Source organism: Mirounga angustirostris, unplaced genomic scaffold (genome assembly GCF_029215605.1).
Source record: "Mirounga angustirostris isolate CCGP_5_RB_7025 unplaced genomic scaffold, mMirAng1.0.hap1 SCAF_16, whole genome shotgun sequence".
Taxonomy (NCBI): domain Eukaryota; kingdom Metazoa; phylum Chordata; class Mammalia; order Carnivora; family Phocidae; genus Mirounga; species Mirounga angustirostris.
The window spans coordinates 49,458,670-49,521,043 of NW_026991724.1; the positions used below are offsets into that span (position 1 = coordinate 49,458,670).

General features: G+C 38.7%; 1 protein-coding gene and 1 pseudogene across 6 annotated transcripts; both read right to left on the minus strand.

Moving 5' to 3' along the window:
• Positions 1–13,943: 13,943 nt before the first annotated feature.
• On the minus strand, positions 13,944–56,461 carry ZNF112 (zinc finger protein 112). Of its 6 annotated transcripts, XM_064580424.1 has the most exons (6): positions 56,388–56,427; positions 35,383–35,530; positions 35,114–35,161; positions 33,198–33,324; positions 29,433–29,528; positions 13,944–17,359 (listed from the first exon to the last, which is right to left on the minus strand). In XM_064580424.1, the coding sequence occupies exons 3-6, from the start codon at positions 35,126–35,128 to the stop codon at positions 14,859–14,861; spliced, it is 2,739 nt and encodes a 912-aa protein (XP_064436494.1). In that variant the 5' UTR covers positions 35,129–35,161; positions 35,383–35,530; positions 56,388–56,427; the 3' UTR covers positions 13,944–14,858. The 6 variants fall into 6 exon arrangements, with proteins under 6 accessions (XP_064436494.1, XP_045747636.2, XP_045747638.2 ...); XM_045891680.3 differs by lacking the exon at positions 35,383–35,530 and having other exon boundaries at positions 56,388–56,461; XM_045891682.3 differs by lacking the exons at positions 35,114–35,161; positions 35,383–35,530; positions 56,388–56,427 and having other exon boundaries at positions 33,202–33,324.
• LOC129046309 (large ribosomal subunit protein uL1-like) lies at positions 35,538–56,469 on the minus strand (annotated as a pseudogene).
• Positions 56,470–62,374: the final 5,905 nt, after the last annotated feature.

Here is a 62,374-nt window from a genome sequence, read left to right on the forward strand (position 1 = left end):
GTTTCATAAATAATTAATTTTCTGGGGGAAGGTGGGAAAAGCAGATCACCTTTATTTGATGGGAAATGGATATCCATTGTTCATGAGGACGTGGGGAATGTGGATGCTCTTATGCACTTTTTGGAAAGAAGGTGTTCAGGAAACATCAAATTTAAAATATATATCTTTGGGCCCAATAATCTTTTTTTTTAAAATTTCTCCCACAAAAATGGAAAGAAAATAATTAATATTGGCCTAGTAACTCACCACGTCTCCCTGAACTATCTTAGGAATGGTGACATCAATCAGACCACCATGTAAAAATGCTAATAGTATTTACTAGCATGAAGATAATCAATAAATTTAAATTCTAATTTAAAAGTAACATTTTAACTGGGTATACCCGGTCTATCCAAATTGCCAATTGCAAATAAACTCAGAATTTATGTATATATGGAATATGGTTTGTTGAAGAAATAAAGTGCATAATGGAATCTCTTTATCCTTACATGAATGGTCAGATATAAAAATCTAAGAGTTCCCAAACCAGCTTCCTATGAACTGACATGCATCACACACATTGTTGATGTTCAGCTGTTACTATGAAGCCAAATGCTACCTAGTGCCTAATTACAAGCTGTGCTTCATCATTTCAGGCTGCTCAAAAAAGGAATGCTACATCTGGACCTGATTTGGGCAAATATTGACACACATTTTTAGTGTTCATCTGTTATTCCCCAAAATGCTTTCCAGTGCAAGAACCAGGACTTGTGAGGAAAGTGTGTGTTTAATGGTTTTGAGGCCCTCCTAAAGGAAAGCTGCATTTGGATGTGATATTTGTGAATATGCTTTGATTCATTAATAATATCATTGTGTAAGAATTATGATTCATGTGAGTCTGCTATGACACTTGATTACTTTGTGTGACTGCAGGAGTTAACAGGAGAATTTAAAGAATATAAATTTTGTGCTTCTCAATTTTCCATTGACTTTTTGGAAGAGTGAAAAACATTCATCAGTAAGAAATAAGTAAGAATTGATACATAAGCATAGTAGAATACAGTGTAGCTAATAAAAGGATGTAGTGGATTAATTTGTTGATAGGGTAAATGCTTGTAACATATTGATGAATTTTTTATAAGTTAGAAAGTAGTATGCATGCTATAATTGTAGTTTTGAAAAATATACAGAAGCATTTGCCTATGTAACATGAGGCATAGATCAAAGTATTCACAATATGTATCTGAGTGGTGAGTTCGTGAGTTTGAATTTTCAAATATTTTCACTTACACGTTGAGTTTTTCTATACAATTTTATTTGCAATGTCCAGGCATTCATTTCAAGGCAGTTTATTGAGGTGTGATTTACATATGATATTTATTCTTTTAGTATACAGTTCTATGAGTTTTGACTAACATGTGTCACTGAAATCAAGACATGAGACGCTTCCATCAGTCCCAAAAGTTCCCTCATGCCCTTATACTCACCCCCTTCCCCATCCCCAGACAAGCCATGATGTGTTACTAGTTTCTGCTATTTTGCCTTTTCCAGAATGTCATATAAATGGAATCACACAATATGTAGCCTTTGAGTCTGGCTTCTTTCCCTTAACATAATCTGAGATTCACTCATGCTGTTGTACCAACAGTTTGTTCTTTTAACTGCCCAGTAGTATTGCATTGTATGTATATAACAGTTTGCTTTTCCACTCTCCAGTTAAGGGATATTTGAGTTGTTTTGAGGTTTTGCAGCTATAATAATGTTGCCATACACTTTTGCCCATTTGCTTGAACCTGTTTTCATGGTATTGCTGTATTGTATGCAATGTATATGTTCTTTATAAGAAACTGCCCCACTGCATTTCAAAGTGGCTGTAGTATTTTGCATTTCTACAGCTATGTCTGAGAGCTCCACTTGCTCTGTATCCTTTTCTGCACCTGATATTGTCCAGTTTTCTCATTTGGGTCATTCTAATAGGTGTGTAGTTCTATCTCATTATGGTTTTAACTTGAATTTCCCTAATGACTAGTGATGTTGATCATAGTAGAATATGTTTATTTGACATCCATATATGTTCTTTGGTGAAGTGCTTGTTCAAAACTTTTGCCCCCTTTTAAAAAATGAGCTGTTTGCTTTCTTAGTATTGAATTTTGGGAATTCTTTATATATTCTGAATACAAGTCCATTTTATCATGTTTTGAAAATATTTTTTCCCAATCTGTAGATTCTCTATTTTCAAAACAGTGTCTTTTGAAAAGCAGAGGTTTTAAATTTTGACGAAGTACAGCTTACCAATTTTCTTCTATGGATCATACCAGCAACTCCTTGACTAACTCAATGTGGTAAAGAAAACTACCCTACATTTTCTAGACTTTTTATTGTTTAGGATTTACATTTAAGTCTAAGACCCATTTTGAGTTAATTTTTCATATGTTATGATGTATAGGTTGAGATTCATTCTTTTGCACATGGATGTTTAATTATTCCTGCATACTTTGTTGAAAGACTATTTCTCCCATTGAATTGCTTTGGCACATTTGCCAAAAATCAATTGACCACATATATGTGGGTCTATTTCTGGACTCTATTATGTTCTACTTTTTTTTTTTTTTAATTATTTTTTTTTTTTAGATTTTATTTATTTGCGAGAGAGAGAATGAGAGACAGAGAGCATGAGAGGGAGGAGGGTCAGAGGGAGAAGCAGACTCCCTGCTGAGCAGGGAGCCTGATGTGGGACTCGATCCCGGGACTCCAGGATCATGACCTGAGCCGAAGGCAGTCGCTTAACCAACTGAGCCACCCAGGTGCCCTATGTTCTACTGTTTTATGTGTCTATCCTTTCCCCAATACCACACTGTCTTGATTATAGAGCATTATAGTAAGTCTTGAGATCAGATAGTGTGAGTCTTCCAATAGTGTTTTATTTTTTATTTTTTATCCCATTCTTTTTTCTTTGCTTCTTGCAGATTTTAGAAATAGCTTGTCAATTTCTGCAAAAATTCCCGTGGGGATATTGAGTGGGACTGTGTTGCATTTATAGATCAATTTAGGATAAATGGCTTAACAAAATTGAGTCTTCCATTCCATGAGAAGCTCTTATCTATTTGTTTGAGTGGTCTTTTAAATTTTTCATCAGTATTTTGTAATATGCAGCATAGCGATCACACACACTCATGTCCCCCACCGCCCCACACATATACTATATTTGGTGCTATTGTCAATGGTACTGCTTTTTTCTTTCTTGATTTCAATTTCCAATTGTTCAGAACAAGTAGTGATTTTTGTATATTAGTCTTGTATCCAGTGACTTTGCTAAACCAGTTTATAAGTTCTACTAGCTTTTTTGTTAATTCCTTGAACTTTTCTGCATAATCTTGGCATCTGCAATTAGAGTTTTGTTTCTTCCTTTCCTTATCTTTTTTTTTCTCATCTTAGTGTGCTGGCTACTACCTCCCATTATGATGTTGACATGGAGTGGTGAGAGTAGAAATCCTTGCCTTGCTTCCAAACTTCAGGTGAAAGTATCCAATCTTTTTTTCCTTCTAGCAGTTTGTATTTTATTTATTTTTTACATTAACTAACTGGAATTAAAATAAAAACTTTAAAAAAGCATTCAATCTTTCACCATTAAAAATGATGTTATCAATATTTTTGCCAATGTTCTTTATCAGCTTGAGGAAGTTTCCCTTTAATTCCTAGGTTTGGGTTTTTTTTTTTAAAAGTCATGAATTGATGTTCAATTTTGTCGAATTCTTCTCCTTCTAACTGAATTAGACAGTTTGACTTCTGTATATTGAAACAATGCATTTTCAGAATCTATACCACTTGTGATGAATTATCCTTTTTAGAAATTGCTAAAGATGATATTTTGTTGGGAATTTCCATGTCTATGTTCATGAAGGATATTAGTCAATAGTTTCTGTTCTTATAATGTTACTGTTGGATTTTGTTATCAGGGTAATGCTAGCTTCATAAAATGACTTAGGTTTCATGTCTAATTTTTTTGAAGATTTTGGTTAGAATGAAAATCATTTTTTCCTGAAATATTTGGCTAGAATTTGCCAATGAAGCCATTTGCCACTAGGTTTTCTTTGCTGGATTTTTTTTAAAATTTAAATTCAATTTAATTAACGTATACCGTATTATTAGTTTCAGAGGTAGAATTTAGTGATTCATCAGTTGCATACAACACCCAATGCTAGATGGTTTTATTCTATACATTCAATTTGTTTAGCAGATATAGGACTATCCAGGCTGTCCACTTCTTGTGTATGCTTTGGTAATTGTGTCTTTCAAGGAATTCACACATTTTGTTGAAATTGTTAATTTTATAGGCATAAACGTGTTCCTAATGTTCTCATGAAGTTGTTCCTAGTATTTACAGGGACCTGGACACCTGTAAGCCATGTAATGGGTTAACATTCTGGAACTGCTGCTCCTGGTGGTTGGCAACAGGTATCACTTGCTTGATACAGTTTAATTCCATTTGAACTAGAGAACATACTTTGCATGGTTTTACTTTTAAATTTGGTAATGGTTTGCTTTATGGCCCAGAATATGATTTATCTTGGCAAACGTTCCAAATGCCCTTGAAAGTAATGTATATTCAACCACTGTTGGACGAAGTGTTCTCTAAATGGCAAATAAGTCAAGCTGGGTGGTAATGTTGTTCCTCTCCTATATCCTTACTGATTTTCTGTCATCTTGTTTTGTCGATTACTAAGGGAACTATTTAGTTTTCCAAATATACTTAAGGTTTTCTCAGTTTTTGCTTCATGAATCTTGAAACTCTGTTGTTAGGTGCATACACATTTAGAATTGTATGTTACCGAGGAGAGGAAAGATGGTGGAGGAGTAGGGGACCCTATTTCAACTGGTCCCCGGAATTGAGCTGGATATCTATCAGACCACTCTGAGCACCCACGAAATCAGCCTGAAATGTAAGAAGATTTGGATCTCTTAAAACAGAATATCGCACGTGGTTGGTTTCGAGGTATGAATTGGGGAGCCGTGATTCCGCGGCCAGATACTGGAGGATAAACAGCAGCGGGAGGGAGCCTGTCCGTGGGGATCCTACACTGCCAGTGAGCGACAGCCTCACGCACTGGGGGCGGGGCACAGACTCGCAGACCAGTAGCTGCGGGAAAAGGACTTTAGGGCAGCCCCCGGGGCGGAAACCCAGAGCAGTGGGGTCGTGCGCGGGCACGCTAACTGGGAGCAGCTGGCGGTTTTAGAAGCACAAAGGGCAGAGACGTGCCCCGACCTGGAGGCAGGACTGGGAGCGCTGCGGAGGGGCACACAACACAGGCCGCTGCAGTTTATAGCAGCACGGACAGAAACGGAGACAGTGTGGCCTGGAGAGCTCACCATGGAACAGACTGTGATCTCTCTGCTCTGAGGCAGAGGGTTAGAAACGGTCTCTTCTGCTCTGATTCGTGGAAGAGACGCAGAAAGCTGCCAGGGAAAGCCGCCAGAGGACAAAAGCCCCCAAAACTGATTCCCACTGAGCCCATCCCCCACCACAGGGGGGCAGGGCAACTCTGCCCAAACAGGGTTGCCTGAGTAACAGTGCGGCAGGCCCCTCCCCCAGAAGACAGGTTGGGAAAACAAGAGGCCAGAAACCCTAAGGTCCCTAGAAAACAGGTGCATCTTGCTTGGGTTCTGGTCAATAATTTGGACTCTATACATTCCCTCAACCACCCATCAACAGAATGACTAGGAGGAGGAACCCCCAAAATAGAAAAGACTTAGAGATTATGACTTATGCCACAGATTTACAAATGGATGCAGATATAACCAAGATGTCGGAGATGGAATTCAGGCTAGCAATTGTGAAGACAATGGCTAGAATGGAGAAATCAATTAATGGCAACATAGAGTCTCTAAGGGCACAAATGAAAGCTGAATTGGCAGAACTTAAAAATGCTATCAATGAAATCCAATCCAATCTAGATAATCTAACAACTAGGGTAAGTGAGGCAGAAGAACAAATAAGTGACCTGGAAGACAATATAAGAGATAAAAAGGGAAAAGAGGAGGCCAGGGAAAAACAACTCAGAATCCATGAAAACAGAATCAGAGAAATAAGTGACACCATGAAGCAGTCCAATGTCAGAATAATTGGAATCCTGGAGGGAGTGGAGAGAGAGAGAGGACTAGAAGATGTATTTGAGCAAATCGTAGCTGAGAACTTCCCTAATCTGGGGAATGAAACAAACATCTGCGTCCTAGAGGCAGAGAGGACCCCTCCCAAGATCAAGGAAAACAGGCCAACACCCCTGCATGTAATAGTAAAACTTGAAAAACTTAGAACCAAGGAAACCATCTTAAGGGCAGTTAGGGGGAAGAGATCCTTACATACAGAGGGAGGAACATCAGAATAACGTCAGACCTATCCACAGAGACCTGGCAAGCCAGAAAGGCCTGGCAAGACATATTCAGGGTACTAAATGAGAAGAACATGCAGCCAAGAATACTTTATCCGGCAAGGCTGTCATTTAGAAGGGATGGAGAGGTGCAGCGCTTCCAAGACTGGCAGAAACTGAAAGAATATGTGACCACTAAGCCGGCCCTGCAAGAAATACTAAGGGGGGGTTCTATAAAAGGAGAAAGACCCCAAGAGTGATATACAACAGAAATTTACAGGGACAATCTATAAAAACAACATCTTCACAGGCAACATGATGACAATTAATTCATAGCTTTCAATAATCACTCTCAATGTGAATGGCCTAAATGCTCCCATAAAACGGCACAGGGTTGCAGATTGGATAAAAAGACAGGACCCATCCATATGCTGTCTACAAGAGACTCATTTTGAACCTAAAGATACATCCAGACTGAAAGTGAAGGGATGGAGATCCATCTTCCATGCCAGCGGACCTCAAAAGAAAGCTGGGGTAGCAATTCTTATATCAGACAAATTAGATTTTAAACTAAAGTCTGTAATAAGAGACACAGAAGGACACTATATCATTCTTAAAGGGTCTATCCAACAAGAAGATCTAAAAATTGTAAATATCTATGCCCCCAACATGGGAGCAGCCATCTACATAAGCCAACTGTTAACCAAAATAAAGAGTCATATTGATAACAATACGTTAATTGTAGGAGACCTCAATACTCCACTCTCAGCAATGGACAGATCATCTAAGCAGAAAATCAACAAGGAAACAAGAGCTTTGAATGATATTCCGGACCAGATGGACCTCATAGATATATACAGAACATTCCACCCTAAAACAACAGAATATTCATTCTTCTCGAGTGCACATGGAATTTTCTCCAGAATAGACCACCTACTGGGTCACAAATCAGGTCTCAACAGATACCAAAAGACTGAGATTATTCCCTGCATATTCTCAGACCACAATGCTTTAAAAGTGGAACTCAATCACAAGAAAAAATTTGGCAGAAATTAAAACACTTGGAAGCTAAAGACCACTCTGCTCAAGAATGTTTGGGTCAACCAGGAAATCAAAGAAGAACTTAAACAATTCATGGAAATCAATGAGAACGAAAACACATCGGTCCAAAACCTATAGGATACTGCAAAGGCGGTCCTAAGGGGGAAATACATAGCCATCCAAGCCTCACTCAAAAAAATAGAAAAATCCCGAATTCACCAACTAACTCTACACCTTAAAGAACTAGAGAAAAAGCAACAAACGATGCCTAAGCCACGCATTAGAAGAGAAATAATTAAAATTACAGCAGAAATCAATGAATTAGAAACCAGAAACACAGTAGATCAGATCAACAAAACTAGAAGTTGGTTCTTTGAAAGAATTAATAAGATCGATAAACGACTGGCCAGACTTATCCAAAGGAAAAGAGAAAGGACCCAAATTAATAAAATTATGAATGAAAGGGGAGAGATCATGACTAACACCAAGGAAATAGAAACAATTATTAGAAATTATTATCAACGGGGTGCCTGGGTGGCTCAGTCGTTAAGCATCTGCCTTCGGCTCAGGTCATGATCTCGGGGTCCTGGGATCGAGCCCCACATTGGGCTCCCTGCTCCGTGGGAAGCCTACTTCTCCCTCTCCCACTCCCCCTGCTTGTGTTCCCTCTCTCGCTGTGTCTCTCTCTGTCAAATAAATAAATAAAATCTTAAAAAAAAAAGAAATTATTATCAACAACTATATGCCAATAAATTGAGCAATCTGGATGAAATGGAGGCCTTCCTGGAAACCTATAAGCTGCCAAGACTGAAACAGGAAGAAATTGACAACCTGAATAGGCCAATAACCAGTAAAGAGATTGAAGCAGTGATCAAAAACCTCCCAAAAAACAAGAGTCCAGGGCCTGATGGATTCCCTGGGGAATTCTACCAAACATTCAAAGAAGAAATAATACCTATTCTACTGAAGCTGTTTCAAAAAATAGAAACAGAAGGAAAACTGCCAAACTCATTCTATGAGGCCAGCATTACCTTAATCCCCAAACCAGGCAAAGACCCCATCAAAAAGGAGAATTTCAGACCAATATCTCTGATGAATATGGATTCTAAAATCCTCAACAAAATCCTAGCTAATAGGATCCAACAATATATTAAAAGGATCATCCACCACAACCAAGTGGGATTTATTCCGGGGATGCAAGGGTGGTCCAACATTTGCAAATCAATCAATGTGATAGAACACATTAATAAGAGGAGGGAGAAGAACCATATGGTCCTCTCAATTGATGCAGAAAAAGCATTTGACAAAATACAACATCCAGTCCTGATTAAAACTCTCCAGAGTATAGGGATAGAGGGAACATTCCTCAAGCTCATAAAATCCATCTATGAAAAACCCACAGCGAATATCATCCTCAATGGGGAAAAGCTGAGAGCCTTTCCCTTAAGATCAGGAACACGTCAAGGGTGCCCACTCTTGCCACTGTTGTTCAACATAGTACTAGAAGTCCTGGAAACAGCAATTAGACAACAAAAAGAAATAAAATGTATTCAAATTGGCAAAGAAGAAGTCAAACTCTCTCTTTTAGCAGACAACATGATACTTTATGTGGAAAACCCAAAAGACTCCACCCCCAAATTACTAGAACTCATCCAGCAATTCAGTAATCTGGCAGGATACAAAATCAATGCACAGAAATCAGTTGCTTTCTTATACACTAACAATGCAACTGTAGAAAGAGAAATTAGAGAAACGATTCCATTTACAATAGCACCAAAAACCATAAGATACCTCGGAATAAACCTAACCAAAGAGGTAAAGGATCTATACTCTAGGAACTACAGAACACTCATGAAAGAAATTGAAGAAGACACAAAAAGATGGAAAAATATTCCATGCTCATGGATCAGAATAAATATTGTTAAAATGTCTATGCTACTCAGAGCAATCTATACCTTCAGTGCCAACCTGATCAAAATTCCAATGACATTTTTCAAAGTGCTGGAACAAACAACCCTAAAATTTGGATGGAATCAGAAAAGACCCTGAATCGCCAAGGAAATGTTGAAAAAGAAAAACAAGGCTGGGGGCATCATGTTGCCCAATTTCAAGCTATATTACAAAGCTGTGATCACCAAGACAGCATGGTACTGGCACAAAAACCGACATATAGACTAATGGAACAAAATAGAGAACCCAGATATGGACCCTCAACTCTATGGTCAAATAATCTTTGACAAAGCAGGAAAAAACATGCAATGGAAAAAAGACAGTCTCTTCAATAAATGGTGCTGGGAAAATTGGACAGCCACATGCAGAAGAATGAAACTCGACCATTCTCTAACACCATACACAAAGATAAACTCAAAATGGATGAAAGACCTCAATGTGAGACAGGAATCCATCAAAATCCTAGAGGAGAACATAGGCAGTAACCTTTTTGACATTGCCCAAGGCAACTTCTTTCAAGACACATCTCCAAAAGCTAGTGAAACAAAAGCAAAAATGAACTTTTGGGACTTCATCAAGATAAAAATCTTCTGCACAGCAAAGGAAACAGTCAACAAAACAAAGAGGCAACCCACAGAATGGGAGAAGATATTTGCAAATGACACTACAGATAAAGGGCTGATATCCAAGATCTATAAAGAACTTCTCAAACTCAACACCCAAAAAACAAATAATCAAGTCAAAAAGTGGGCAGAAGATATGAAAAGACACTTCTCTGAAGAAGACATACAAATGGCTAACAGACACATGAAAAAATGTTCATCATCATTAGCCATCAGGGAAATTCAAATCAAAACCACACTGAGATACCACCTTACACCAGTTAGAATGGCAAAAATAGACAGGGAAAGAAACAACAAATGTTGGAGAGGTTGTGGAGAAAGGGGAACCCTCTTACACTGTTGGTGGAAATGCAAGTTGGTACAGCCACTTTGGAAAACAGTGTGGAGGTTCCTCAAAAAATTAAAAATAGAGCTACCCTATGACCCAGCAATTGCACTCCTGGGTATTGACCCCAAAGACACAGATGTAGTGAAAAGAAGGGCCATATGCACCCCAATGTTCATAGCAGCAATGTCCGCAATAGCCAAACTGTGGCAAGAGCCGAGATGCCCTTCAACAGATGAATGGATAAAGATGTGGTCCATATATACAATGGAATATTACTCAGCCATCAGAAAGGACGAATACCCAACTTTTACATCAACATGGATGGGACTGGAGGAGATTATGCTAAGTGAAATAAATCAAGCAGAGAAAGTCAAGGTTTTGCTTTTTTGTGGAACATAAGGAATGCATGGAGGACATTAGGAGAAGGAAGGGAAAAATGAAAGGAGGGAAATCAGAGGGAGAGATGAACAATGAGAGACTATGGACTCTGAGAAACAAACAGGGTTTTAGAGGGGAGGGGGGTGGGGGGATGGGTTAGCCCGGTGATGGGTATTAAGGAGGGCACGTACTGCATGGAGCACTGGGTGTTATACGAAAACAATGGATCGTGGATCACTACATCAAAAACTAATGATGTATTGTATGGTGACTAACATAATAAAATTAAAAAAAATAGAATTGTATGTTACCTGCTGTACCCTTGGTAATATTCCTTGTATGAATTCTTTGTTGATAGGAATATAGATAGTCCCAGCTTTCTTTTGATTAGTTTTAGCACAGCATACCTTTTTTCATCCTTAGTCTTTTAACCTACTTACCACTTTATATTTGAAAAGTGTTTGTTACAGAAAACATATAGCGTATGTTAGGTTTTGCTTTTTTATCCAATCTGACAATGTTTTAAATGGTGTGTTTAGAACATCTACATTTAATTATTGATATCACAGGATTTGAACCTGCCATCTTGCTAATGTTTACTATTTCGACCATGTGTTATTTGTTCAATTTTCTTGCTTTTGGATTGAGTTTTTTTTTTTAATAATTCCATTTTGTCTCTACTACAGGCTTATTAGTTATATATCAGTTTAAATTTTTTTAATGGTTGCTCTGGGGCTTATAAAATGCACCTATAATTTTTCACAGTCTACCTTCTAATATTATGCCAATTCATGTAGTGTAGAACAGTATACTTCCAATTTCTCTCTGCTCTGTTTTATGGTATTGTTACATTTTACTTCTTATATATGCTATAAACTCACAAAACTTTGCTCACATTTTTGCTTTAATGAATATTTTCAAGTGATTAAAAATAAAAAAAAACTATTTTATATTTGGCTCAATTTTAAGCATTTTCAAAGTTCATTCATTCATTCTCTTTCCATTTTTTTCTCTCCCTCCCTTCCTTTCCTTCCTTCCTTCCTTCCTCCCTCCCTCCCTTCCTCCCTCCTTCCTTCTTTTCCTTTCTTCCTTCCTTTCTTCCCTTCTTTCTTTTTCTTTCTTCCCTCTTTTGATCCAAATTTGCTTCTGGTATAGTATTCTCTGTCTGTAGAAATTCCTTTAATATTTCTTATAGTACTGTTCTGCTGGTAGTAAATTCTATTAGCTTTTATTCATCTGAAAATCTTTATTTGGCATACTTTTTTGAAAAACATTTTCATTGGGTAGGAATTTTTGATTAACGGCATTTTGTTTCAGAATGTTAAAGATATCATTCCATTGACTCCTGGCTTGAATGGTTTTTGATGAGAAGTCTGCTCTTTTTCTCATCTCTGTTCCTTGTATTATGTGTCCTTTTTCTCTGCCATCAATATTTCCTTTGCCTTGTTCATTTTCAGCTATTTGGCAATAACAGATCAAGTTTTTGTTTGTTTTTAAATCCTGTTTGGGTACTCTGAGGTTCTTGGATCTGGTAGAGGTCTTTTATTATTTTTGGAAAATTCTCAGCTATTATCTCTGCAAACATTTTTCTTCTCATTCTTCCTTTCCTCTCTTCCTAGATTCCCAAGTACATATATTAGACCATAAAAAAAGTTTTCCCACATTTCTCTGATACTGTATTCTGTGTTCTTCACACTTTTTGTTTTAGTTTGGATGATTTCAATTGACCTATATTCAAGTTCTGACGCTTTTCTCAGCTCTGTTGAGCCTACTCATGAGTCCTTCAAAAGCATCCTTTGTGATAAATTTTCTTTTCTAGCATTTCCTATTTGATTCTTTGTTAATTTCCACTGAAATTCCCCCATCTGTTCATGTATATTGTCTGCCATTCTCACAAAAACACTCAACACATCAATCAGTTATGTAAAATTCTGATATTTCCAAAATATGCTCATCTCAATGTGTGACTTATTAGTCTGCTGTTGTTTGGCAGAGGATTGTTCTTTTCATCTTGTAATTTTTTGATTGCATGCCAAATAACAATTATGAAACAGTGGAGACTGAAGTAAATACTATTTTTGTCTGCAACTGGGCACTGCTATTCTGCTAGGATGTTAGGGTGAACCAATCTGGTCAGGAATTATGTTGGAATTAAATTCTGTTGTTGCAAAAGTTATCTTCAGTACACTTCAAATTTTTCTACTGTTACCTTGTGCTTAGGGTAGGGGCTGGAGTGCTGGAGGATTTTTCTCCATGTTCCTCCTTCACCCTCTGCTTTTGGCCATCCCTGTGCACCTGAGTGCCACAGGATTCTCTGTCCATGTTCTTACCATTTTCCTAATGTAGCAGGCTATTACTTAACGCTAGGAGCAAGCTAGCCTATTTATGGGAAAGAGGGATATTCTTTATTGTCTTGGTTTAGTCTCAGTTTTGAGTGGAGATTGGAGGGGACAGAGATCATATGCATTTGGGGGAGCTAGGACTACATAAAATGAGACAGAAACTCTCTTCCCTCAGCTGTGAGCAAAAGAGGTGATACCACCATCTTGTGACCAATCTAAAGAGAAGAGTTCACACAAAACGACAGAAGTGAAAGAATTCAAGAAAAGCAATACAAAGTCTCCTTGGCTAACTCAGACCCAAGTCTTACCCTACCTGTATCTTTTCATTTATATGAACTGAGAAATATGTTTGGTTTAAGCAACTCTAAGTTACATTTCTTGTTACTTACAACTAAAAGCACCCTAAATGGGGGCGCCTGGGTGGCTCAGTCATTAAGGGTCTGCCTTCGGCTCAGGTCATGATCCCAGGGTCCTGGGATCGAGCCCCGCATAGATACAGATATAGATAGTATTTCCATACAGGTGTATGTATGTAAAATGTGCATACTCACCTGGAAGTACTATACATACTATATATAGTATACATACACTATATATACATGTACATACATAGTAGGACTCTTCTCTAACAAACTTGTGTATTTTTCAATCCCACCAACAGGATGCATCGTTTTTGGAAGATAGAGACTAGCAAGTAAAAGACAAGCCTATCTTAATAACCAATACATTTGATAAGATGTTTAGAAAAATTTAAGATTTTTCCTTTATTTGTGTGAGTGGGAGAAGGATAGGGATGGAGAACTTGATAAAATTAAAGCCCTCCAAAAGCATCACAGATTCTGCCTAATGAGGTTTGAATTGGACAAAGGCTATAACTTTTAGAAATTAGTCAGATCCAAAGAACTTTGACGTCAATATGGAGACTAAAGAACCAAAGTATTGTAATTTTGACATTTATTAAGAAAGTATTTTTTCATTAGTAACCATTTCTGACACTTGGCAAATATTACAGTAAAACTCTGCCTTAACACACAGGGTAGGAGTAAAAAGTCAATTATGTAAAATGCAGTGTAACCAAAAACATGGTTTATCAGTTTGTACTGTCATTTGAAGTGCACATATGTACACACACACACACACACAGCGCTAAACTTAAACTGATGGTATACTGTATAGAAAGAGATCAAATGGTAAGAATTCAGCTCATCCTCTTTAAGACAGGACAAATGGGAAGCAAATGGGAACCAATCCCCACAGGGTTACAGCCAAATTCATATAATTTCAGACTGCAATATTGCTTGACATCCTACATTTCAAGGAATATTTTCCCACTTGAAGTGCTTATATTAAGGTTACTTGCAGGATTCCTCCTCCAAATACATTTTTAAATGTTTTTTTTTGGGGGGGGGGAATGAGCTTAATAAATTTTTTAAATATGATACTTTTATACATTTTTAGCCATTAGGCAAAAAGTACTGAGCACCTACACTGAGTTATGCAATGTCATGGTTTGGTAAACTCAGCAATGAATGAAGCCCCTTCCCTCACTAAGCTTACATTAGACTGGTCATGGATTTAGGCACACTCATATTGTACTTTTGTTACTCTTATCTTTTATAAGCCCTAGTACAATGATAGTTAAAGTCATGTGCAATGCCTGTTAAAGTGGTGACAAAATCCCTTATGGAAACTCTCTTGTTAGATGTCTCTGCTGTGTGGTCTGACTATTGTGAATGTTGAGGTTGCGTAGAAACATTACATTTTCATTAAAGAAATTTTTTCTACTATAATAACTCTAGTGAATGGAAAATTTCAGTTCCTAATTGAGGACTTCAAAACAAATAGAACTGTTTTATAGAACTTCATTTCTGTATGGATTCTCTGATGAAGGATAATCCTTACCATACTCTTCACTTTGATAGAATTTATCACCACTATGGACTCTCTGATGAATAAGTAGACCTGAGCTCCAACGGAAACCCTTACCACATGCATCACATTTGTATGGTTTCTCTCCTGTGTGGACTCTCTGATGAGCCTGAAGGTTTGATCTCTGACTGAAACCCTTTCCACACACCTCACATTTGTATGGTTTTTCCCCAGTGTGGACTCTGTGATGAGCTTGAAGACTTGAAAATCCACTGAAACCCTTACCACACTGTTCACATTTATAGGGCCTCCCTTCCGTGTGGACCCTCTGATGTGCTTGAAGGCGTGAACTCTCACTGAAGCCCTTTGTGCATACCTCACATTTGTATGGTTTCCCTCCAGTGTGGACCCTCCGATGTGCTTCAAGGCGTGAACTCTGACTAAAGCCCTTCCCACACATCTCGCATTTGTATGGTTTCACTCTAGTGTGGACTCTCTGATGACCCTGAAGATATGCTCTCTGACTGAAGCCCTTCCCACATACCTCACATATATATGGCCTCTCTCCAGTGTGGACACTCTGATGGCTTTGAAGGTATGATCTCTGACTGAAGCTCTTACCACACTCATCACATTGGTATGGCTTTTCTCCTGTGTGGACTCTCTGATGGGCCAGAAGAGTTGAGGCCTTACTGAAGCCCTTACCACATTCTCCACATTTGTAGGGTTTCTCTCCTGTGTGAACTCTCTGATGAATTTGGAGATTAAAGCTCCAGCTGAAGCCCTTCCCACACTCCTCACATTTGAATGGTTTTTCGCCAGTGTGGACCCTTTGATGGCCTTGAAGGTGTGAACTCCGACTGAAGCCCTTCCCACACTCCTCACATTTGTATGGTTTCTCTCCAGTGTGAACTCTCTGATGTCCTTGAAGGTATGAATTGCGACTGAAGCCCTTCCCACACTCTTCACATTTGTATGGTTTTTCTCCAGTGTGGACTCTCTGGTGGGCTTGAAGGTATGAACTCCGACTGAATCCCTTGTCACACTCCTCACATTTATAAGGTTTCTCTCCTGTGTGGACTCTCTGATGAACATTAAGTACTGACATATGACTGAAGCCTTTACCACATGCATTGCATTTGTATGGCTTCTCTCCAGGGTGGACTCTCTGACGATCTTTAAGTTTTGAACTCCAGTTGAAGCCATTCCCACAGTCCTTGTAAGCTTTCTCTCCAATATGAATTTTCTGATGACCTTGAAGATATGAATTTTGGCTGAAGCTGTTACCACATGCATAATGTTTATATGGTTGTTCCCTAGTGTGGACTATCTGAAGGTCCTGAAAATGTGAGGCCAGACTGAAGTCATTACCACATTCCTCAGAATTATAAGGAATCTCTTCCATGTGAACTCTACGCTGGATGTTAAGACTTGAGCTACAAATAAAACCCTTCTCATATTCCACATCTGTATATAGTTTCTCTTCAGTGTGGATTTTCTGGTGGACTTGAAGACAAGAACTCTGATTAAAGACATTCCCATTCTCCTCATATTCATAGGGTTTCTCCACAGTACAGACCCTAAAAATACTATTAAGGTCTAAGCTATGACTGAAGTCTTTCTCATAAATATTGCATCTATAGGACGTCTCCCCTGTGTGAGTAAGTTCACAAGTGTTAAGAGAGGAGCACTGACTGAAGTTCTCACCATATCCACATCTACATGGCTTCTCCTCTTTACATTCTCTCTGATGGGACTGCAGATGTGAACTCTCAAAAACACAACCATCTCCTCTATGAACACTTTGATGAATATGAAGAGCTGAACTATAACTACAGCCCTTTCTACATGGACTGTAGGAATGGGTCTTCCCTTCCAAGTGTAACTGCTGATAAACTTCTGATCTGGAGTCATCACTGAAGGCTCTTCTGTACTCATTACAGGGGTAGGGCTTTTGCCCTGTTTGAATTAAGTCTTGATTAAGCAATGAAACCTTCATGATGTTCCCTCCACAGTCATGGCAGCTGTAGTTTTTTTCTGTTCTGTGTATTCCCACATTATCATTATGATGTGATATCCAACTGGTGCTGTCACACTTACAGAAATTATTTTTCATCAAAATTTGCTGACATCTACACTGATAATTATGTGACTCCGTCAGATACATTTTCCTCCAAGAATGCTGGGCTCTCCAGGATGGAAATTCTTGACTTTTTAGGCAATTGGAAACATCCTCTATATGAGTCAATATACAGTTCTCATCTTCAGAAATATGAATTGGCACTCCTGCCCAAAGCTGGCAGGGGAAATCACCTTGTTTTTGAAATTGAGAAATATTCCCTTGAAAATTTTTCATGGAATCTTGACACCTGGTTAACCCGCCTGCAACTTGTTGCCAGGTCTGCCGGGAAGAAAGCTCTTTGGGAGAAATGTAGCCTAATCCCACTTCTTGATTACTCTCCATAATGTGTTGACTCTTGGTTCCTATAATGATAAAGAGAATTTAGACATGTGCACAAGTGAATGTTTTTGTTCAGAGATTTCAAGATTTTGCACTTAGGTCATGAAATGAAACTTCAATGAACTACAGGAAAATTCATGTTACTACTTCTAAGAATACTTAGAAAGTGGCTCTTCTTTGGTTATATCAGGAATATAAGGAGGATCCACATAATTCAGGCTATCTGTATGCCTCAAAATCAAGGCTTTGCAACACAACCTGGAAATATCAAACATGGTGGCCCTGTTCAAAAGGCCCAGTAAAACCATATAAGTATTATCATGGGTTTATCATGGGTTGCCTGGAGATCCCAAGGACAAAATAGAAGGGGGTATTCTTAAACTGGAAAGAATATGATTCAAGCGGACAAATACTTTTTGTCCTGATAATAACTTTTGCTTTTTTCCCTGGCATGTGGGTATGGCAATATTTTAATTTGTGTTAGGAGATAGTGTTAAATGCAGTTCAGAGAAGGGTCAACACAGAGGCATTATATGGTCTCTCTCTAATAAGCTATTTATCTTCATGAGAATAATAAACTCTTCTAAGTCACTGTATGCCATATCAGTTTCTTTAAAAAAAAATGTCTGATAATAGTTTCTTTAAAAAAAAAGATATTTCACAATTAGCAAAGGCCATTGTATAGATCAGAATGTGAAACACTGTGACAGAATTCAACTCCAAAGACAGAAAAAAAAAAAATGGAGGGAGGGAGGAGGTGGAGAGAGGAACAGCCAAGTTCCCTGGCACCTTTAGGTGTCTTTTAAGGCAAATCATCAAAACCCAAAACTCAATGAACACTGACTTTCGCTTGTGTCATTTTACTGGACAAATAATGTTTAGGGAATTAGAAGCACCAGGAGAGTTGAAGACAGGCACATTTGGGTGGAAATGGTCTGTCACTTAGTTATTATCGCTCAGCTTATAAGCAGACAGCAAATCTTCATATCCTGGTAAGAAGTATCCTCCCTGCAGACACTGGATTCAGCAGGGTTGATGTAATAACATGTACTTTTCTTTTCTTTTTTTTCTTTAAAGATTTTACTTATTTGACAGAGAAATAAAGGGTGAGGGGAGCACACGCAGGGGGAGAAGCAGGCAGAGGGAGAAGGAGGCTCCCCACTGAGCAGGAAGCCTGATGCGGGACTCGATCCCGGGACCCAGGACTCATGACTGAGCCACCCAGATGCTCCAACACGTACTTTTCTTTTCTTTTTTTTTTTTTTTAAGATTTTATTTATTTATTTGAGAGAGAGAGAATGAGAGACAGAGAGCACAAGAGGGAAGAGGATCAGAGGGAGAAGCAGACCCCCCACCGAGCAGGGAGCCCGATGCGGGACTCGATCCCGGGACTCCAGGATCATGACCTGAGCCGAAGGCAGTCGCCTAACCAACTGAGCCACCCAGGCGCCCAACACGTACTTTTCTAACACTTGGTAGCACATTAATTCTCTACAGCATCCAGAAAAGAAAGCAGTAAAACAGGATTCTTTTCATACATGAATACTATCCTCAAACATAATCATTCTTCCTTTTCTATTTGTGTTTGTCTGTCTGTCCACCCTGGAATGTATTGTCTACAAGGATGAGCACTTTGTTTCCAGCAAATAGGAGTTACTCAATAAGCACATAATGAATAGATCACAGGGTGAGTCATTCTCACTCTCAGAACTAAAAGGGCATGTATATGTGTTGTTCATGGGAAACTGGTGACGGCAATTTTGCCACAAAGTTGAAAAGCTGTATAAAAGGCAGGGCTACACTAAAGGGATCACCTGCTGATGAGAAAAGCAAAGGTCACAGGAATCTCTTGTGGATTGAGTCTTCTTAATTTTTAAAATAAAATAGTGTATTTTTTTCTTGCATAAAATCTTACAGGTAATCCCCCATTATCCCCAACTTAAAAAAAAAAAGAAAAAAGAAAAAAGAAAATGCCACACTGATGACTGGGTGGCATTAGGTTCTGGGGCACTGCAATGACTGCAGGGTAACACTGTATGTCACATCCATTCGTACTCCTCTAGGTACTTTTAAAAAAAATGCTAGTGGGGCGCCTGGGTGGCTCAGTTGGTTGAGTAACTGCCTTCGGCTCAGGTCATGATCCTGGAGTCCCGGGATTGAGTCCCGCATCGGGCTCCCTGCTCGGCAGGGAGTCTGCTTCTCCCTCTGACCCTCCCCCCTCTCATGTGCTCGCTCTCTCTCATTCTCTCTCTCAAATAAATAAAAAAATCTTAAAAAAAATAAATAAATAAAAATTAAAAAATGCTAGTGGAGTGCGTGGATGGCTCAGTCAGTTAAGTGTCCAACTCTTGATTTCAGCTCAGGTATTGATCTCAGGCTGTGAGATCAAGCCCCACATCAGACTCTGTGCTGGGCGTGGAGCCTGCTTAAGATTCTCTCTCTCTCTCCCCCAACCAAAAAAATAAAAAAACACACACACTTAGTGGTGGCTTTTAAAGCCAAGCTTCCAGTTATTACATTAATATTTTATCACCTAAAGATGAAGTGAAGGAACATACTACAGGAGGCAGATAAAATAAATAGCTTATACATGAGAAGCGTGGCATCCAGCTAGAGTTCATCATAATGCTTACAGTTTTGTTTGGTATCATCAGAAACACTCAGTATACATCCATAAAGATACAGTTTAATATGTTCTATCTTTTGGGGCTGACATGGTGGCTTGAGGACATGATGGCGGCTTGCTAGTCAAAACCCAGTTTTTTACAAAGCTGTTTCACTAGAAATTTGTACATCATTTATGACATGACCTCTCAAATATTTAAGAGATTAAAGTTTCCTTTTGACCAGTAGCTTTACAATGTTAAAGCAATACAGGAAGGGGGAAAAAGGTCATTTCACTTAGTTTCAGGCTCTATGGAAAAAATCACATACTTAACAACAGTAACCTGAACTTCCTTTAGCCAGTGGTGCATATCAAAACACTTTGTCATTTCCCTTCCTTCTCTCAACATTTAAGTTCTATCTTAGTATCAAAGGCAGGGTGCTGATGAGAAACTGTGTTAAGTCAAATTCAAAAATGAACTTATTTGATGGAGAAAATATGCACTGCAAAAGAGCACTAAAAGACTTCATTTCAAGAGGGAAAGCTGAGAATTTATTTCATCTTCTTAGTGATCCTGCTTTAGAGTTGGAGAAAGTCAATCATTCCAGCATCCTCTATGAATGAATTTAACAACAAAAACGTTATAGGTGTTGTAAGTACCAAAGAATTCCTTTAAATTTAATAGTTAGCTAGTTAGTAATAGCTAATAATGAATTAAGAGAAAAAAACCCCTCAATTTATATTTTCTTTTTCTCTCCTCTTTTAATAGAGACTAGTCAAGAATATCAATTCAGGGGGCACCTGGGTGGCTCAGTTGTTAAGTGTCTGCCTTCGGCTCAGGTCATGATCCCAGGGTTCTGGGATCGAGCCCCACATCGGGCTCCCTGCTCAGCGGGAAGGCTGCTTCTCCCTCTCCCTCTGCTTGCTGCTCCCCCTGCTTGTGCTCTCTCACTGTCTGTGTCAAATAAATAAAATCTTTAAAATAAATAAATAAATAAATTAATTAATTAAAAGAATATCAATTCAGGTGACCCAGGCTGAGAAAGACCCTACATTCTTACTGACCCCCCCCTTTTTTTTAGTGTAGTGTTCAATGATTCATTAGTTGTGTATAACACCCAGAGCTCATCACATCACATGCCCTCCTTAATGCCCATCACCCAGTTACCCCATCCCCCCACCCACCTCCCTTTCTACAACCCTTAGTTTGTTTCCTGGAGTGTTACTGACCTTTTATTTTTTTTAAATTTATTTATTTGAGAGAGAGAGTGAGAGAGAGAGAGAGCACAAGAGGGGGGAGCGGGAGAGGGAGAAGCAGACTCCCCGCCAAGCAGGGAGCCCGATGCGGGACTCGATCCCGGGACTCCAGGATCATGACCTGAGCCGAAGGCAGTCGCTTAACCAACTGAGCCACCCAGGCGCCCTGACCTTTTAGATAGTGAGAGAAAAGAAGGCACTTTGAGGGCAGTAGTGGATACAGATAAATACTTACACAGCTGGTTACTCTCCTCACCACTTCTGAGACTTAGCTCTGTGAGAGTATATTTAACCTTTGGAGGATTTCTTGTGTCTCCACTGCTTTTCCTCACAATTGAATGACTCTATCTTTCTGTTTTGGAAGGTTATTAGTTATTGATTCAATTTCCTTAACAGATTGTCAATTTCTTCTTGTGTAAATTTTGGCAAATTAGGCTTTTCATGGAATTGGTCCATTTCATCTAGGCTTAGAGTTTGTCCACAGTATTCCTTTACTATCCTTTTAATGACCATAGGATCTGGGTGATGTCCACTCTTCCATGTCTGATATTAGTAATTTGTATCCTCTCTGTTTTCTTCTTAGTTGGCCTGGCTAAACGCTTACTGATTTTAATTTTTCAAAGAGCCAGCTTTTGTTTTCATTTTTTTTCTCTATTGGTTTCCTGTTTTCAATTTGATTTCTGCTCTAATTCTTATTATTTCTTTGCTTCTGCTGACTTTGGATTTAATTTGCTCTTCTTTTTCTAGTTTTCTAAGGTAGGAGCTTAGATGGTTGATTTTAGATCTTTCTTCTCTTCTAATATATCCCTTCAGTGCTTTAAATTTCCCTCCTAGATCCAATTTCTATTTAAAGGCTCCTTCCGGCTCTGATCGTCTGAATTGATGCTATTCTTATGGGCCTCCCTTAAATATGAGTGCGTCATGCCTCTTCCCTGTCATGTAGGTCATTAGCCATCAGGGAAATTCAAATCAAAACCACGCTGAGATACCACCTTACACCAGTCAGAATGGCAAAAATGGACAGGGAAAGAAGCAACAAATGTTGGAGAGGTTGTGGAGAAGGGGAACCCTCTTACACTGTTGGTGGAAATGCAAGTTGGTACAGCCACTTTGGAAAACAGTGTGGAGGTTCCTTAAAAAGTTAAAAATAGAGCTACCCTATGACCCAGCAGTTGCACTCCTGGGTATTTACCCCAAAGACACAGATGTAGTGAAAAGAAGGGCCATATGCACCCCAATGTTCATAGCCGCAATGTCTGCAATAGCCAAACTGTGGCAAGAACCGAGATGCCCTTCAACAGATGAATGGATAAAGAAGATGTGGTCCCTATATACAATGGAATATTACTCAGCCATCAGAAAGGATGAATACCCAACTTTTACATCAACATGGATGGGACTGGAGGAGATTATGCTAAGTGAAATAAGTCAAGCAGAGAAAGTCAGTTATCATATTGTTTCACTTATTTGTGGAACATAAGGAATAGCATGGAGGACATTAAGAGAAGGAAGGGAAAAATGAAGGCGGGGAAATCGGAGGGAGAGATGAACCATGAGAGACTATGGACTCTGAGAAACAAACAGGGTTTTAGAGGGGAGGGGAGAGGGGGGATTGGTTAGCCCGGTATTAAGGGGTACCATGATGGGTATTAAGGAGAGCACGTACTGCATGGAGCACTGGGTGTTATACGAAAACAATGGATCATGGATCACCACATCAAAAACTAATGATGTATTGTATGGTGACTAACATAACATAATAATATTAAAATAAAATAAATTTCCCTCCTAGCACTGCTTTCTCTGCATCCCTCAAATTTTGATAAGTTGTGCTTTAATTTTCATTTAGTTCAAAATATCTTTAAATTTCTCTCGAGATTCTACTTTAATCCATGTGTTATTTAGATGTGTGTTGTTGAATCTCCATATATTTTAAGATTTTCCAGTTATTTAGTTTATTGATTTCTAGTAAAATTCAATTGTGGTCTGAGAGCAGACATTGTATGATTTCTATTCTTTAAAATTTTGTAAGGTATGTCTTATGGCCCAGAGTGTGGTCTAACTTGGTGAATATCCCAAGTGAGCTTGAGAAAAATTCTACCTAATTATTCATGTTAAAAATGGCTCCAACAACCCCACTCCATGACACAAGACTATAATTTTAGAATCACAGTTTTAATTCAGTCTGCAGGGGGAAACATATAATGTATGAAAACAAGAACAGGTTATATAGAATGGGAGCAGAGGGGCAAAATGCAGAAAACAAAGACAACCCTTTATATTAAATTGACTGGCCTATCACAGCCTGAGATCTGATATCAGAACCACTACTAACGATCAAAAAAGTTGTAAGAAAAAATAGACTAAACATATATGTAATTTAAAAAACAGATTTGTATATTTTATTAGCAACATGTCATTTTCTCCACATCTTCCTTATGTCTGAAGTTAGTTAAGGCAAACATGGTAAGTTTTCTACTAAAAAGTAAATTTTGGCAGGGAATTGTAATTCCAAATACACATCTGTTTGGCACCTGTAAGACATCACTAAATATTTATGAAAGATTGTGTTAAAACTTAGGGTTTAGGGGCATCTGGGTGGCTCAGTCAGTTAAGCATCTGACTTTGGCTCAGATCATGATCTCAGGGTGCTAGGATCGATCCCCACATTGGGCTTTGTGCTCAGGGGGGAGTCTGCTTCTCCCTCTCTTCTCTGCCCCTCACCCTGCTCGTGTGCTCTCTCTCTCAATAAATAAAATCTTTAAAAAAAAACTTGAGGTTTAGTTAAGGTTAACATATAAATTTAAATTACGGTTGCAGCAATTATTAACACAGTGATGTTTGATATCCTAGTAAGCCATAAGGGAATTAAAATTACTGAAGGAAAAAGCTGAGAACAGCTGAGACCCACTGATAGGAATGGGAAGTTTCTTTGTTCGGTGCCAGATAATAATAAACTAAAGAAAGCAGAATTAAAGATGAGGAATTCTTAGGGACTGTCTCTAAGAAAAACAACTTCTCAGCTGTTCTTTTTCACTGTGGGGAGTGACAATCAGGTTGGGACAGAGAAGGAGATCAGAGTGCAAGAAAATATCTATGAGAGATTATTTAAAGATAATGCTAAAGAAATCTGGCCCACAGTAATCTCATGATATTTTATTTTTATGTTTAAATTTTATTTATTTATTTATTTATTTATTTATTTATTTATTTATTTATTTGACAGAGAGAGAGAGAGACAGTGAGAGAGGGAACACAAGCAGGGGGGGTGGGAGAGGGAGAAGCAGGCTTCCCGCCGAGGAGGGAGCCCTATTCAGGGCTCAATCCCAGGACCCTGGGATCATGACCTGAGCCAAAGGCAGACGCTTAACCAACTGAGCCACCCAGGCGCCCTTTTTTTTTAAGTTTTTTTATTTTTATTTTTGATTATGTTATGTTAGTCACCATACAGTACTTCATTAGTTTTTATGTAGCGTTCCATGATTAGTTGTTTGCATATAACACCCAGTGCTCCATCCAGTATGTGCCCTCTTTAATACCCATCACCAGGCTAACCCATCCCCCCACTCCCCTCCCCTCTGAAACCCTCAGTTTGTTTCTCGGAGTCCATAGTCTCTCATGGTTCGTCACCCCCTCTGATTCTACTTTAACAATTGTGTATTTAATGGTTAATGGAGGCAGTAAAGATGAGGAAATACATACTCATCTTTGAATACATTTTGAATACATACTCATTTTATAAGTCTTGTTTTTCTCACCCTGAATCCTCCTTGCCTGACAAGAAAAAGGGAATCTAGGGAATCTGTGTGTATGCCAATTTGGATAAGATGGATGGTCTGTAACTTAGAAAATCTTGCAAGGAAATGAATAGTTTAGAAACTGTTATTTATTGACATCTTTCTCTTTCCTATTGTAAATGGAGAGATTTCTTCTATGAGGGACCTGCCAAGAGAGTGGTTTTAAGAATACTAATTTTAGGGCGCCTGGATGGCTCAGATGGTTAAGTGTCTGCCTTCGACTCAGGTCATGATCCCAGGGTCCTGGGATCGAGTCCCACATCAGGCTCCCAGCTCAGTGGGGAGCTTGCTTCTCCCTCTGACCCTCCCCCCTCTCATGCTGTTTCTCTCTCGCTCGCTCTCTAAAAAATAAATAAAATCTTAAAAAAAAAAAAGAATACTAATTTTAAAAATGTTTCTTTACCCAAGTCAATTAAATCAGTTGCTATAGGCTGCAAGAAAGCCAATAGGGGATAATTATGTCTCTTTGGGTTATTATTCCAAAGTTAAACTTTGTATGGGACGGGTTTTCTCTTTGAATCTCTGAATCACCAGGTAATTTATTCCACAGAAATAAAATCACTAGTACGTAAGGACATTTAGATTGGGGTTTTATTGCTGTACTTTCTGTATTAGTAAAAAAGGGGGGATAAACTAATGCCCATCAATTAAAAAATGGCTAAATGATGCATGTTATAGCCACATATTATAATATTATATAGCCATGATTTAAAAAAAAAAGTTATAATCTCTGACTAGGTTGGATTTCCCCAAGGTATCATGGAAGAGAAAAATCAGTTTATTAAAACTAGTTAATTAAATTAAATTAAAAATTAGTATATTAAAAATACAAAGAATGTGTTGTATCTAAAGAATGTATTGTATCACATGTGACCTTGAATCTCAACTAAGATGGCAGCAAAACATTATAGAAATGAAATAGTTTGCTTTGAAAATTTTTACTGACTCTTACCTACCCAGGAGCACCCTTAGCTACACAGTTGTCAGAGTCTTGTGGACTCCAAAATATTACTAAAATGTTTGGACTCACGTAAATGTCTAACTTGAATATTCTACTTCAAAAAGAAAATTATAGGCCACTGGGTCTTATGTGCAACTAATGAATCATTGAAAACACTACACCAAAAATGAATGATGGCTAACTGAATTTAAAGTAAAAAAAATAATAAATAAGAAAAAATAAGAAAATTACAGGCCAATATCCCTGATGAACATAGATGCAAAAATCCTTAACAAAATATTATCAAACTGAATTCAACAATACATTAAAAGGATCATACACCATAATCAGGTGGGATTTATTCCAGGAATGCAAGGAAGGTTTGACATTCTCAAATCAGTCAGTATGATACACCACATTAACAAAATAAAGGATAAAAATTATATGATCATCTTAATAGATGCAGAACAAGCATCTGATAAAATTCAACATCCATTCATTATAAAAATTCTCAACAAAGTGAGTATAAAGGGAATGTACCTCAACATAATAAAGGCCATATATGAAAAGCCCATAGATAATATGATACGGTGAAACAAAACTCAGGAACAAGGCAAGGATGTCCACTCTCACCCATTTTATACAGATTTAGAGAAATTAGGCAAGAAAAAGAAATAAAAGGCATCCAAATTAGAAAGGAAGAAGTAAAACTGTCACTATTTGTAGATGACATATTATATATAGAAGCCTAAAGACTACACACACACACACACACACACACACACACACAAACAGAATAAATGAATTCAGTAAAGTTGCAGAATAAAATATCAATACATAAAAATCTGGGCATTTCTTTAAACTAATAACAAACTATCAGAAAGAGAAATTAAGAAAACAATCCCATTTACAATTGCATCACAAAGAATAAAACATCTACGAATAAATTTAACCAAGGAAGTGAAAGACCTATATGTTGGGAAAATTACAAGGCACAAAATTAATGAAAACAAGAATTAATGAAAGAAATTGAAGAAGACACAAATAAATGGAAATATATTCATGCTCATGGATTGGAAGAATTAATATTGTTAAAATGTCCATACTACCCAAAGCAATCTACAAATCCAATGCAATCCCTATCAAAATTCCAATGGCATTTTCTGCAGAAATAGAACAAACAACCCTAAAATTTGTATGACAAAAGACCCCAAATAGCCAAAGCAATCTTGAGAAAGAACAAAGCTAGAGGCATCATACTCCCTTATTTCAAATAATATTACAACACAACAATAATTAAAATAGTGATGAGCACTGGGTGTTATACACAACTGATAAATTATTGAACACTACATCTGAAACTAATGATGTACTATATGTTGGCTAATTGAATTTAAATAAATAAATAATAAATAGTATGGTATTGGCATAAAAAAGGCACATAGATCAATGGAACAGAATAGAGCCCAGAAATAAACCCATGTTTATATGGTCAATTAATTTACAACAAAGGAGCAAGAATATACAATGGGGAAAAGAAGTCTCCTCAACAAATGGTCTTGGGAAAACTGGACAGCCACATGCAAAAGAATGAAACTGGACCACTTTCTTACACCATACACAAAAATTAACTCAAAATGGATTAAAGACTCGAACGTAAGACTAAAACCATAAAACTCCTAGAAGAAAAGACAGGCAGTAAGCTCCTTGACATCAGTCTTGGTGATTTTTTTTTTATCTGACACCAAAAAGAAAAGCAACAAAAGCAAAAATAAAAGGTGGGACTGCATCAAACTAAAAAGTTTCTGCACAGCAAAGTAAACCATCACCAAAATAAAAAGGCCACCTACTGAATGGAAGAAAATAACTGTAAATCATATAGCTGATAAAGGGCTAATATACTAAAATAGGAATAACTCCTACAACTCAATAGCAAAAAAAACCCCAAACGATCCAAATAGAAAATGGGCAGAAGATCTGAATAGATATTTTTCAAAGAAGACATACAGATGGCCAACAGACCAAGAAAAGATATTCAACGTCACTTATAATCAGGGAAATGCAAATCAAAACCATAATGAGATATCACCTCACACCTGTTACAATGGCCAGTATCAAAAAGACTAAAGAGAAAAAGTGTTGGCCAGGATGCAGAGTAAAGGGAACCCTCATGCACTGTCGATGGGAATGGAAATTTGTGCAACCACTACAGAAAACAGTACGGAAGTTTCTCAAAAAATTAAAAAGAGAACGACCATATGATCTAGTAATGCCACTTCTGGGTACTTATCTGAAGAAAATGAAAATGCTAATTCAAAAAGATATACACACCCCCATGTTCACTGCACCATTATTTACAATAGCCAAGATATGGACACAACCACCTAAGTGTCAATCAATAGATGAATGGATAAAGAAATATATATATATATATATACACACACACACACACACACACACACACAGGTATAGGTATATATACATCTATACCTATCTACCTATAGGTATATATAGATATGTACATACCTAGATATACATATTACTATATATATATATATATAGCAATATTACTCGGCTACAAGAATGTAATCTTGCCATTTGCAACAACATGGATGGACCTTGAGGGCGTTATGCTAAGTGAAACAAGTCACACAGAGAAAGACAAACACTGTATGATCTCTCTCATATGTAGATTAAAATACAACAAGATACCAAGCTTAAAGATACAGAGAACAGATTGGTGGTTTTGAGAGGAGGGGGTTGGGTGTGGGAGAAATAGGTGAACTGATGGTTTTGGTGTTGTTGGGTTTTTTTTTAAGCTTAAAGAAGTTGAATAAGAATTTTAAGAAAACTGTTAGCTAGGTCAAGAGACTCTTCAGGTGTTAGAGGATAAGAGGATGAAAAGAGAGGGCAGAATGGGAAGAAAAAGAGCCAGGCATCTGAATAAGGAAGTTAATGTAAGAGTGTCTCAGTTGAAATTGCTTTTCAACTTCCATGTGAAGGACCAGTTATGATGTTGGCACTGATCACTTTGATACTGACTTTAGTTGACTGGCTATTCTTCATCTTTTAAGGATAATGGCTACCTATCTATGCTCAAGGACACCTACACAATTAGAATTAGTACAGGCCTTCATCAGAAAACAAACAGCATTCTAGAGTATCTTTCGATTGTGCAGATTTATTCGATGCCTACCAGCTGTCCCACGGAGGACTGAAGACAGTGAGGACCATGCATCTATTAACCAATTCATTCATTCAAGGCAAAGAGAAAAGCAAGTCAAGGAACCTAAAGCAGAAGCATAATTATGTCGGGTCTGAAGGGCAGCAATGGGGCAGTGCAGAACAGAAAGAATGGGTGGAAATAAACAATTACAGATAAATATGGAAAGCCAGAGGTGGTTGAGGGGATAGACACCGTAGGGCCTGACATGTTCTGACTCGTCTGAGGAGAGGCTCCCTAGCTGCTGTGTTACTTACCGCAGGATGGTTCTTACCTAAATATCCATCTCTCTGGGTTTCTGTCTCCATCATCAGAAGCTTTTCTTCTCTCTCCAGCTGGAATATAAGCTCTGGCTTGAAGGGCTGATTCCCTGCAGAAAGGCAAGGAGAGCAGAAGTTCTAAGTTTTGATGAAGTCCAATTGATCTTTTTTTTTTTTTTTCTTTTCTGAATCATGCTTTTGGTGTCTAAGAACTGTTTGCCTAACTCAAGGTCAAGAAGATTTCCTCCTGTGTTTCTTTCTAGAAGTTTCATACTTTTACATTTTCCATTAGGTCTATTATCCACTTTGAATCAATTTCTTAGTGAGATGCGAGTCATGGGTATAGATGCATACAGAAGTCTAAATATTTCATCACCCTCTGTTGAAAAGACTATATTTCTCCAGTCAATTGCTATGGTACCTGTAATACATCTAAAATAGTTTCAGAATGGCTCCTTCCATCTCATTACAATAAGCAAATCCACTAGAAATTGTTCAGGATTGCAGTTTGTTTTCCCATCCTCCTCCCACTGTACCTAACACTAAGGGGATATAGTTATGTGCTGTGTTCCTTAGCTATTTCCGTAAGTTCTTTCTTTCTTTTCTCTCTTCAGTGTGGTTATCGTATTAGTTTCAAATATAATTAATTTCATTTTTCTTTTAGTTTCAGATTATCATCCCTTTGCATTCTTACTTTTTTCTTTCAAGATTTTATTTAAATTCTAGTTAGTTAACATATAGTGTAGTATTAGTTTCAGGGATAGAATTTAGTGATTCATCAGTTGCATATAACACTCAGTGCTCATTACAACAAGTGTCCTCCTTAATGCCCATCACCCAGTTACCCCTCTTACTTTTTTCTTCTTATTTAATTTGTATGTGTTGAAATAATGGATTTTCAAAAGTCCAAACCAGACAGAAAGGCACATTCAAAGGAGTGTGACACATAACTTCCACATTCTTACTCCCACCCATTATACGAGACTAACTTCATGAATCTTTAATTAATCCTTCTTGGGTTTCTTCTTATAAAGACAAGCAGATATACGTAGGTTTCCTTATTTCCCTTCTTTCTTACATGGACTGTAGTATACTGTTAATGCTCTTTTGCACTTTGCTATCTTTAGGGAAAATTCCTAGAAGCGAACTGCTGGGAATATTGCTGGATAATTGTCAAATTCTCCTCCGTCAGGACTGTTTCATTTTGCTTTCCTACCTTCAGTGCATGAGAGTGCTTTATTTCCCACAACTTTGCCCAAGAAAGTTCAGTGCTGAGTGTTTGAATTTTTGCTCATCTCATGGGTGAGAAATGGTATTCCAGGATAATTTTACTTAACCTCTCCCTTATGTTTAACGAAATTGAACATCTACTCATGTGTGCATATATGTATATGAATATACGCACATGCACATGCACGCATGCACCCACACACTCCTACCTACTAGTTCTATCCCCTGGGACCAAGAAACAAAGCCACCACAGGAGCAGTGACAGTACCTAGCATTCAGACCTTGTTGTTAAATACCATTCTCCAAGAAACAGATGATTCCAGAGCTGGGGTATAAAGTAAAAGATGAACACAGAGCAGCATCTATGCCATAAAGTAAGGAAATGCTAAAAAAAAAAATAGTGGATGAGTAATATTCCATTGTATATATGGACCACATCTTTATCCATTTGTCTGTTGAAGGGCATCTCGGCTCTTTCCACAGTTTGGTTATTGTGGACATTGCTGGAACACTACACCAAAAACTAATGATGGTGACTAACATAGTATAATATAATAATATTATAAAATAAAATAAAAAGTGGTGGAGGCATATTACAAAAAACCAAATTTGGAACAATTTTAGCATCAAAATAATTATGGTAATATTAGAAGCCATTTTTTTAAAAAAGAATTCACAAGTCCCTACAAATAAATAAATGATTAAGGCATGTGGGATTCTTGCTTACTGCAGAATGCCAAGAGCTGATTGCTAATGCAATCAGGAGGTACTAAAGAGGTACTAAGGTAGAAAATAATTTTGTAACAATCATGGTAAAGACCAGATAAGGCAAGTGATAATCACTGGATGCTAAATCTATAGGAAAATATTTGTGTGGTCTTAAAAAACGTTGCAATAAACAAAGCAATAATTTTATAGTGGAGAAACTGGACATCTTGACTGAGTGGTCAAAATCGGCACCACCAATGAGGGACAGATGGTGTACCTCTACATGTGATATTCTCAAAAGGACTACCAATGTCGAGTTCCAGCCAGAATGGATCCTCTGAATCTAAGTATAAGGAAGTATTAGGAATGTTATCTGAAAAATGGGGGTGGGAGCAGGGGGGAAATAGCAGTATTCTTCCAAAATGTCTACTGTTATAAAAGACAAAGAAATTGCTGTGGAAATGCTCCAAATTAAAGGAGGCTAAAGAGACATGACAGTCAGACTAAACTCAAGACTAGACCTTACTCTGGAGAAAGAAAAATATGCTTTTAGGAATATATCTGGATCTACTGATAAAATCAGTAAAATACTTAGATAAAAGTATTATATTTGCACTGGGAATATGTAAGAGAATATTCTTATTTCTACAAAATACATTGTTCAGTGAAGAATAAAGCTTGCTCAAAGAGAGGTCTGGTCTTTGTCCTCAGCTCTTGGGAAGTGATCTCTAAGTCCTTGGGATTTCCTGTCTGGTAAGAGTGTCTTTCTCACGTGGAGGCTTTGGACAACACCAGATTGCTTACCAATGTGATTTATGGTGGGGCCCTTGGGCTACCTGCTGTCAGCTTGATTTCCAGAGGGGCTAGAAACTAAGATCAGACACACAGGTGTCCAACCACATCTATATGGCCAAACCACAGTAAAAGCTCTGGACACCAAGGCTCATGTGAGCCTCCCTGGTTGGCAATACTCCATGTATACTATGACCTGTCTTTGCTGGGAAGAGTTAGTACTATCTACGACTCCTCTGAGAGAGACAACTACAAGTTGGTGCTGGAAATACCCTGGATTCTGCCCCAGGTGCCTCTTCCCTTGGCTGATTTTAACTTGTACCCTTTTCATGTAATAAAGGGTAACCATGGGTATAACAGCTTTCAGTGCCTTCTGACAGTCCTTCTAGTGAATTATTGAGGCCGAGGGTTATCTTGGGGACCCCTGAGCTTACAATTGGTGTCAGAGTAAGAGCAGTCTTGGGGACTTCCAAACTCTGCATATACACTGAAGTATTTAGAGATAAAGGGCCCTGGTGTATATAAATTGCCCTCAAATGGTTCAGAAAAAAATATTATGAATATACATATATTTTCATATATACACACAAATATATATGGAGAGAGAAAGAACATGGTCATAAATAAAATAAATGGGTAAAAATATTATTATAAGTGAATCTAGGTAAAAGCTATAGGGGTGTTCTTATTCTTTACTTTTGCAAATGTTCTGTAAGTTTGAAGTTATTTACAAAAACACTGTTAAAGGAAAAACCCAAATACCTCTGAAAAATCAAGTTAATAAATAGTTATTGTTACTGGCACCCTGAAAAAACAAAAACAAAAACTAGGGCAACTCACTAAACTGACTTCATAACAAACAACAGCGCTGGGCCACAATTTGCCCAGTTACATAGTTCAAAGGACAGAAACATCTTGTCGGTGTTGTACAGGGATTATTAGGACTCTTATTTGTCCAAGCTCAGGGGATGATTTCAAGAGTCTCAGAGCTTCAAACACCCAAGACACCCCAGGGGGATGACTTTCAGTCACCAAGCGCCTATCCTCACCCACAGAGACCAGGTTCCTGAAGTTTTCCAGCATCACGTCTCGGTACAGCTTCCTCTGGGTGGAATCCAGCAGCCCCAGCTCCTCCTCACTGAAGACCACGGCCACGTCCTTGAACGTCACCGTCTCCTACAACACCAAACACATGCAGGCTATGTTTATGGAAAAGGGGCAGCACTGAGAAAGTGTCAGGGAGGGGAAGCTGTTCTAGAATCTGGGGGACGGAGTCAAAGTAGCTGCCTTCCACACCACTCACTCAATCCACCAAAAGGGCTGCAAGAAAAGAAATCCTTGCAGATTATATTGCTGCCAAACAAACAAACAAACAAATAAATAGCTGCCTTTTGTTAGCGCTCCTACAGGTAAGTCCCTGGAACTCTGCTGCATCATAGGCTACTATAATTTTAAATTTTACTAAGAACGCCACTTGCCCCCAGAAAAGCTTTAGTTCCAATAGTGTGTGATGGATTCTCTGTTCTCTCTTTTACACATGCACACATTTCACTTATTTAATTTGCCAAACTTAAAGGCTTTTGGTCACTCTTACTGTTGAAGTACGTAGTTCATCCTCTGTGTCCCATCTGCAGTGTGCAGCGGTGATGTTAGGCACAGTCCAGAGCCTGGCTCCCTGTACTCACACTGGAATGCTCTGCCTTGTGCTAGCTATGTGCCCTTGGAGAAGTTCTTCATTCTCTCATCCTCATGCTGATACCTATATACCATAGGGTACTGATAATAACATGAGTGACTATAGGTAAAGCACTTCGGAGCAGTGCCTGGCACAGAGTACCCGATAAATGTTAGCTATTATGATTATTACTAGGATCATGTCTGCCATCCCACTGCAGCGCCGTATAGTAAGTCAATGATTTAGGATGTGATTAACTCATCCAAATAATGCACACTTAGCTTTAGATTATCTATCATAAACAACACTGCAACAAAAATCCTTTTGCATTGGGCGCCTGGGTGGCTCAGTTGGTTAAGCGACTGCCTTTGGCTCAGGTCATGACCCTGGAGGCCCGGGATCGGGTCCCGCATCGGGCTCCCTGCTCGGCAGGGAGTCTGCTTCTCCCTCTGACCCTCCCCCCTCTCATGTGCTCTCTCTCTGTCTCTCAAATAAATAAATAAAATCTTAAAAAAAAAAAAATCCTTTTGCATTGACCCTGGATTATGTCCTTAAATCCCAAAAAGTAGAAATAGTAATGCTGAATGACAACTTTCAGCATTTTGATTCAATGACAGGTGTTCCCTCCAAAGAAGATTTTTCCAGCTTATTCTTCTTCGAAGTATAAATCACGAAACCTCTATACCCTGGCCAACACCAGATATGAATACTTAAAAAAAAATCTCTGATAATCTCAGAAGTAAATTTGGGAAGTAAAAACCAGTTATTTTGAAAAATTTTCACAAAGTTGATTAGTAATGAAGACCATTCTCTTTTCGTGTATTTGCTGGTCATCTTTTGTTCTTGTTGTATTCAAAATACTCATTTTGGGGACGTTAATCCTTTCTTCCAAATATGTTGCAAATATTTTTCATTCTACTTGGCTTCTTGCTTGTAACTTTTTACTGTAGGGAAATGTAAATGTTTTGTATGAAGACCTTTGTTCTGGCTGGAGCTCCAAATGGCACAATGTCAGGCCTTGGTCTCTGAATGAAAACTCTGGTTTGGTTTTGGATTTTGTTTTGTTTTGCCCTTCTTTCCTCCAGTATCTCTTTCCTGATACTCTTTATCCAGAAGGGAAAGGCTTTGGAGTGGGCTGGACACTTGTCTGCTGTAGGAACTTGAGCAGGAGTTGAACTTCCACGAATCTCTTACCTTCATGTTAACAGTGCAGATTATTCTAAATCTAAAAGGTGTCCACCTAAGAAGTGAAATAAAATGTTCAGTGACAGAAATAAAAATCCAGCTCACCTGGAACTTGATCATTTTCTCCTCCTTTTCCTAGGGAAAGGCAGAGACCTGAGAAGGCAATACAAGGTAAGAAAGAAGCCATGAGAAAAAGGGAAATGTATCTTTGGGTAGAATAGACAAAGGTGTCCCTTGCCCCAGCAGATGCTGCCACACACATCTTGGCAGGCCGGGTGTGGGCTGGATTCCAGCTACCATGAGGTTATCCTGGCAGGATGCCCTCATGCATGGGACAGTTTGCTCACAGACCTCTCTGCTCCTAAGGAACTTACTCTGATCCTGGGAAGTGTGGAAAAGGAGAGGCAGTGGAATGTACTGGTTAAAAGTGGACTCTGGGCACAAAATTCAGTATCCAAATCTGGCATTGTTGTGTATTTGCTGTACATTTGCTATACGTTGGTGCTGCTACAGAATAAACATCTGTAATATATAATGTAGAGGACATATATAAGAGTACAACATATACTACATAATATGCACATATATTTAACCATGATTAATTAATTAACCTCTCTAGGCTTCACTTCTGTAATCTGAAGCATTAGGACCATAACAGAACCAACATTATCAGATTGCTATCAGGATTACATGTGAATAGCAGAAAAATGTTGTAATTATACCAATGTTTTCTAGACATTAAAAATAGAGCTACTCTACGACCCAGCAATTGCACTACTAGGTATTTACCCCAAAGATACAGATGTAGTGAAAAAAAGGGGCACATGCACTCCAATTTTCATAGCAGCAATGTCCACAATAGCCAAACTGTGGAAGGAGTCCTTCAACAGATGAATGGATAAAGATGTGGTTCATATATACAATGGAATATTACTCAGCCATCAGAAAGGATGAATACCTACCATTTGCATCGACCTGGATGGAACTGGAGTGGATTATGCTAAGTGAAATAAGTCAAGCAGAGAAAGACAATTATCATATGGTTTCACTTATTTGTGGAACATAAGGAATAGCACAGAGGACCACAGGGGAAGAGAGGGAAAACTGAATGGGAAGAAATCAGAGAGGGAGACAAACTATGAGACTCTGGACTCCAGGAAACAAACTGAGGGTTGCAGAAGGGAGGGGGTGGGGAGATGGGGTAACCGGGTGATGGGTACTAAGGAGGGCACGTGTTGTGATGAGCACTGGGTGTTATATGCAACTAATGAATCATTGAACACTACATCAAAAACTAATGATGTACCATACAGTGGCTAACAGAACATAATAAAAAAAAATCAGATACTATTCTCCATCATAAAACCGTCCTTATGAATGTGTCTTGTAAGACATCTGGGTGGCAAAGATGGCCTCTTACTTAATAATCTGTTTCCCGCATAACAACGTTTGTTTAGACATTGAGACCACCCTTCTGAAAAGTTTAATGACAGATGGATATTCTTTTTTAAAATTAATTTATTTTTATTTTATTATTTATTTCTTTTCATTTGAGTATAGTTGACATACAATGTTACATTAGTTTCAGGTGTACAACACAGTGATTCCACAAGTTTATACATTATTCTATGTTCACCACAAGTGTAGCAACCATCTGTCCCCATATTCTTCTTGAAGCCAGAGGAGGCTCAGACAGCATATCCCTCTTCGAACATGGATATAATGAAAGATTAAAGAAGCCTGTGATGCCACTCTATTTCTCTTATTTGTGTAAAGCATTGGCTCAGCACTTGATGCTTGCAAGGACTTGGGAACCAGAAGTTCAATTTCTTGGGCAAGGTTATTTATTGTTTTCAACAGGTATTTACTGTTATTTACTGTTTTTAAGCAACTTCAAGATCATTTGTGGAAGAGAAAGAACTCAAGAAGGGCTGATGGTGGCCTGTGAATAAGGTAGAGCCTTTTTGCACCACCTTAGAGAGAGGTTTTCTCCTCCAGTAGAGTCTCCCTCTCCTCCTGAGTCCCTGCCCACATAGCCCACAGCTGAAGAATCCACAGAATGTATGTACAACTACCAAGAACAAGTATTGACTTGGCTTCGTAGTTAGCAGTGAAAGAGTTGAGTTTTCTTTCACTTACCTAATATTTATAGATCACCTTCTGAGAGGGATATAGTTCCTAGATCTCTAGTTGCTCAGAGCCTAAGCGTGGGAGACCAATTAGAAAATGAGCTATTGGGCGCCTGGGTGGCTCAGTTGGTTAAGTGACTGCCTTCGGCTAAGGTCATGATCCTGGAGTCCCGGGATCGAGTCCCACGTCGGGCTCCCTGCTCAGCAGGGAGTCTGCTTCTCCCTCTGACCCTCCTCCCTCTCATGCTCTCTGTCTCTCATTCTCTCTCTCGCAAATAAATAAAATCTTAAAAAAAAAAAAAAAAAGAAAATGAGCTCTTACACACTGACAGATGCCAGAGTAGAGTGTAAACAGGGTCCTTTGGGGGAACATGGAAAGGGTCCCCAGACCTAGACTGGATAAGGGAGAGAGTTAGATGGGCTCAATGAGGAAAATGAGGCCTGATGTTAGCCCTGGAGGATGACAGTGCCATATCAGCCACTCAGAGCTCAACAGGGTACTCAAACAGAACAGTACTCAAATAGAAGAGTACTCAAACAGACAGTACCTGGGGCAAATAAGAAGCCGAAATGTGGTGAGAAGTCAAGAGCCAAATCACATGCTTTAGAGGAATTGCCTCATTTAACCCTCGCAACAACCCAAAGGATTAAGATAATTTTTACTGTTGAGAATACTGCAGCATCGAGAGGTTTTGGTTTTAATGGCAGCACCAGGGCTTCTTAAGCTGTGCCTTAGTACAGGTACTGGGGTTTGGCCATGATGCTCTTGATGTATAAAGTCCAGATGTTCTGTCAGTTCTTCTTGAGCAAGGACACCAGGAAATTGACAGCTAAGTGGATGTTGTACACAAGCTCATCATCTGTCATCTTCACATGGCTAATGGCCACTGCCAGACACAACACCTTCTTCATCTGGAATTTGATTGTGGACTTCACTTCATCCACTTTGGCCACCATGTTCTCATTGTGGGTCAACAAGGAAGGGAACTTGCCAGGCTTATTCAGGCCTGGGCCCAGAATTCATGGATCTGCTTGATCAGGGACTCTGAAGCCAAAAGGGCATCATACTTCTTGGCCAACTTCTTGACTAATTTTTTATTCTTACTGAGTCTTCGGTGCCTCCATGCCCATGCGGGGAATATCCACAGCCTTGGCCTCATCACAGTACTGCTGATGCCCTAAATCACACATGGAGAACTTAGGGCAAGGAGTAGACTTAAGCCTGATGGTGCCCAAGGAGCGTTTGTCCTTCTGAGGGTCATAGTTTTTCAGGTTGATTTGCAGCTCCACAGTCTCCAAAAACTTCCAGTGCTTGTGCTGGTTGCTGTGCAGGACTTCCCTCATTGCTTTGTACAGCCTGTCCCAGGAGACTTCGCTGCTCATGCTGCTGCATACTGCAGTAACTGGAAAAGCTGAAGCATTGAGATTTTAAGTTATTTATTCACGATTATCCATTCAGTCAGCAGAGCAGCCAGGATTATCATCCCAGAGTCCATATTCTTAATTACTAGGATGGTGGCTTTCAATCTACCAGTTCACTGGTTATCGTTGGGAAGTTAATAAAAAAATGAAAACAAAACCAATGCCCAGGACCCAGTCCAGGGCCTATAAATTGGTATCTGTGGAGGAAGAGTTTCCATGAAAATGAATCTCCTTCCCCTCAGGTGACTATATTTTGCAGAAAGGGTTGCAAACATAGATTCTGAGATTAATAGAGGCAGTTTGCAAGCTGAGCCTAGGCAATCAACCATTAGATCATTCAGGCTCTCAATGAGTATAGGGAATGACTGGAGAACACATAAGCCAGGAGCAGAACAGGGTCTGGGACTCGGGCCTTGTGACTCCCAGCTCCCCACTGCTCTCCATTATAAGGTGCTCCTGGAGTTGTCTCTAAGGATTGTGGATGTTTCTTCAGGCACATACTCAGCATGAATACAGGCTTCCAGTTTAGACTTGCCTGATCAGATTTATCAAGCAATAGGAGTTACTAATCACCCAAGGGACTTTAAGAATTCAGAATACAAAGCAATTCATGTTAAACAGGCATTTAAACAGTGGTCATCCCACAGAATGTTCTTGTTTCTTTATATGTTAGAGTTAGTCTGATTATATCCCTTTCTTGGTTAAAACATGTGCATGGCTGCCCAGTGCCTTTAGAATAAAGTCTAGATTCTTAGCAAGCCATCCATAGAGGAATCTTCCATGTCTGCTCTCCCCTGTAAACTCCAGCTGTGTAAATCACTCGATCTCACAGGAAAGCCTCCAGGATTTTGTATGTGAAGAAAGGATTTACAAAAACGAGTATGGGCAGTAGTTTGCCCCCATGCATCCTAGATCTTCTTAGCTTTTTACATCAGCTTATATGTCCCCTGTTCTAAGATACCTTTTAACAGGCTTTGCTACAGCCTTATCAACTCCTAAAACCCATTTTGCCAGTCTAATAAAAGCAGAGTGTTTTGGCCAAGAGCCTAGGCTATAGAATCAGGTTACCAAGCTTTAATCAAGATTCTGCCACTTACTAGCAGAGTAAACTTTGCAAGTTAATTAACCTCTTGATGCTTCTGTTTCTTCATCTGTAAAATGGAAGATAAAAGTAGGGTTATTATGAAGAACAAATGAGCTAATGCATCCAAGCATTAGAAAGTCAGTGTAGTTCATAATAAGCACCCAAAAAATGTTAGCTGTTATTACTATTATCCTCGTTGTTGTCACCATGAAATAAATACAGAAGCCACATATCAGCCCTAGTTTGCTTTTAAGAATATTTATTTTAGGTCAGTAATTACCAATAGGCATATACCACCTTTTGAACATTCTGAAAAAGTGGGTGGCTTCAGCATCCTACTCAATCTGATTGAGATAAAGGGCAGGAAATACTTATATTGTTTGTTTCTCCCACATCCATTTTCAGAAAATTTGAATATAACCTCACTGAGCTGAAGGTCCCTGTTCCTTGATCCCTGTTGTAAAGCTAGACAAACCACAAACAGGTACTGAATAACTCCTCTCTGCCGAAACCTATACTTGGCAATAAGCACAGAGAACTTGACGTAGTCCCTACTACATAGAAACCTGCACCTGAATGGGAGAGACAGAGCAGAAACACCAGTGAACTCAAAGACAGGTCAACAGAAATGATCAGAACTGAAGCTCATGAAAATTAGGTGCATTCTGTTGTTTATTTCATATTGTGTTCTGGAAATGTTAATAGTATTGTTCAGATCTTTTGTATTCTTACTGAACAAGCCTGCTTGTTCTATCGGTTACTAAGAGGAGTACTGAAATCTCCATATGAAATTGTGGATTTCTCCATTTCTTCTTTTAGTTCTGCCCAGTTTTCTTCATATAGTTTGAAGCTATATTGTTTTGTGAATACACATTTAGGACTATTATGTCTACTTGATGAACTGACCCTTGGTTTAAGTGCCCCTCTTTATCCCTGGTAACAGTCCTTGGTCTGAAGTCTACTCTGTCTAATATTACTATAGCCATTCCAGCTTTCTCTTGACCAGTGTTTCCACAGCACACCTTTTTTGGGTAATCCCTTTAACTTTTAACCTATGTCCTTATATGTAAAGTAGGCTCTCTAGACAGCATATACTTGGTTCTTGTTTTTAATCCAATTTTATAATCTCTTAATCAATGTATTTAGACCATTAGCATTTAATGTAATTTTTTATATGGTTGGATTTAAGTCTACCATTTTACCCTGTTTTTCCTCCCTGATTTTTTTTTAATTTAAATTCAATTAGCCAACATATAGTATATCATTAGTTTCAGACGCAGAGTTCAATAATTCATCAGCTGCATATAACACCCAGTGCTCATCACATCATGTGCCCTCCTTAAATGTCCATTACCCAATTACCCCATCCCCTCCAGCAACTCTGTTTGTTTCCTATAGTTAAGAGTCTGGGTGTTATACTTAACTAATGAATCAATGAACACTGCATCAAGGACTAATTATGTACTATACAGTGGCTAACTGGACATAATAAAAATAAATAAATAAATAAATAAAATGAGAAGGTACTAATAAATCAAAATATTGGGAGGTTTAGAGAAAAAAAAAAGAGTCTCTCATGGTTTATCTCCCTCTCTGATTACTTCCCATTCAGTTCTCCCTCCCTTCCCCTATGACCCTGTGCTGTTTCTTATATTCCATATATGAGTGAAACCATATGATAATTGTCTCTGATTGACTTATTTCGTTCAACATAATACCCTCCAGCTCCATCCACATTGATGTAAATGGTAAATATTCATCCTTTCTGATGGCTGAGTAATATTCCATTGTATATATGTATATATACAGGTGCCCCTGTACCACAACATTTTAATTTTTTTATTCTTTATTTAAATTCAATTTAGTTAACACATACTGTATGTTTAGTTTCAGGGGGTAGAATTTAGTGATTCATCAGCTGCATACAACACCCAGTGCTCATTACAAGTACATACCTGTCATGTCAAAACAAGAAGAAAAAATAGACTTTAAATGTTGTACTTTTAAGACACATTGGAAGTGAGATATTTTGTTATTGAATTAGACAGCAAAGCCTTTTGCTTATTATGCAGTGACAACATAAGTGTGCTAAAAGAAAACAATACATGTCAATATTATCAGACTAAGTATTCATCACAAATATCTTCAATTTGTGGTAAAGCAGTGGTCAGAAAAATTAGAAAATTTAAAATGTCTCATCAGAGCATAATTTCTTCACAAAAAAATAAGTAATGAAAATGAAGCTACAACCAAAGTAAGTTTATATTTAGGTATTCAGCTTCTATTTCTAACCCAAGCAAAGAAAAGTAATTTACTGATGATGAGTTAATTAAATCTTGTTTGATTGTAGCAGCCAAAGAAATGTGTCCAGAGAAAACAAACAAGATTATTAGACCGGGGGCAAGAATAGTTGCTTGAAGAGTTGAAGACAATGGAAACATTATAGTCAATTAAAATACAAGGAAAATGATCATGATATATTTGGCTCTTGATAATTCAACACATATTACTGACATTGCTCAGTAGTTGTTCATTCAAGGCATCAATGTCAAGTTTGAAGTGACTAAATAATTAGCCTCTAGGGATAGTCTGTGTGGAACAATTACAGTTAAAAATATGTTCTAAGTTGGGCGCCTGGGTGGCTCAGTTGGTTAAGCGACTGCCTTCGGCTCAGGTCATGATCCTGGAGTCCCGGGATCCAGTCCCGCATCGGGCTCCCTGCTCGGCGGGGAGTCTACTTCTCCCTCTGACCCTCCTCCCTCTCGTGCTCTCTGTCTCAAATAAATAAATAAAATCTTTAAAAAAAAATTTAAAAAAATATGTTCTAAGTTGAAAAAATATTAATTCAAAATAAACTTAAGTGTAACCTAAAAGGATGTGTTAAAACTGATTACAATTTTAAAAGCTTATACAAATGTGTTTAAAGACTATGGTCATTCATTGTATTATTCAAAGCAGGTGCTTTGCAGAAAATATTGTAATCTATTATGTGCTACTGAGCTAGTAGTGTGAACAGTGAACTTCATTCAGTCTCATAGACTTAACCATCATCAGTTTAATGAATTCTGTCAGAAATAGCACTGGGTGTTATAAGAAAACAACGGATCGTGGATCACCACATCAAAAATTAATGATGTATTGTATGGTGACTAACATAACATAATAAAAATAATAAATAAATAAATAAATAAATAAAAGAAATAGAAACCGAATATCCTAACTTGCCTCACCATACAGCAGTTCAATGGCTGAGCAGCAGTAAAATTTTATTATGACTTTTTTAAAAAGTCTCAGAGCCAGGACTGAAATTTTCCTGAATGAGAAAAATTGACCCCAGCCATGCTGAATGGCTTTGGAAATTAGCTTTGGCTAGACTTGATGATGTTAATGAATCCAACCTATAAGTAGAAGTATGGTAGTAATAAAGTCATTTTGATAGCAACTGATTTTGTTTAAATCACAAGTAATGCCAAACTGCTTTATCTATTTCAACCCTGTCAAAAGTTAAAATGAGCACAATCTCCATTCCTACATAAATTTGTAATATTTGTATTTTCTGAGCTTAAAGTACATCATCCCAGCAGTGTTTTCAGATCTTGATGCAAGTGCAAAGGAACTTTCCATATTTCAAAATTGGTTTAACTACATAATTGAGGAGCTTCCTCCTAACCTTCCATTAGAAGTAATCTGTGATGTAATGACATACTAAAAGGCAAATGTCAAGAGAAGAACCTAAGAGAAGAACCTAAGAGAATTCTATAAATGCATTCGATATTAGTTTCCTATTGCTAGCATAACAAGTTACCACAAACTTGGTGCCTTAAAACAGTACAATTTATTCTTTTTTAGTTACGGAGGTCAGAAGTCTAAGATCAGTTTTTGGGCTGAGGTCAAGATGTCAGCATGGCTGGTCCCTTCTAGGGGAGAATCCATTTCCTTGCTTTTTCCAACTCCTACAGGCACCTGCATTCCTTGGTCCATGGTCACATCACTCCCATCTCTGCTTCTGTCATCCCATTGCCTTCTCCTGACACTGATCTCCCGCCTTCCTCCTTTAGGGACCATTGTGATTACAGCGTGCCCACTTGGATAATCTTGCCATCCCAAGATCCATAACTTAATCACATCTGCAAAGTCTCTTCTACCATGTAAAGTAACACGGGTTTTGGGAATTAGGATGTGGACATCTTTGGGGAGCCACTATTCAGGCTTCCAGTTGCATCTTCCAGTTTATTATTATGCACAATTAAAATTACAAACTTGTGGACTGATATCAGTATTTAGTAGTACTTATTTGTTTAAAAGGTCATTTTTCAGTAAGTGATAAAATGTATAAAATCTCATTACAGAGCAGCATAAACAGAAAAACATTTGCAGTCAATTTTGATGACAGGGGAATACTAACCTTGAAAGTCAGTTAAGTTAAATGTTATTCCCCAAAATATTTCTATTCTCATTAGTACTCCTGTATTACCAAAAAAAAAAATTGTACTCAATCATTGTATTTTGGATTTTGTTAATAAAAATGCTGTGGATATTTCTCTCTTGTTAATACACAGACCTAAATAATATTCTTGAATCTGCTGCTTGACTGGAAAAGCTGAAAATATTTACAATCTGGGCCTTAATAGAAAAAGATTGTGAGCCCTGGACAAATTCAATTAAACCCAGAGTTCTTCGAAAAGATCAGTGAAATTAAACTTCTTGCCAGACCAACAAAGAACAAAAGAGAAAAGACACAAATTATCAAAATCAAGAATGAAAGAAGGGATATCATTATAGACTCAATAGACATTAGAAGAATAATAAGGTAATGTTACAAGAAACTTTGCATTCATCAATTCAATATGGTACATGAAGTTATTTAATTCCTTAAAAGACACAAAATACAAAATATTGAGAGAAACCAAAATTAAAAACTTTTGCTCTACAAAAGATGCTGTTAAGAGCATGAAAAGAGGAGTGCCTGGGTGGTGCAGTCTGTTGGGCACCCGATTCTTGGTTTTGGCTCAGGTCATGATCTCAGGGTCATAAGACTGCACCCTGTCAGGCTCCACACTCAGTGTGGAGTCTGCTTGCGATTCTCTCTCTCCCTCTCCCCTACCCTGAGTGCTCTCTCTTTCTCAAATAAATAAATATTTTTTAAAAAAGAACATGAGGGGTGCCTGGGTGGCTCAGTCGTTAAGTGTCTGCCTTCAGCTCAGGTCATGATCCCAGGGTCCTGGGATCGAGCCCTGCATCAGGCTCCCTGCTCAGCGGGAAGCCTGCTTCGCCCTCTCCCACTCCCCCTGCTTGTGTTCCCTCTCTCTCACTGTGTCTCTATAAAATCTTTACAAAAAATTTAAAAAAAAAATTTTTTTTTAAGATTTTATTTATTTATTTGAGAGAGAGAGAATGAGAGACAGAGAGCACGAGAGGGAAGAGGGCAGAGGGAGAAGCAGACTCCCCGCCGAGCAGGGAGCCCGATGCGGGGCTCGATCCCGGGACTCCAGGATCATGACCTGAGCCGAAGGCAGTCGCCCAACCAACTGAGCCACCCAGGCGCCCCAAAAAATAAAAAATTTAAAAAGAGCATGAAAAGACAAGCTACAGGCAGAGAAGAAATATCTGCAAATCACATATTTAACAAAGGACTTGTATCCACAATATATAAATAACTCTCAAAAATCAACAAGGAAAACACAACCCAATTACCCAAATTAAAACTGAGCAAAACATATAGACAAAACACTTCAGCAAAGAAGATATAAGGATGGTAAATAAGCTAAAGAAAAGCTGTATCTGCTGAATATCATTGGTCATTAGGGAAATGTAAATTAAAGTCACAATGATATTGCAATACATACTTATTAGAATGGCTAAAATTAAAAATAAAATACAGACAATGCTAAGTGATGACAGAGATGTGGAGCAACTGGAACTATCTCTCTCATACATCATTAGTGGAAATACAGGATGGTAGATATACTGGAGAGCAGTTGGATAATTTCTTATAATGTAAAACATACACTTTCCATAGGACCCAACATTCCCATTCCTGGTTATATACACTAGAGAAATAAGCACCAAAACCTTTACACAAATGTTTCTAGCAGCTTATTCATAATTGCCAAGAACTGGAAACAAACCAAATATCCTTCAGTGGATGAATGGGTAAACTATAGTATATACATTTATGGAAATGTAGTATTAACCAGCAATAAAAACAGATGAAGTATTGATACATACAATGTCAAAGGCATTATGCTGAGTGAAGGAATCCAGCCTCAAAAGTTTACATATGGGAAAAAAAGGTTACATATGATGAGCTCATTTATATGACATTCTCAAAAAGACAAACCTATATAGGGTTATAGTGGTTGCTGGTAGTTACAGATATGGTGAAGGGTGATAATAAAGGGAATATAGGAGGGAAGTTTTTGGGGCTAATGGGACTGCTTTGCATCTGATGATGGTGGTGATTATACAAATCCATACCTGCATTAAAATTAATAAAATTGCACCCCAAAAAGAAATAGTAAATTTTACTATAAAATCGTTGTTTTTTAAAAATCCATTTCCTCATCTGTAAAATAAGGGTAATAGGCTTGTTATGAAAACTGATTTAGTATACATAAACTATTAGAAACACTGCCTCCAGGCATAACAGTCTACAAATATTTGCTATTATCATTTCTACCAATGTGTTTCTTAGGAAATATGGGTTTTTTTAAATTGAACCCTAACCCTAAACCTAACCCTAACCATAACCCTGACACACATTGTTACTGAGTTGCAGGCATACAACATAATGATTCTTAGGAAATGTGTTTTAGGTCATCAAAATAATTGCCCACCAACTTTTCAATACTCTGAAATAGTTGGTGGATTCGATAGCTCACTGATATTAATGAATATCTCCATGGGTTATTTCTATTCCGTTTTGCTACCTAATTCCAATTTCAGGAAATCTACACTGCAAATGCTTGATACCAGCTGTCTGTTGAGTAGCTATTCTAAACACAAATCCTTGCCAATCTTATACTGAGAACTGGACACAGTTATGAAGAAAAATATGACATGGTCCCAGAAACACAAGAACTTCAAGCGTATGGGAAGAGAGGGATAACATACAAAGAACAAGAAGACATAGGTAAGTCAAATTCTATATGGGAAAACAAAATTCATCACCATCCCTCTCCAAAGTGCAATACTCTTATGTCCCAGAGCCTTCTCAAGTAAGTAACATTCTCCAAGCTGCAAAGAATGAAAACCTTAGGGTAGCTGCTAACATCTCCCTTTCTTGGTCTTGGATATATATAAAAAAAATGTTTGATAATCAATTTTTGGCAATTATGACAATCAACCAACCACTATCATACTGACTCAATGTTGGGAATTTGTGTTAAAATACTGAAACAAAAAGATCGGGGAGGGTGGGGGTTAGGGTGGGGGTGGTTAATACAAGACTGACAAATGTTAACAAGGATTAAATGTGGGTGATGGTTCCACTGGGGTTCATCATTTTACTCTTATTACATCTATGTTTATAAATTTCCACAGTAAAAACTTAAGAGGGAAATAAAACCTATACCTATTTTGTAAAACTTAAGTAAAAAAACCCAAATATATACATATACATATATATGTGTGTATATATATATATGTGTTACATATATACAGAAACACATTAAAACATTAATATGTTATCTCTACAACCTGTGGTTATAGACAATTAAACTCTTCTGTTTATACTTTGCATATCTTCTTAATTCTCTACAACATGCAATCTATAATCATTTCTATAATCAGAGTATGAACTATAAATTTCTTTCTAGGATTTAGCCTATTTTAATTAAAGTATAGTTGATATATTAGTTTCAGGTATGACACAATGATTCGACAATTCTATACATTATGCAGTGCTCCCCATGATAAGTATCGTTACCATCAGTCACACACAAATTTAATACAGTACTCTTGATTCTATTCTGTACTTTTCATCCCTGTGACTTATTTATTTTATAACAGGAAAGTTTGTACCTCTTCATTCCCTTCACCTATTTCACCCATTGCCCCCACCCCTTTCTCCTCTAGCAAACACCAGTTTGTTCTCTGTATTTATGAGTCTGTTTCTGTTTTGTTGTTAATTGTTGTTTCCTTTTCTTTTTTAGATTCCACATATACGTGAAATCATATGGTATTTGTCTTTCTCGGATTTTTTTTTTTTTAAGATTTTATTTATTTATTTGACAGAGAGATAGACAGCGAGAGAGGGAACACAAGCAGGGGGAGTGGGAAAGGGAGAAGCAGGCTTCCCGCCGAGCCGGGAGCCCGATGTGGGACTCGATCCTGGGACTCCAGGACCATGACCTGAGCTGAAGGCAGTCGTTTAACCAACTGAGCCACCCAGGCACCCCGTCTTTCTCGGATTTATTTCACTTAGAACTATAAATATTATTTCAAATACAATACAATTATATTGCAGATAACTGAAAATATCTTAGCAAAAACTGAAAACTCATTGACATAGCTTTCATGGCCTTCTACAAAAATCTAAAACATGACTTCTCAACCTGATAATAAACACGGTAAGAACTAAAGCAATAGATTGAAACCTAAATTTAAATCCCAGCTCAGCCTACTAGCTGTGTGAACCTAGGATAAGCAACTTATGCACTCTGTGTCTCCCTTTTCTCATCTACAACATGGGAATAACAGTATCCAGGAGACCCCAGAGGGCTCCTGTTAGGATTGAATATGTTAATTCATATAAAACTCCTAGAATAATATTTAGCACTAAATGTTTAAACATAATCGTTAGGAGACAAGAAGATGGCGGCAGAGTAGAAGTACCCCAGGCTTGCTTCATTCCACAAATACAGCTAGATAACTATCAGATGATCCTAAATACCCCAGAAATTGACCTGAAGACTGACAGAACTCTCCAACCAAACAAAGAAAAGAGGCTACACTGAAGAAGGTAGGAAATGTGGAGATGTGGTTTAGGGGAGAAACAGATCCTGGTTGCTGTGGAGGGGAGGGAGCCATGGTCACAGAGAAGGGTGAGACAGAGAAATGCACAAGAACATTTCCCCATTGCCATTGGCTTGGAAAGTGAGAGGGGCTGAATGTTGTGAGTTCTTATATTCAGTGGGGCTTAAAGCCCAGATCTTTTTGGTGGGTTGGTTTGTTTTGCTTTGTTTTGTTTTTGCATTGCACTTTTTAATTGCACAGGCAGTTTTAAATAAATGGAGAAAGCAACCTCCAGGGGCACCTGGGTGGCTCAGCTGGTTAAGCGGCTGCCTTCAGCTCAGGTCGTGATCCTGGAGTCCCAGGATCGAGTCCCGCATCAGGCTCCCTGCTCAGCAGGGAGTCTGCTTCTCTCTCTGATCCTCCTCCCTCTCATGTTCTCTGTCTTTCATTAAAAAAAAAAAAAAAAAAAAAGAAAGCAACTTCCAAAAGCTACACTAGCAGGGAAATATTCCATCAAGTATTTACATAGTGAGCTTCCATAGTTTTACAAAAAATTCCTGATTTTACTTGAACTGTACATGAAGGAAAGGAGCCCCCTCAGGTAGGTGTTCTCTCTGCTTGCAAAAGCAAACTAAAGGATCTAAAACTGGAGGCAAGCCTGGGATGCCAAGAAAGGGGTTAAAGAAATGATAAAGGGCCATTCATAAATTCCATGTCTAAGACACTTATCCAGTGATCCTTACATAAGAACTTTAGGGCAAACTACTGCCCTTATGATAAAGGTACAACCTCAAAAGCTATAATTCTGGATTATAATATATCTGAGTACCTTGGATTTCTGGATGACAAAAGATAATACTGGGGGTGACCCATAAGGTTTGAACAAATACTTTAGAAGAATTCCCTAGGACTGTACATCCTTTACTGTGAAAGCCTGGAGTTTTAAAGGTCAGCAGGCTTGGCTGGGATAAAGCCCAGCAGCACTGTGCTACTCTTGAGGAAAAGGCATGTAAATAAGCCAGGGGCATAGAGCATGAAAACCATGATCTGAAGAGCGCCTGGGGCACACAGTAGGGAGATTATCTGCTCTTCTCAGAGCATGTCCCTGAGAGGCAACATTCATGGAGACACTTGTCTGGGAACAAAGGAGCTGGCTGGTGCCATTTCCCTCCCTCACCCCTCAGCATAAACACAGAGCCACCTGTGGGAAACAGTGTAATGCAGACACTGGCCCCCTAACTTGCTTACACCAAGCCCCACCCCACTGTGCTCCAGTGGAACTGCCTTTCTCAGTCATGCTTACCTCAGTGACAGCACAGCAGGCCCCTCCCCTAGAAAACCAACACAAAACCTGCCCATACCACATCTCTTGACCAGAGTTTTACAGGGCTTCAGTTCTGGTGGAGGTGGTGAAAACACCATGTCTCCTGACCAGAGAGTTTTACAGGGCCTCAGTTCTGGTAGAGGTGATGAAAAGTCTCATTTCACAAGTGGACCGAGCACCCAGATCAAACTTGCCACATTCAGGCCAGGGACCTATCACTGCCCACAGTAGGCAAGGAGAGCATCTGCAGACAATTGGCCTGAAGGATAGAGCAGCTAGAACGCAACAGCAGAGTGAATGCAGCACACACTGGAGACACTTCCTGAAGTGTCAGGCCCTGGGCACTACATGACCTCTTCTTCATAAGGCCATTACTTTCAGGAGCAAAGATTTTTCTAACACAGAGAAGCAGGCAGAGACTTAGACAAAGTGAGAAGATAGAAGAATTTATCCCAAATGAAAGAACAAGATAAGACCACAGCCAGAGATCTAAGTGAAACAGATATAACTAACATGCCTGATGGAGAATTTAAAGCAATGATCATAAGCATACTCACTGGACTTGAGAAAGAATGATACATCAGTGAGACCCTTAACACAGAGATAAGAGTTAAAAAAGAATCAGAGATGAAGAGTGCAATAAACAAGATTAGAAATACCCTTGATGTAATCAACAAGAGGCTGGAAGAAGAACGAATTAATGACCTAGAAGACAAAGTAATGAAAAGCTATGAAACTATTAAAAAGCAGAGAAATGATTATGCAAAACGAGGATATACTTAGGGAACTCAATGACTCCATCAAACATAATAACATTCATATTATTGGAGTCCCAGAAGAAGAAGAGAAAAAAAAGGGGGGGAGAAAATTTATTTGAAGAAATAATAGCTGAAACTTCCCTAATCTGGGGAAGGAAACAGACATCTAGATCCCGCAGGCACAAAGAACTCCCAACAAAATCAACAAAAGCAGGCCAACGCCAAGACATATTGTAGTTAAATTTACAAAATATAGTGATAAGAAAAAAACTTAAAAGCAATGAGACAAAAGAAGTCAGTAACTTACAAGGGAAAATCCATGAGGCTAGCAGGAGATTTCTCAACAGAAAATGCAAGCCAGAAGGGAGTGGCATGATATATTCAAAATGCTCAATGGGAAAAACTGCAGCCAAGAATATTCTATCCAGCAAGGCTATCACTCAGAATAGAAGGAGAGATAAAGAGCTTCCCAGACAAACAAAAACTAAAAGAGTTGTGACCACTAAGTCAGTCCAGCAAGAAATATTAAAGAGAACTCTTTGAATGGAAAGGAGAGACCAAAAGTGACAATATGAATGTAGGAAAAACAAAAGCAGTAAAAATGAGTATTTCTGTAAAAATATCAGTAGGGCGCCTGGGTGGCTCAGTTGGTTAAGCGACTGCCTTCGGCTCAGGTCATGATCCTGGAGTCCCAGGATCGAGTCCCACATTGGGCTCCCTGCTCAGCAGGGGGTCTGCTTCTCCCTCTGACCCTCTTCCCTCTCATGCTCTCTGTCTCTCATTCTCTCTCTCAAATAAATAAATAAATAAAATCTTAAAAAAAAAATATCAGTCAAGGAACTCACACATACAAAAAAAAGGATATAAAATATGGTAACATAGTTAAAGCATGGGGAGGAGAGGAGAAAAGAATGTGTTCAAACTTAACCATCTAGTTAATATAGACTGCTATATGCAGAAGAGGTTATATACAAAACTAATGGCAACCATGTATCAAAAACCACCAATAAACATGCAAAAAATAAAGAGAAAGAAATCCAAATATATCACTAAGGAAAGTCAGCAAACCATGAAAGAGAGAAAGACAAGAAAGGATCAGAGAAAATCTCCAGAAACAATCACAAAATAAGTAATAAAATGTCAATAAATACATATCTATCAATAATTACTTTGAATGTAAATGGACTAAATGGACCAATAAAAAAAACTCAGGGTGTCAGAATGGATAAAAAAAAAAAAAGACCCATCTATATGCTGCCTAGAAGAGACTCATTTTCAACCTAATAACACCTGTAGCTGGAGAGTGAGGCACGGAGAAATATTTACCATGCAAATGGATGTCAAAAGAAAACTGGAGTAGCAATACTTATATCAGACAAACTAGACTTTAAAACAAAGACTGTAACAAGAAACAAAGAAGGACATTATATAATAAAGGGGACAATCCAACAAGAAGATATTAACAATTGTAAATATTTATACCCCCAACATGGGAGCACTCAAATATATAAAATAATTAATAACAAACATAAAGGAACTATATGATAATAATATAATAATAGTAGGGGACTTTAACACCCCACTTATATCAATAGACAGATCATCTAAGCAGAAAATCAACAAGGATACAATGGCTTGAATGACACAATGGACCAGATGAACTCAACAAGTATATTCAGAACATTCCATCCTAAAATGGCAGAATACATATTCTTTACAAATGCACATGCAATATTCTCCAGAATAGATCATATATTAGGTCACAAATCAGCCCTCAACAAATACAAAAACACTGAGATTATACTATGCATATTTTCTGACCACAACACTATGAGACTTGAAGTCAACCACAAGAAAAAATCTGGAGAGACCACAAATACATGGAGGTTAAACATGCTACTAAACAATGAATGGGTCAACCAGGAATAAAGAAGTTAAAAAATACATGGAGACAAAAGTGAAAACATGATGGTCCAAAACTTTTAGGATGCATCAAAAGCAGTCCTAAGAGGGAAGTATATAGCAATAAAGGCCTACCTCAAGGAGCAAGAAAACTGTATTTGTTGTATTTGAGAATAAACAACCTAAACTTATATCTAAAGGAGCTAGAAAAAGAACAACAAAGCCTAAAGCCAGCAGAAGGAAGAAAATAATAAAGATTATAGCAGACACTTCTCAAAAGAAGACATACAAATGGCTAACAGAAACATGAAAAAATGTTCATTATCATTAGCCATCAGGGAAATTCAAATCAAAACCACACTGAGATATCACCTTACAACAGTTAGAATGGCAAAAATTGAAAAGGCAAGAAACAACAAATGTTGGAGAGGTTGTGGAGAGAGGGGAACCCTCTTACACTGTTGGTGGGAATGCAAGTTTGTATAGCCACTTCGGAAAACAGTGTGGAGATTCCTAAAAAAATTAAAAATAGAGCTACCCTATGACCCAACAATTGCACTATTGGGTATTTACCCCAAAGTCACAGAGGTAGTGAAAAGAAGGGCCATATGCACCCCAATGTTCATGGCAGCAATGTCCGTGATAGCCAAACTGTGGAAAGAGCCAAGATGCCCTTCAACAGATGAATGGGTTAAGAAGATGTGGTCCATAGGTACAATGGAATATTCCTCAGCCATCAGAAAGGATGAATACCCAACTTTTACATCAACATGGATGAGACTGGAGTGGATTATGCTAAGTGAAATAAGTCAAGCAGGGAAAGTCAATTATCATATGGTTTCACTTATTTGTGGAACATAAGGAATAGCATGGAGGACATTAGGAGAAGGAAGGGAAAAATGAAGGGGAGGAAATCGGAAGGAGAGATGAACCATGAGAGACTATGGACTCTGAGAAACAAACTGAGGGTTTTAGAGGCGAGGGGGGGTGAATGAAACAGCAGAAAGAGAAATCAAGGAATCGATCCCATTTGCAACTGCACCAAACACCATAAAATACCTAGGAAAAAATCTAACCAAAGAGGTGAAAGACCTGTACTCTGAAAACTAGAAAAAAAACTGACGAAAGAAATTGAAGAGGAAACAAAGAAATGGAAAGACACTCCATGTTCATGGACTGGAAGAACAAATATTGTTAAAATTTCTACACTACCCAAAGCAATCTATGCATTTAATGCAATCCTGATTAAAATGCCAACAGTATTTTTCACAGAGCTAGAACAAACAATCCTAAAATTTATATGGAACCACAAAAAAACCCCAAATCGCCAAAGCAACCTTGAAGAAGAAAGCAAAGCTGGAGACATCACAATTCCAGACTTCAAGTTATATTACAAAACTACAGACATCAAAACAGTATGCTACGGCACAAAAATAGACACATCTATCAATGGAACACACTAGAAAACCCAGAATTGGACCCACAACTATATGGTCAATTAACCTTAGACAAAACACGAAAACATATCCAATGGGAAAAAAAAACAGTCTTTTCAACAAATGGTGTTGGGAAAACTGGACAGCACCATGCAAAAGAATGAAACTGGACCGCTTTCTTACACCATACACAAAAATAAATCTAAAATGGATGTAAGACCTAAATGTGAGGCAGGAAACCATCAAAATTCTAGAGGAGAACAGGAGCAGTAATCTCTTTGACATTGGCCATAGCAACTGCTTTCTAGCTATGTCTCCTGAGGCAAGGGAAACAAGAACAAAAATAAACTATTGGGATTACATCAAAATAAAAAGCTTCTGCACAGTGAAGGAAACAATCAACAAAACTAAAAGGCAACCTACAGAATGGGAGAAGATATTTGCAAATGACATATCTGATAAAGGGTTAGTATCCAAATATATAAAGAACTTACACAAATCAACACCCCCCAAAATAATACAATTAAAAAATGGGCAGAAGACATAAACAGACCTGTCTCCACATAAGACGTCCAGATGGCCAACAGACACATGGAAAGATGCTCAACATCACTTATCATCAGGGAAATGCAAATCAAAACTTACAATGAGATATCACCTCACATCTGTCAGAATAGCTAAAATCAACAACACAAGAAACAACTGTTGGCGAGGAAGTGAGAAAGGGGAACCCTCTTACACTGTTGGTGGAAAAGCACACTAGTGTAACCAATGTGGAAAATATATGGAGATTCCTCAAAAAGTTAAAAATAGAACTACCCTATGATCTAGCAATTGCACTACTAGATATTTACACAAAGGATACAAATATAGTGGTTCAAAGGGGACCATGCACCCCGATCAATGTTTATGGCAGCATTTATCTACAATAGCCAAATTATGGAAACAGCCCAAGTGCTCAAGGACTGATGAATGGATAAGGAAGATATGGAATATATACAAAATGGAGTGTTACTCAGCCATGAAAAAGAATGAAACATTGCCATTTGCAACGATATGGATGGAGCTAGAGAGTACTCTGCTAAGTGCAGTAAGTCAGGCAGAGAAAGATAAATACCATATGATTTCCCTCATATGTGGAATTAAAGAAACAAAACAAATTAGCAAAGGAAAAAAGAGGGAAAGGCAAACCAAGAAACAGACTCTCAACTATATAGAACAAACTGATGGTTACCAGAATGGAGGTTGGTGGAGGGATGGGTGACACAGGAGGTGGGGATTAAGGAGTGCACTTGTGATGAGCACCGGGTGATGTATAGAAGTGTTGAATCACTATATTGTACACCTGAAACTAATATTACGCTCTATGTTAACTAACTGGAATTTAAATAAAAGCTTTAAAAAAGTAAGTATAATTGTTATTATTCATGCCCAAGTTCTCCCCCATCCCTTTCTGTATTTATTTATTCAACAAAAGTCAGGGCATCTTCGCGGTAGAAGAATTTGCAGATGAGTTAAGGAAATATCTTCTCCCCTGAGAGGAGATAACATAAGAGGAAGAGAGATGCTAAGACCTACTCAGGCGAGGCTCTGCTTCCAGAAGCCAAAGCACCATTCCCTCCTTCCAGCGGCCCTTTTCAAGAAGTCCGGGCTGGGGAAGGACAGGAGGCTGAGAGAAATCACAGCTTCATTAGAACTCCCGCATAAATTACAGTGGACATCCCAGACAACACCCAGGAATGACCCTCTACAAAAACTTAAATTTAGATTTAAAAAAAAAAAAATGGAATCTGGGTGCAGCCTCCCCTCCTTCAGGACACTGCAGCAGGAGCTCTGACCCCATCCCAGGTTCATAGATGCTTTCAGGGAACTTAGCGCTTCTCCAGAAATTACAAAGTACTGCTATTAAGAGACGGTTTTTTTTGTTTTTTTTTGTTTTTTTTTTTTTTTACCCCAAGCCAGACTTTAAGTCTTTCTCTTCCACATCCTCATTTAACTCTCAAAATAACTCTATTAGGTAGACACTAATACCAACTTAAAGAGGAATGAGGCAGAGACACGAATTCTCCGAATATCATACGGCTGGGAAGCGGTAGCACTGGCTGGTGGTCGGGGAAAGGGCCGGGGAAATGCAGAACCCAGGAATCCCTCACTCCCAGCGACCTGGGAACCTGGCCCGGGCCCCGAGCCCGGTACGCACCCAGCGCCCCGCACTCCACAGAGCTCATTCAGAGGGAACACAAACCCCGCCCTTCGCCGCAGGCGGATTCTCTTCCCCAGGGTCGAGCGCCTGATGACCACCGGCCCACCGCCAAGTGAGGCCAGGTCAGTGCGGCCGCCAGGAGGGCGCCGGGGGTGGGTGGGCTCACCTTTCGCAGAGGAATGAAGGCCGCGGCCTCGCGTACCTGGAGCGGAAGCGACTCTGCCTACACAGAGCTCCTGGACTACGCTTCCCAGAATTCCCGACGGGAGCAGGAATGCAGCCTCGGCCTCCTGCAGCGGAAGTTATCCTGCGGCACTCTGTTCCTGGACTACATTTCCCAGAATTCCCAGGCAACCTCGTAGTCTTCCTCGGACGGAAGTGTTGGCTGTCGCACCGAGAGGCTGGATTGTATTTAAAGCGTGCGGGTCCGGCGCGAATTCCGTAACCCCGAAATGCTGCCAAGGGTACAGAACTCTTTTATGTACTTCTGTATTTTCTCCAGCCAACGATGCATTCAGGGCGTCTTTCCGGAGCGTAATGCGTCTGACCTTGTGGATCTTGTGGACTACAAATCCCGGAATCTCCTGCGGAGTGGTCCTTTCCTGAAGGCTCTTCTCTTTTTTGGGACAGTCAGTATTTAGATAGTCGGTATTCTCTTTTGGATAGTCAGACTGAATTAATTCTGTACGGTTAGTCGAGCTTGGCCGCCCCCTCCCTCGTCGTTTTCTTGAATTTTTTTCTTCCAAACGTGACAAAAACTAAGACAAAAACAAAACAAAACCCAAAGAACTCAACCAAAGCAAACTATCCACCTATTCTAAGAAACTACGTTATAGAGACTGAGAACCTTGAAATATGAGAAAGAGGAAAGGGAAGGAAGGAAAACAGATTATAGAAAGGAAGCGATGGATGCGGGGTTTGGGAGGGGCGGAATGCAGATACTATAAGGAAATTGTGCCGACCTGTACTGAGTACCAAATTTGACAAATATAGAGTCTCAACCTTACTTTTACTGGGTTGCCTTTTTTTTTTTTTTTTTTTATGGGCATGCATGCATCTAGAACTCACAGTGCTCCGTACCCTGAACTATTCATCCCAATATCCACAAGAATGGACGTGGATGCCAAGAATCCACAAGAAACAGATGCAACCATTGATCAGGCCTTAAAGCAGAAGCAACAAATGTTTCCCACATTTCCTTCACTTTAATTGATTATGAAACGTGAGTCATAAGGCAAATGGAAGAAACTGTATTGATAGAGATAAAACACTGTAATATGGGAAGGAATTAAGACCTTTATAAGATCTTGAATTTTTTTTCTTTTTTGAGCTTTTAGTATCCCACCACTTACTTCCCCCCTCCTCATATAAAAACTACAAGTTGTCTTATGGAGGATGTGATTGAAGGAGGACAGGGGATGAGGTAATGGCTTAATCCAGAAAATTAGCAGAAAGAGAAAAAAGAGAAGAGGAAGTTTAATTGCCTAGTTTTCTGTTGTTTTCCTTTATGCTGGTACATTAATTGTATCTGATGTTACATCACTTGAGCCTCTTGTAATCTAGAACAGCTACCCTTCCCCTGTTTTGTTTGCCTTTGGCCTGCTGAAATAACTAGCTGAGATGTTATGTAGGATTGCTCACATTCTGGATTTGTCTGATGGCTCCCCTGGCATTTATTGTCCTGAAATGTCAATATTTTCTGTAAACTATAAGTTAAAGCCTAGATTTTTGACAATAAGCACAAATGTGCTGAATAAAGCTGAACAAGGTCTAATATAATGTCCAACTGAAACTATCTCAAATGCTGGGCATGTACTCTCACTCAGGAGTGAAAGAAAAATGATGTAACAGCTGTCAACACAAAATGAAGAAACTTTTTGTGATCTCTAAAGGTAAGGAAGAGAGTTTTATTTAAGCCCAAGTTAGGATAGCTGCTCAGGAAACACACTCTTTACAGGAAATGTTCTGGAGAATGAACAACTGATTTAAGAAATCATATAGGGTACCAAATTGGAAACAAGAAACAACAGATGTTGACGATGAGGAGAAAGGGGAACCCTCCTACACTGTTGCTGGGAGTGTGAACTGGTGCAGCCACTCTGGAAAACAGTATGGAGATTCCTCAAAAAGTTAAAAATAGAACTACCCTAGGGGCACCTGGGTGGCTCAGTCGGTTAAGCGTCTGCCTTTGGCTCAGGTCATGGTCCCAGGGTCCTGGGCTTGAGTCCCGCATCGGGCTCCCTGCTCAGTGGGGAGCCTGCTTCTCCCTCTGCATGCCACTACCCCCACTTGTGCTCTCTCTCTCAAATAAATAAATAAAATCTTTAAAAAAAAAAATAGAACTACCCTGGACCTAGCAATTGCACTACTAGGTATTTGCCCAAAGAATACAAAAATACTGATTCAAAGGGACACATGCACCCAGATGTTTACAGCAGCATTATCAACTATAGCCAAATTATGGGAAGAGCCCAAATGTCCATCAACTGATAAATGGATAAAGACCTTGTGGTGCCTAGAAAACTAGGTAATTTACTCAGCCATAATAAAGAACGAAATCTTGCCATTTGCAAAATTCATGTTGCTACATTTGTGTTCATGTTTGCAATATTCATGTTGCTAGAGTGCCAAGTAAAATAAGTCAGTCAGAGAAAGACAAATACCATAAGATTTCACTCATATGTGGAATTTAAGAAACAAAACAGATGAACACAGGTGGGAAAAGAGAGAGAGAGCAACCATCAAACAGGCTCTTAACAATAGAGAACAAATTGAGGGCTGATGGAGGGGAGGTGGGCAGGGGATGAGTTAAATGGGTGATGGGTATTTTTTTTTTTTTAAAGATTTTATTTATTTGCGAGAGAGAATGAGAGACAGAGAGCATGAGAGGGAGGAGGGTCAGAGGGAGAAGCAGACTCCCTGCTGAGCAGGGAGCCCAATGTGGGACTCGATCCCGGGACTCCAGGATCATGACCCGAGCCGAAGGCAGTCGCTTAACCAACTGAGCCACCCAGGCACCCTGGGTGATGGGTATTAAGAAGGGCACTTGTGGTGAGCACTGGGTGTGGTATGTAAGTGATCAATCACTAAATCCTACACGTGAAACTAATATTACACTGTATGTTAATTAGCTGGAATTTAAATAAAAACTTGGAAGAAAAAAAATCATACCATGTGATTCTGAATTTAACAACCCCTCCCAAAAGGAAATGTGTTTTAAAATACTTATCTAGTAAGTTTATATGTTAAGGAGGATCAATCAGATAATAATTTGGTTTTTGGATAAAATGACAGGAAAATTTAAAAATGCAATAGACAAGAAATGTTTCAGTACACTTAAACTTCCAATGATAACAAAATAGGAAATTTAGAATAAACATCTGGCCGATGATGGGTAGACACATTTTTAATGAGAGGATCGGGGCGCCTGGGTGACTTAGTCATTAAGCATCTGCCTTCGGCTCGTGTCATGGTCCCAGTGTCCTGGGATTGAGCCCCATATCGGGCTCCCTGCTCAGTGGGGAGCCTCCTTCTCCCTCTCCCATTCCCCCTGCTTGTGCTCTCTCTCTTGCTGTGTCTCTCTGTCAGATAAAGAAATAAAATCTTTAAAAAAAAATTAAAAAATAATCTGTTGAGAGGATCAAAAGACAAGATGAATTAGTGGGCTAAAATTCAGAAAAAGTGGGGGAGTCATGCACTTGGGGCAACTTTTCTCTTGGGGTGATGGTCTAGTCAAAGAGCTGAAAAGCCTAGAAGCTCTGCACCATTTTTGACACCCATTTGAGGGTAGGGGAACAAAAGGTTCTGGCAACAACTACAAAATACACATCTTTTCAAACACACATAAAATATTTACAAAAAGGGACCATATGATGAGCCATAAAGGAATAACAACGAATTTCACAATACTGAAATAATACTGAATATGCTTTCTGAGTATAATGAAATTCAGTCAGAATTCATAACAAAAAGATAATTTAAAAACTGCCATGTGTGCATCTAATAAAGTGTTGTCTCCCAGGCCCTTCTTTACTCTGCATCCCATCTTTCCGCTATGCGCGTGGTATTTGGGGATCTTCCATTCCGGGGGGCGTGGCCATGACCATCATCTCCTCGGGAATTCTGGGAACACAGTCCAAGCTCTGTGGGCAGAGTCACTTCCGCTCCAGAGAAGTGTGGCGGTGGGGGAGTTTCCTCCTAGGGAGCTGAGTCGCGTGAGCAGCTGTGCCTTCTCTCTTGGCACAGGGTCAGCTGGAACACGTCCTTGGCCTTCTGGAAGAGGAATCTGTACAAGTACAGCATTGGTGACTAGGTTACTGGAAGGGCAAACAGAGGACTCTGAGGCACAATGCAGGTAACAATTGCAACAAGCAGCAACCACCCCAGGATCTGGGGTAACAAAGTGAAGCAAGTTTTATTAAAGTATAAAGTAGAAGCAGCAACAAATTTCGGCTTTTCCTTGACTTTAACTGCTCATTATGAAATGTGGGCTCTGCATCAAATGAAAGGAGCTGCTTGATGTGGAGACATTATTTTAATATGAGCAGATAAACACTGTATAAAAATTTGAATTAACTTTTTGTTCAAGTTCATGCATCACATAACCTACCTCCATCCTGCTCTTGATATTGTAAATACAAGAAAATGTCTTAAAAATATGGAAACCAGTGATACCATGATTTTTCATTAAGGTGAGCAAGTGAGGGTTAGACTCAAACCAGAAAACCCAATGACAACAAAAATGCACTTCACTTTCCACCTTTTCTTCAGGACAAGAACTAAAAAATGTTTATACCGGGGCACCTGGGTGGCTCAGTCGTTAAAGCGTCTGCCTTCGGCTCAGGTCATGATCCCAGGGTCCTGGGATTGAGCCCCACGTCTGGCTCCTGGCTCAGCTGGGAGCCTGCTTCTCCCTCTCCCTCTGCCTCTCCCCTGCTCATGCTCTCTCTCTCTCTCTCTGTATCTCTCTGTCTCAAATGAATAAATAAAATTTTTTAAAAAAATGTTTATACCTTTTTATCATGAAAAATTTCAGACATAGGGGCGCCTGGGTGGCTCAGTTGTTAAGCGTCTGCCTTCGGCTCAGGTCATGATCCCAGGGTCCTGGTATAGAGCCCTGCATCGGGTTCCCTGCTCCGCGAGAAGCCTGCTTCTCCCTCTCCCACTCCCCCTGCTTGTGTTCTCTCTCTCGCTGTGTCTCTGTCAAATAAATAAATGAATAAAATCTTTTAAAAAAGTTTTCAAACATATACATAAGTACAGAAGAGTGAAATATTCCATAATGTTAACCCTCATCCCCCAGATTCAACAGTTATCAACATTTGCCACACTTCCTTGATCTATCAATTTTATCTTTCTTTTTGTCTTTAATACTTTAAAGCAAACCATGACAGTACATTATTTTCCCCCTAATATTTCCATATATACTTCAAAAATTACCTTTTCTGGTATAACCACAATACAGCTATCACATTGAAGAAAGTTAATAATAATTCCTTAATATTATTTCATACCTAACACAACTTCAAATTTTCCAATCATTTCAAAAATATCTATTCATTGTATCTGATTGCTGTCTCTTCAGTCTATTTCACTCTAGAGGAGTCCTCTCTTCATATATTTTTAATTCATGCCCTTGACCTGTTGAAGAAACCAGGTCAGTTGTTGGGAGGATGCCTCACATTCTGGATTTTTAAGTGTTTCCTTATGCTGTCATTTAACATTTTCTACAATTTCTCCTGATAAACTACAATTTAGATTTAAAAGGCAGATTAGATTAAGATTCATCTTTTGGGGCAGGAATTCTTCATAGGTAGGTTTATCTTGATCTTGTCAGTAGCACCAGCTTCTTCCCAGTAAAGACCATAGCATATCTTTGAATGCCACTGCATTGTATTTCAAGGACATTATTTCCCAACCATGCATACAAATGTCCACCAGAAGAGCAAGGTTAAAAGAGTTTGAAAGGAAGTGTAACGATTTTGAGTCCATTTTTTTCTTTTACCTTTCAATTGCCAATTTCATCTTATTAAGCATCCATAGTCTTGCAAAGTATGCTGCAATAAACATCCACGTCCACTTGTTCTTGAGTTCTGAGGGTTATTGTAGGAGGAATTCCAGGAATGGAAATCCCTGAATTTCAGGGTGTGCATA

What these genes read in the sequence shown, in the direction of transcription:
- ZNF112 (XM_045891680.3), bottom strand. An exon ending in CAGGAACCTGGTCTCTGTGG is followed by an intron (nt 29,529 to 33,197) that starts GTGAGGATAGGC and finishes GCCTTTCTGCAG; the next exon opens with GGAATCAGCCCTTCAAGCCA. An exon ending in CCAGAGAGATGGATATTTAG is followed by an intron (nt 17,360 to 29,432) that starts GTAAGAACCATC and finishes TTATCATTATAG; the next exon opens with GAACCAAGAGTCAACACATT.